Source organism: Leptonychotes weddellii, chromosome 5, assembly GCF_054177405.1.
Source record: "Leptonychotes weddellii isolate Sample4059 chromosome 5, ASM5417740v2, whole genome shotgun sequence".
Lineage (NCBI taxonomy): Eukaryota > Metazoa > Chordata > Mammalia > Carnivora > Phocidae > Leptonychotes > Leptonychotes weddellii.
Genome location: NC_138373.1, coordinates 108,136,245 through 108,205,123, shown reverse-complemented (window position 1 = coordinate 108,205,123; position 68,879 = coordinate 108,136,245). Strand labels below are relative to the sequence as shown.

The 68,879-nt window shown below is 41.2% G+C and overlaps 1 long non-coding RNA gene across 1 annotated transcript; it reads right to left on the bottom strand.

Annotated features, from left to right (window-relative positions):
• Window positions 1–24,255: 24,255 nt before the first annotated feature.
• LOC145721823 (uncharacterized) lies at window positions 24,256–49,960 on the bottom strand. Its single transcript, XR_014145739.1, has 3 exons — window positions 49,706–49,960; window positions 35,451–35,563; window positions 24,256–30,353 (listed from the first exon to the last, which is right to left on the bottom strand). It is a non-coding gene; the product is annotated as an uncharacterized LOC145721823 (long non-coding RNA).
• Window positions 49,961–68,879: the final 18,919 nt, after the last annotated feature.

Genomic DNA, 68,879 nt, shown 5'->3' with positions numbered 1-68,879 from the left:
GTTATACGAAAACAATGGATCGTGGATCACTACATCAAAAACTAATGATGTATTGTATGGTGACTAACATAACATAATAAAATTTAAAAAAAAAAGTCTTCAGCCAGAAAAAAGAAGCAAATACAGTAATATGTTAATAATTGTTTAAGATGAATATATGGAGCTTAATTATAATAATTTTGAACCTGTATGTGTTTGAATTTTTTTCATAATAAAAAGCTGAAAGATAAAGTTTCTTCAAATATGATGAAAAACAAAGTGCCTTGCCTCCTGGAGACCCATGACAACTACGATTATTTTTACTGTAGGGAAAAGAACGTTGTTTTCAGAATCTCTCTGCAAACATCGGAAGTCTCCATTTTGTGGTGAATATTTTGGTATTCCCTGTTGTTGTTTTTCCCAAATGGGGTAATCTATTTCTTCTGAAATAGTATGATAATGCTATAAAAAAGTATGCTGTTATTAGTAATCAAGATGTTCACTGTAAGAGAAAAGAGGCCAATGTGTAATTTTTGCCTCATGTGGGTTTTTTAGCACACTTTTCCTAGCTACTGCCTACCAAAAAGGCTTGGAAGCAATAACAGCCCAGTAATGAGCTTCTTCTTCTTCCTCCAAGACGTGCATTCATTCCTTCATTTAACAAATAACTATTGGGTGACCTCAATGTGCTGGAACCTGTGCTAGACACAGGAGATATTGTGGAAGCAATAAAGATAATTTCTCGACTCTATCTGAAGTAACACTTTCTGTGCCAGACAAGAAAAGAGGAAATTGCAGTGCACAAGAAGCATCCAAAGAAGGGGGACTGGAGGATACCTACAAAAGAGACCTAAGGAGACACTGCACGCTGAGACCTGAGAGGCCAGAAGGACTGAGCCAGGGGTCAGGAGACCAAGAGTCTGTCTGACGGAGCCAGGACATTGGTCTTCAGCCTCAGACTGGAACTTATACCGCGGCTATCCTGCTTCACAGGCCTTTGGATTCAGACTGAAAATACACCACTGGCACTCCTGGACCTCCAGCTTGCTCCCTGTAGATCATCTCAGCCTCCATGATCATGTGAGCCGATTCCTTATAAGAAGTTATTATTATATATAATAATATACTATATTTTCTGTTTCTCTTCTGTTTCTCTGGAGAACCCTGACTAATATAAAACTAAAAAAGGCTTACTAGGGCTAGCACACACAAAGTATATGTTTGGGAATGAGAAAGGTGGAGGGAAAGAGATGAAGGTGGAGAATTAAACAGGAGTTCATCCAGCGAACACTTTATCCTAAAGGTCATGAGAAGCCCTGGGAGGATTTTAAGCATGATCAGATTTGCATTTTAAAAAGAACATGTTGGTAGTTGTATGAAGAGTAGATTGGACGGGGCAAGATGGGGATCAGAGAGACCGTTAGGAGGTTGTTGCTAATATCCCAACCCACAGGCTCTCTCCATAGCACCCTCATCAAGGCATTTTGAAGCTTCTTTATGGTCTTTGTTCCTTCCACCCTGAAGTATAGGTATTTATGCAGATGTTTTCTCTCTCCTAGAACAAGCTCCTTAAGGTGGGAACCAAGACTCACCTTTATTTACTTCACCTGGCCTAATTATAATAGCACTTACCACTTAGAATGTGCCAAGCATGCTACATACATAATGTCTAATTCTCACAATAACTGTTCAGGAGAGCTATTATCCCCCATCTACCAATGAGGAAATTGAAATTCAGAAATAAGAGTATCTGCCCAGGCCCACACAGCAGGAAAACAGTGGAGCCCGGATTCCCCACTCCAGATCTCCCGCCCTTTGCACTGTACCGTGCTCTCCCGGGGCCCCTCATGCATGATCGATAAACACACGTACAGCTGAGTTGCAAGATGTCTGAGTCTGCTCTTAATAAACTACAGATTTTTCTTTTGATGTGTGCTTGCCTACAGATGAGTGAAAAGAGAAGTTATCCGTATTTCAGTGTCTAATTTCTGGAGTCCTCTATAGCAGGGGTCTTCTTATTCTCACAGTGAATGCGAAGGTGCTTCTCAGGGTTTTTCTGTATAACAGGCTAAGTACTGAGCTGACTTGACCAGTGATGTTGGAAGAAGAAGAGGAGGAGGGTGCTAGAGCCAAAGAGGAGAGCCGAGGCCGGCCATGAGCCTCAACCACAGGCTCTGGCGAAATTGGAGGAAACATTAAAGGCTGGCATCACTCCCCACTTAATCTATAATGTGAATGAGCCGCAACCCCAGTGGTTTTGAGAAAGAGGAATCAGCAGAATTTTGCAGCTTTAATAGAATGGAGCAGCAACTAAATTTTTCAGGGAAGCCTTTACTTCATTACCTCAGCAGGTGTACCCTCACCTTGCAGCTGCTCTTTGCAGAAAGACCTTTATGTGTTTTCACATAAGTGAAATTAACATTTTTGCCTCCTTGGTATGAACTCATGGTAGATGAATGCTTTCATAGATTGCAAGTAGCCTTTCCATGTCACATTTCTATAACGGTGTTAGGGAACAAAACTAATTGTCATTTATATTGGAGGCAATTCTATTCACAGCAAGATAAATTGGATTTCTAAACTGTGATTTCCATTGTGTTCCTTCTATGGATCATGAAAGTGATCCTGATGTGCACAGCAGTCAGGCTACTTACTTATACAGTGAGGTCCAGCTTTATGCTGAATCCATCATCCTTCTCTTCCCAAGGGAGGACAGAAGCACAACAGAAGCATAATTGTAAGACCACCATCTAATGGAAGGGGTTAATGAAGAGACATGACTCTAAATATCAGTATGAGCATTCAAAGACTCAGAAAATAATCCATTCCCTAAGAGGATTAGACATCACTGTGAATTATCCAATTTTTCACTGTAGAGTTTTATGTGTATGTGAGGCACGCACTCTCTCTCTCCCTCTCTCTCTCGTAGTGCTTTTTGGATATATACACACATATAACTATTTCAGAATGTAAACCACCATCAACAAACATGATCTTGTCTCACCATTTGTAAATTTAGATCCCACTACTCTTAACTTTTAGTATACTGGGCAGCGTCTATAAAATCTATAAAAAAAGATTTGCTAAGTGAATTAATAGACTAAAAATATCATGAAAAACAAGATGGAAAGTGTGAATGTTTACACTGTTGTAATTAAAAGGCAAAGTCCAGGCAGTAAAGCTTAAGACCATGGACTCTCAAGCGGGTTGTCCTGGGTTCAAATTGTGCCTCACCACTGTCCTTATCTGGACAGATGACTTACCCTTACTGTGCTTCAGTCTTCTCACCTGGAAATGGAGATCACAATAGGAATCCATTGCAGATTGTCATGATGGTTAGAGTTAACAACAGACTTAGAAAATTCCTGGCACACAATAAACACCAGTGGCACCATTTATTATTATTATTATTATTAAGCATCTTTTTTAAACAAATATGGTGAACTAATCATAGGTCTATCTCTTATCAGATTTCCTTAGACTCTCTAGCCAGCAGGATTGTGTTGTCTCATTCACATTACTAAGTATCTCTGAAAGTAAGAAAACTGCATTCCAGGGCACCTGGGTGGCTCAGTCAGTTTAAGGAACTGACCCTTGACTTTGGCTCAGGTCATCATCTCAGGGTCATGAGATTGAGTCCCACATTGGACTCCATGCTGAGCGTGATGCCTGCTTAAGAGTCTCTCTCTCCCAAAAAAAAAAAAAAGAAAGAAAAAAGGAAACTGCATTCCTTTTAAAACACACACACACACACACATACACATTCTATAGTTCAAACAATTTTCCCCATGGTTATTTTTTATTGGTGGAATTTTTCTATATTTATAGTAAATCTGGTCTGTTTAGCTGGTACCAGGGCCTGTTCCTTTGTGTCCAGAGTCAAATACTTATTGGATCTTTTTTTTTTTAAAGATTTTTTTTTTTTTTTTTTTATTTGACAGAGAGAGACACAGCGAGAGAGGGAACACAGGCAGGGGGAGTGGGAGGGGGAGAAGCAGGCTTCCCGCCGAGCAGGGAGCCCGATGCGGGGCTCGACCCCAGGACCCTGGGATCATGACCCGAGCCGAAGGCAGACGCCCAACGACTGAGCCACCCAGGTGCCCCAAATACTTATTGGATCTTGGAAAATATCACCACCTGCCACATCCCCACTGTGAGGACACGAGATAAAATTCTTCTGTTTTTTGCATGAGTCATTTATGTATATTGGAAATCATACTTATGAATTACTTGTTAAATGCTAAAGGAAAAAGAGACAATAGACCCTAGTCTGTTTCAGAAAGAGGTAAAATAGAAAAAAGAATGAAAAAAGTACCGTTTTCCTAGTTCAGCTGGATTAAGGAACATCCCTAATTACACAAGATGTGGTTTTCATAAGCAACAAGTCAAAGAAACCATACCCATATTTTGTGTCAATCCAAAGCTACCAAATTATTTGTCCTAAAATGTAAATTTTTCTAACTAAATTGATTTTCTTGGATCCAGAGAGCATCATTCATCCAGGTAGTATCTAGCAAATACAGAGTGTGCAATAAGTACTTATTGACCTAAATAAATTTTAATAAGCAATAGTACAGCACTAGGCTTATGGGAGGCACTCAAGTTTTTGTTGTTTTTTTTTTTAATGAATGAGCCAGAGGAAGGTAGATGGAAAATGGTTCCAGGCAATCTGTCTTCCAGCTTGTAATCGAGATTAAGAAAGGGGCTCGTGGGTGGCTCAGTTGGTTAAGCGTCTGACTCTGTTTTGGCTCAGGTCATGATCTCAGGGCCATGAGATCGAACCCTGCATTGGGCTCCATGCTCAGTGCAGAGTTATTGAACACTACATCAAAAACTAATTATGTACTGCATGGTGACTAACATAAAAAAAAAAAAAAAAAAGACTCTCCCTCTCCCGCTGCCCCTCCGGTGCCCCCCGCCCCTCAGTCTCTCTCTTTCTCTTTCTCTCCAAAATAAATAAATAAATCTTTTTTTAAAAAAGATTAAGAAAGAAATAAAATAAGGGTGCCTGGTGGCTTAGTCAGTTAAGTGTCCAACTCTTGATCTCAGCTCAGGTCCTGATCTCGGGGTCATGAGTTGAACTCTGTATTGGGCTCCACGCTGGGCATGGAGCCTACTTTAAAAAAAAGAAAAGAAAAGAAAAGGGGCGCCTGGGTGGCTCAGTCATTAAGTGTCTGCCTTCGGCTCAGGTCATGATCCCAGGGTCCTGGGATCAAGCCCTGCATGGGGCTCCCTGCTCCGCGGGAAGCCTGCTTCTCCTTCTCCCACTGCCCCTGCTTGTGTTCCCTCTCTCACTGTGTCTCTCTCTGTCAAATAAATAAATAAATAATCTTAAAAAAAAAGAAAAGAAAGAAAGAAATCCATATGGAGGGCAAAATGGATACTATCTCAAAGTAATACCCATGCATACATATCTAATATATGCATTCACATACACAACCTGAAGCAATCTTAATAATTGTCATTCAAAAATAACAGGAACTTTATAGAAGAAAGATCAGTGACTTACATAGATAATGACACTATTAAGCAAATTGCCTTGGATCTAACCCACCATTTATAATATCCTTAAAAGTACTGGAGGCAGAAATTTTCCCCAATGTATGTAGTTTTGTAAAAATTTATGTAGTTTTGGCTTTTAAATCTGAAAAACAGAAAGAAAGTTTCTGAAATACCTACTGAGATCCAAACTCCCTGTATCTCCACTCACCAAATTTAAAGCGAGGGCAACCATTGTGTCAGCAATATTTCTCATCACTGGACCTGAGAGCTGAGCTCAGTCCTCTACTAACTTTATTAGTCCTAAGATCTTTCAAGACATTTGAAAGCCCCTCAAAATCTCTTCTTCTCAGGCCCTGCTCAGTCCAACCATGATGGCAGATAGGTTCCAGATTAGTTATGTCAAAGACGGAAAGGAAGGGGGGATTACCTCTTTCTACCCAGACTACTGCACCGATCCTAAGGAAGATGATGAGTATAAAGGGGTAATCTGTATTATAAGCAAGGGTGCTCTTGTCCACCACAGAAATATGCATGAAATTTCCACCAAATTTGTTTCATATCATTTCTCAACACTGAATATTAAGCTTCACTGGAAATTTTTCATTTAGGATAGTATATTTGGATATTAAAAATGGCCCAAAGAGAAGCTAAATACATATTCTGCAATAACCCCAAGTAAGGTCAGTTCCACTGAGGCATATCGTAAAATAAAATAAAGCAAAACATTTAAAAGTCATTGGAAAAAAAGTTAATAATTCAGAGGAGATCATATGTACCTTCACGGAGGGGGTATAGATGTTATGCCGAGATTCGTCAAGTTGTCAAGGAAAATAAATCAAGCCCAAAGGGAAGAAATTCTTGTCTCCTAAGGCTGACTGAAGTGAAGGTAACTAACCCAGCCTGCCTCTTGCCAAAAATGTTTTCCCCACAGCAATTAATAATTCTGGGTGGAATATTAACATTGCACTTACAGGTTCACCAAGACAATAAAGAATCCTCAAAGCCAAAAAATCAAGAAAAAGAGGAAACACAGGGAAGCAGAGCCCCAAAACTGACATTTACTCCAAGGGCATTTGCCAAACCCCAACATCCCTGAATTTCATTTTCTGGCCTTAAAGTCATACAGCACCATCTAAAGTGAGATGTCTAACAGGAGATCCCCTCCCTCCATAGAGCTGGAACCACAAAAGGCTAATACTCAGTGTCAGGTTGCACTAGAAATCAGACAGTCCCAGGCCAAGGAGGCAGCAAGAAAATTGTCCTAAAAGTTGTCACTAGAGGGAGGGGAACAAAATCTTCCTTGAGAATTCTCAACATAAGCTTATTGTCTCCCAAGTTTGTAGCCCAAATTCATGATAACTTGGTGGACTGAAAAACCTTAAATAGATACTCTGGGATAAAATGGTCCCACGTTGGTAGTGCCCCAGATACCCAGCAGAAACAAATGCAAATCCTCTCCAAAAAAGCCCACCTTCAACATGGGCCTCAAAAACTCCCATGAAGAGAGTACTAAGAAATAGGAATTTAGAGTTGAAAATCCCAAACCACAGAAGGCTTTAAGGCACCATGAATGAGAGCCAGCAGAAACAACAGACTATATAAACTAACCTATAAACTTCAAATATTAGAATAAACATCCAAGTATGTTTATTTTGTTTGAGAAATAAAGAGGGGATTGAACATGTTACTAAGGAAAAAGACTTTGAAAAAAATTTTAAATAAAACCCTTAGAAATGAAAAAATATATTAATTGAATTTCAAAATGCAATGAACTAATTTACTGTATTATTAGACCCACTGAAAAGAGAATTCATGCAATGGACTATAATGTTGAAGAAATTACCCAGAATGTAGAAAAGAGAGACAAAGAGATTGAAAATACAAAATAAATGTTAAAAAAAGCAGAAAGGGTATAGTGAGATAGGACAGGAGACCTAAGTCAGTGAAGAAAGTAAGGCAAGAAAAAGAGATAAAATGAATAAGTACTGGAAAGGAAGAAACAGAACTTTATTTGCCTATGATATATCGATATAGAAACCACTCCAAAAATATACTGATAGATTTTTTTAATTAATAATAAATCTTAACATGGGCCTGGATGTAAAATCAACTGCCCTTCTAAACCAACAGCAAATAGTTAAAAAGTGTACTTTTTTAAATGATACCACTTATGGCATTTTTAAAGACATGAAGAACCTAAGAATAAATATAGTAAAGATCTTCATGAGAAAAAAATTATAAACTTTATTACTAGACATTAATTATAAATAAATAAAGACATATATCATGTTAATATATAACAAGAATTATTATTATAAAGATGTCAGTTCTTCCTAACTTAATATATAGATTCAAGTCAATTTCAATTAAAAAAAAAAAAAACTCCACACAAAGTCTTATGAGTCTTGACAAGCTAATTCTAAAATATATATGGGAGAGAAAGGGGCCAATAAAGGCTAAGATATGCTTAAAGAAGAAGAACTAGGTGGGAGAAGTTGTTTAATAAGACATATATAAAGTTATATTAACTAATATATAATGACATTTGCATTGAAATAGACAAATATACCCCAGACCAGGAGAACCCAGAAATAGCCCCATGTATTTGGAATGTGATTTACGACAGAGCTGCCATTACAGAGCAGAGGAAGAAAGCTGTGCTTCCAATGGATTATACTGGACAATTTTATACATATCTTATCCATATCCATAAATTATCCATATTAAAAAGGGGGCAAGGAATCTCACTGCACACACCAAATTCAGTTCTATACGGATTAAAAATTTAAATGTAAAAGACAAAACCATAGGAGGTTTAGGTGACAATCTAGAAAACTTAGGATAGGGACAGATTTCTTAAGCAAAGCATAACACACACACACGCATGCGTGCACATATCCAACCATAAAGTAAAAGATGGGTAAATTTGACTACATTAAAATTAAGGACTTCTGTTCACCCGAAGACACCATTAAGGGAGTAGAAAGGCAAGGCACAGAGTAGGAAACTGACAGTGACAAAATGCTCACATCCAGAGTATGTAAAGAACTATTGCAAATGAGTAAGAAAAATAATCCAACAGAAAAATGGGCAAAGATGTGAACAGGGATTCAATAAGCAGATACCACTTTCCTTAGTAATTAGGAAAATGCACATTAAAACCATAATAAGATATGACTTCACTCATGCCAGATTTGCAAAAGTTTAAAAATCACATTATCAGGGCACCTGAGTGGTTCAGTCAGTTAAGCATCTGCCTTCAGCTCGGGTCGTGATCTCAGGGTCCTGGGATGGAGCCCCACCTCCAGCTGCTGGCTCAGCAGGGAGTCTGCTTGTCCCTCTGCCTCTGCACTGTCCCCTAACCCCGGTCCTGCTCTCACACTCTCAATCTCTATAATAAATAAATAAAATCTTTAGAAAAAAATCACATTATCAAGTGTTGGCAAGGGTGTGGAATAACAGAAACAGTTACATCTGCTGGTAAGAGTGTAAACTGGGGAAAATCACCTTGGCATTATCTAGTGAGGCTGAAGGTATACATCAACTCGATTGATACATCAACTAGAGAAACTTGTGCCCATGGGAATCAAGTAACATGAGGGAGAAGGTTCAGAGCACCACTGTTTGCCCAGGGGGGAGAATCACAACCAACTAAAATGTCCATCAACAAGTGAAAGGATAAGTAAATCACACTATTTCACAGAATGGAATTCTTTGACACTATGAATTATAGCCACATGCGACAAAGTAGAATGAATCTTAGAAACATGTTGAATGAAAGAAGTCACCAAAGAATACTTATAATATGATTCCATTTACATAAGGGTCAAAAACATGTAAACTAAATAATATATTGTTTGTGGACACACATGTATGTAGTAAAACCATAAAGAAAAACAAGGAAATAATAAATCAAGATTCAGGACTGTGGTTATACTGCAAGTGGAGAGAAGGACACACAGGGACTTCAAAGGTAATGAGAAAATACAGGTTCTTTCACTGGGTCATGAATTCCTGGGAATTTATTGTATTGTCATTCTTTAGAGTTTAAAGGTATTTCATATTAACTCTTTTGTATTTCTGTAATATTTAATTTACAAAAAAAGACAAATGACAGAAAAAAATATTTATCACATGTGTAGAACAAAGGATTAAAAGTATACAATAAAATGATCTCCCAGCAATTACTAAGAGAAAAAGAAACACAATAGGAAATGAGCAAAGGATATGAACATGCAGATCACATATTAAGAAATACAAATGGCCAATAAATACATGAGGAGACATTCAACTTCACTAACCATAATAATGCAAATGAAACAGAACTATATTTCATCCATCAGATTGAAAGGATTTTTTTTAATATGATAATATCAGGATTAGTAAGGGTATGGAGAATGAACTGACAAAGTCTTGTGGAGGACGATTTGATGTTATCTGTCAAAATTTTAAATGTAAATATCTTTCCGCCCAACAATTCCATATCTAGCAATCTACCTGATAGAAATGCACATACATTTGGCCAAGTTGTATATAAAATGTTCCTTGTAGCATTATTTGTAAGAATGGAAAATTAGAAGCAATTTCAATGCCCATCAATAAAGAAATAGCTGAATTAGAACACAACGGCATTTTATCATTTTGAAATGTTTTCAACAGCAAGTAGTAAATAAATAGGGGTTCATTTTGATCACATAACAAAAGTCTAGATAAAACCAGTGCCCATGTTGGTTCAGCTGCTCCCCATGGTCATCAAGGACCCAGGGCCTTTTCATCCCTCTGCTCTGCCGTCCATGTATGTTCTTCGGATTATTGTTCTCAGCTCATCACTCTCCTCCTCTGCAATAGAAACTTGCAGTGGGCTAGAATGGGCTAATGTTGGACTTGGCCTTGCAACTTGCATTAGCCAATTGAACGTAGGCAGAAGTAACTATGTCTGCTAGTTCTAAGCCAAGGTCTTAAGAGATTTTTATGTTTCTACTCACTCTCCTGCATTCCTGCGATCTATCCTGATAAGAACTTCCCTAGAGAGCTGCTGACACAGAAGAATGAGAAAATACATAGAACAGACCTGACCCAAACACACTGGAGCCAAGCCCAGCCAATCTCAGGTGAGCCAGCAGAGCCAGAGATAGCTCACACACCTATGAGCAAGAAAATAAATGTTTATTGTTGTCATCCTCCGAGATGGTAAGGTTTTTGTTAGACAGCAGAATTGACTGATAAAACTTTGTGCGTTGAATTTCTATCCTTATGCCTTTGGCCCTGTGGTCTCATGATGGTTTCAAGTTCCAGAAATCACAATTGTGTTCAAAGGCAGAAAGCTGGAGATGTGAGGAGAGCAGTCAGGGTGGAGAAAAACCTCCTTGTGACATTTTTGGTTTTTCATCAATGAATAAAGATATTTCCCAGAACCTTCTCTGCCAACTCTCCCCTATGTATCATAAACCAGATAAACATGGTCACTCTAGCTATTAGTGAGGACGGGAAGTAAATTCCTGCTAAGATAACCATGACTGGCTGGAGAAAGAGCCTACCTTCCCTGAGATCAAGGGATATCTGCCCCCACCCCGGACAAAAGTCAGGTGTTGCTGGCAAAGTGTGTTTAACGGTGATGTCTACCAATCACATTATAGGATACTGGGCAAAGGTCACACAGAATAAAGTAGATGTATGTGTCGTGACATGAAAAAATCTCAAAGACCTATCATTCAAAAAGAATAGCAAATTGCAAAACAATACATATAATATTCCCACTTATGTAAAAAAATAAGAAATATGTGTTTGGGGTACATTCATATGTATGTAAATACACAGAAAAGGGTCTGGAAAATACATATCAAACTTTCACAGCAGTCACTATTGAGAAGGAGGGAGGAGGGTGTGTTCAAAGGATTTTATTTACTCTATGCACTTACTTCTGTACTGTTTGAATTTCTAACAACACACGTTAATTTATGGATTACTTCTTTTAAAATTTACTTTTCATCAAAAAACTCAAAGCTGTATAAGTGAGAGACTGAATGCTGAAAGAGAATATGAGTTAAAAGAAGGTCTTTTTTGGTAATTCAAAGGGTAAAAAAGATTTTCCTCTATAGTCCAACCATTTTCCGCTCCTAAGAAGAAAACAAAGTCACTCACAGGAGATGCTTTGTTTGCCCATTGCATGTCTTTAAAACACAAATCTCCCCCCTTGCATGTCTTTAAAACACAAATCTCCCCGTATCTCTCTAGTTAACAGCAGTTTCATTAAGAATGTTAGGCCAAAGAGAAATATTTTTCTATAAGGACCTAGAATGGTCAAATATAACCACAGTAGGAGAAATTCCTTAGACTAGTTTTTTTAAAAAACTGTACAATGTTTCAAAGTCCATTTGGATGTGGAAAGACAAACTTCAACTGAACTATGTGTTTAAATATATTTTTGTTTGTATTTTAATTTTCTTTAAATAAATGCATTATCAAATTTGGAAGGAAAAAAAAAAGAGAATGTTAGGCCACCCAGCACGAACCTCCATGCCTCCCAGCCTTTCCTTACTGGCCAACTTGGAGACCAACTTATTGACCTTTAGAATTGTTTGCTGCAAAATGCATTCTCCTACACTCACCCTTGCCAGGACCTAGGGGAGACCTAGACATTTTTGTATCAATTCAACCTGCTTAAAATGCAATTATTCTTCACTTTGAAAGCCATGTGTATAAAATTGAAGACATTACAAAATCCAAATACAAAGATCATTGAAAAAGTAGATTATATCTTAAGTTCAAAAATTGTTTTATATCAAGTATTCTAAGCACTCTCTTTAATGTAAGAAAGATTTCTGAATGAACCAAATGAGAAAGAGCAAGGCACTTGTTTCTCTTATAAAAGTTTTTCTATTCATTCTTATGGAAGCTTCTTTATCTTATAAAAAATAAAAAATCTTACAAACTTGAAATTATAAAGTAGTTTTCAATTCCATTTATTAAGAATTGAACTAAGAACAAAACTGGGGAGCTGAGTTCTAAAAAAATGAGTAAGTTGTACTTCTTCCCTACAAAGAGCTTATAATTTGGTAAAAGATACGGAAGCAAAACTAGATGAATTCAATCAAATGAGCAACCAGCTTTAAAAGTGTAGAAATGTAATGAGACAAAAAAAAATCATATTTCCCAGAACTCCTCTCAGGGAAAATAATACACAAGGTTGGAGAAAATACTTGGCTGAGCTGCTCTGGGGAGAGTAAGGGGGTGGGGGGGAAGAAAGGCCATGAGCACCAAGAGAGGCTACTTGGGTAGCAACCAGTGGTTGCTAAGCACCCCCTAACCTGCGCTGTGGATTTGCTCAGTGGTGTGTGCAATGGGGAAGCATTGGCCCTGGGGGTCCTGCTGAGCTCAGCCTCTCCTCCAAACAAGTGTGGACAAAGCATAAGGAGAGATCGATGTCGTGGTTTAGGTTTTGAAACCATCGGAAGCACTTTTCTCTTAGTCATTGTGGCAAAGAAATTGCAAACAGTCTCATGTTAATGCCAGAGACACACTGAGGTCTATTTTGTAGACAAGATGCTTTTTTAAAGCATTAAGTTAAATTTGTGAACTTCCACTATACTGTCTCTTGCCTGAGGGGCCGGCACTTCCCTGCTGGGCTCCAGACCTGCGTCTAACCTCTGCAGAGTTCATCTTACCTTCCCCCAGCAAGCTACCCTCTTAATCTTAGCAAGTAAAACACCATCAACCACTTTACCCACTCCAGAGACATGGAACCGGCCCTCAAGCCCCCCAGCTTCCCCTCCCCTACAGGAAGTCACTGACCAGTCCTACCTATGGAGCATCTCCCAAACGCAACCCTATAAACTCCATGCTCCGTGTCACTGCCTTACCTCCAATCCTCACCATTGCGCCCTGCCTGTCCGCAGACGCTCTCTATGCCTTATCTCTCTTCCAGCCTCATCAGTCTCTAGCTGTCCGTCTTTCTACTGCTGCCAAATGATCTTTCCAAAATGGTCATTTGATTATGTTAGATTAAAATTCTTCAGGGCTGTCGCCCACCAACACAAAGTCCGAACTTTTCTAATACGGTGTACAAAGTGTGGGATGGTCCATCACAGCCAGCTTTCCCTGTCTCATCCCCTGTCACTCCCCATACAAATCCTGTCGTGGCCACATTAAATGACTTGTGGATGCCGCACATGACCTTCTCTGAGCCTGACTCTACGGTAGCACCAGAGACACAACAGTGAACAGGAGGACATGGACTCAACCTTCAGGCAACTCCAAGCATCCTTGCAGGTGCCTGAAGGTAACACATGCTCTCCAGTCTCTGTACCTGCCCCGAGTCCTGGCTTGTCAGAGGCATGACATTGCTGACCCAGCTGATGGCTAGCTGCATGACCTTGAGGGAATTACTTCACCTCTCTGGGCCTCATTCCTTCATCTATAACATGAGAGGGTAGCTCAAATGACTTCCAAAATTTCTCCAAAAGTTATAAATAATTTCAACTTTCAAAGTTAGGTAAGAGAGAGTCCTCAGACATGTCCCAAAAAGTAGTGGTGTTTAAACTACTGTAAGCAGCACTTTTAACACGTCGAAATTGCCAGGTTTTCTTCGGTCATCACAAAAGAAAGGACCCATGTTCCAAGTAAGATATGCCCTCTACCGACCCTTAAGCTCAGACACCCTGCTGCAGTGTACCTTTATTTCACTAAAGTACTTTGTAAATTAGAAAGCGCAAAAAAACACTTCTGTCATCCTATTAACTGTGAGATATGCTATTTTTCCATGAAGTCGTTATATAAACTCAGTCCCTGAATTTCAAGGGAAAAAAAGGTGACCTCACCTCTAAAAGGCGGTTTCTCTCACATCTAACAACAACAACAACAAAAGCAGGCCTTTGGCATTTTTTTTCTCCTGGACACTCAGAACCCAAATTTATACCATTGAATTACAAATAAATCTCCTGGAACAGGATCAGACGGTGCTAGTGCTATCTTCAGCCCAAAACAAAGCTAGCTTTGATGTATTTTTTTTAATTAATTTTTTTTTTGATGTAGTGTTCCATGATTCATTGTTTGCGTATAACACCCAGTGCTCCATGCAGAATGTGCCCTCCTCAATACCCACCACCAGGCTAACCCATCCCCCCACCCCCTTCCCTCTAGAACCCTCAGTTTGTTTTTCAGAGTCCATCATCTCTCATGGTTCGTCTCCCCTCCGATTTCCCCCCCTTCATTCTTCCCGTCCCACTATCTTCTTCTTTTTTTTTTTAATATATAATGTATTACTTGTTTCAGAGGTACAGTTCTGTGATCTATCAGTCTTACACAATTCACAGCACTCACCATAGCACATACCCTCCCCAATGTCTATTGCTTTGATGTATTTTTAACCTAGGTTCATAAATTAACTTTCAGAGAAAAATCTTTATTTTGAGGTAGAACAAATTGTGAAACTCACATATAATTAACCAAATCATGAACAGTTTTTATTTTGATTCTTTCACTGTACTTTTAAAAGAAAAATGTTCTTATCAGAGCACATTCAAAGTATATTATTATTGTTCTGCTGTCATTGTCCTGGTTTTGGTATTGAATTAGGATTGTATAGAATGTTATTTATACATCTGAGGGAAGTTGGATGATGGGTACATGTGACTCTCTGTACTATTTTTCCAGCTTTCTATGAGTTTATAATTATTTTGAAATAAAAGTCAGGGTTCACCTCATGAGTTAATGAATCTAGTCAGTGATCCCCAATGTGCTACCATCACAAAAAGAGAGACAACTCAGTATCACGCACCTCCTGATAGAAACAGCACCATCTTTGAAGGAGTCTTGCCAAAAGGCAAAGGTGAATGTGATCAAACCTCCATCCATCAACTAACTTACAGGAAATACACAGAGCAGAGGAGTTGGGTAAGAGACATCACACAGGTACAATCAGCAAGATCCAGACTACGGGAACCTCTACAGAACAAATTATCTCATTTCTTCAACAAATAAATTACAAAGAGAGACACAGAGACAGAAAGAGACACAGAGGGCTATGTGAGAATCTGTAGATAAAAAGGGGCTTAAATACATATCAACAAATTTCAATGTGTGGACCTTATTTTGATCCTGATTTGAACAAACCATAAGACAAACAAAAAAAATAAAATAGCCTTTAAGAGATCATTGGAAATGTTAACACTCACTGGATACCTTGTATTAAAGAATTATTCACTTTAAATAAATAAATAATTAAAAGTCCAGAGAGAGAGATAAAGAATACTTGTCTTGAAGTATGTTATTGGCATTTCCTCAAATGTTGAAGTGTTTTTGTATGGAGGGTGCAGTCCCCGATTGCTTTACTTAGACACAACAATGAACTAAAGTACAGGGGTACCAGGTCACCAGGAGGAAAAGAAAATAGAGAAGGTTAAGAATTAGACACTGATTTAAATTTGTCATTTTCAAGTAAGAGTCCATGGCTCTTCACTTGAAATATTAAACGCTGCTTGGCAAAGTTAAATGCTAGATTGGTTTCTTTCGTCAGGCCAGAAAGGGGGTGGGTTCCAGATGCAGAAGTGAAGAATGTCCCACTAGAAAACACTCTGTTCCATTAGCCTGAGATATGGCTGAGGGGACACTTCGATTACTGCTCTTGTTCTTAAGCGTTTATTGTCTGGACAAATTACCCTCCCACCTAAGTTTCCAGCGGTCCTTCTCAGCAAAAAGGTGAGTGTTTGTTAAGGAAGTGCTGACTAAATTTTATTTTAGAAGTCTCGGTATTTTAAGTGTGCTTTCCCTTTGCTCAAGAACTTTTCAGCAAAACTTCATTGACATCTACCTTTTCCAGAAATACTTCTCTATATTATATTCGATGCCCTCTGGGCATCGGAGGGTAGAGTTCAAAGTTTAATAAACCTAGTCCTCAGGAAAGAGCTGAGATTTTATAAACACACCAAGCCTTCCCAAGGGTATACTGAATTGGGGCGATTGCCCTAATCCTTCCATTTAAGGGAGCTGTTCAGCTGTAATAAAGAACCGAAGCTCCCTAGGGATGGCAGCCAGAGAGAGAGAGAGAGAGAGAGAGAGAGAGAGAGAGAGAGAGAAGAACGTGGCTTCTATGGTTGGTTTTTTTTAAATCTCTGAGGAAAAGCTATACATATATATATGGGATTATATGGAGTTTGCCTATAAACCCAGCTATCAGTCTCTGCTACCCATGCATCCATTCTAAAGTAACCTCCCTCTGGTCTATTTTTCCTTTAATCAGCTCCTGTGTGGAATTCAAACTGCAGCAGCTTCTCTGCACCCAGGAGTGACTTGCATTCCCTGCCAGCCAAAGCCTGGCATCCCTGGACCATGACCTGTCCTGCTGCCTCTGCACAGCTTCACCAGGTGGGTGAATGGGGCGGCCACATTTCCTTTTGCTGCCCACCCCTTTATGCCCTCACATCACCCCTTAAACCAGGTTCAATGAGTCTATTACATTTTGCTGAAAGGATTGTTGGCAACAATGCAGACAATCAGCAATTACATATTAAATATGCAGTTCTTAAAAGAACCTTAGCAACCACTCCACTTAATTTTCATTCATTCAAGAAATATGTAATGATCATTTATAATATGCCAGATACTCTACTAAGCCTGGGTGTTGTATTGGTCAAGGTGAAACTGCAGATAACAGAAACCATATCAGCAGTTTAAGCAGAGAGTGATTTAAAACAGAATTTAGATGCTCTATATAAAAACAAACGTTGGAAAGTCAGGAGGAGAAGCCTCCATGCTGAGCAAGGCAGCGACGGAAGTTTGCTGCTCAGATCTCTCTGCAAGAAAGAACCTGCTCAGAGAAGTCTAGCTAGCCAACATCCTCCAGGGGCCACTTTCAAGGTCTACCGCAGCATCCAGACGGGGCCATACATTCCTCAGGCTGCTCCCAGCCTCTGACTGAGCTCAGCAGGGGTTCTAGATCATGGTATTCCTACCCAAAGCTTGGTTCCTCTGATGAGCAGTCTTTGCTCGGGGACGCCCCATCAGCCTGGCCAAGACTTCCTCAAAGCTATGCTGCAGTCTAAAATTTTTCCTACCCTTTCCTCCCTCCTTCCCTCTAGATCTCAGAATGTCATCATGGTCTAGAGCTCTCCCTGCCCACTCCTACGGCCTCGCCCCTGCTTCTTCACAGACATTTCCCCCAGTCAATCTCTTGCATGTCTAATTCCATCCTGACATGTGCTTCCCAGCCAATGTGGATTAACTCACTAAGCCTTCAAGAACAGGTCCCAGAAAAACGCAACAAAACTGGTCCACCAAAGAAGCCACAGCTGCCACAATCAGGAAATAGGGAATTGTGTAGCCACCATTTCAATGGCTGGATTTGAGGAGCATAGTGCCTCTGGTGCAGTCTGAGCCACCACATTCTGCTTCTCCACACGACAAAGTTTGAGAAAAGACACTGAGGTCTCTACCTTAGCTGCCATGAAGGAAGGGGGGAAAAAAAAAAAACACCATGTTTTCTAAGAAAAAGTAACAGAAACGGCAGAAGTGTGGCCTCTTCTTCATAGTGTTCATATTGGGCATCTCAGGTCACATGGAACTTGATGGCCCCTGGTCATTGTTCAGTATCTATGATGGTCCTCTAGCTGCCAGAAGGTGTTTCTCTAAGGGAATAATTATCTGGAGGATGGCAGAGCTCTGCTCAAAAGCCTAAGGGCTTTTTTCTATAGGGACCTACCACAGACCCTTCCAGAACCTTTGAATGAGTTGGGTCATATGTTTGTCTTCTTATTATTGATTTTAGGATTTCTGTGTACATTATAGAAATTAAGCCTCTATCAATCACATAAAATTGCAATTATCTTCTTCCAGGTCGTGGCTTATTTTTTCATGTTATTTCCTGTGCCTTTTAATGAACAGAAGTTATTTTTAATGTAGTTGAACTTATTGGTCTTTTCCATTATGATACATGCTCTTCATATCTTTTCTTAAAAGCTTTCCAACCCTGAGGGCATGAAGATATTCTCCAATATTTTCTTCTAAAAGTTTTAAACTTTCACCTTAAATATGTAAGTCCTCAATCCTTTTAGAATTGCTTTTTGTGTGTGGTATGAGTAGTAACCCACTTTTTTCTCTTAAAGAGAGCCAATTTTCTTAGCGCTTACCATTGAGTATTCCATTCTTCACCACTGATCCGAAATATGTCATTTCTACTGTATCCTTCCCTATGTACATGGGTCTGTTTCTGGAGTCTCTTTTCTGCTGTATTGACCTGTTTGTCTGCCCATGCCCAGTGCCACAGCATCTAAATACTGTATATGGCACAAGAAGTTTTACAGTAGGGTCAGTTCCCCTTCTCCTTGTCAGGTATGTATTGGCCATTCTGGGCTCTTTGCTTCTCAACTTAAATTTTAGAGTAAATTTCTCAAGGCTCACAAAAGCTTTCTTAAGGTTTTTCACCTGAATTGTATTGAAATTGTTGATCAGTTTAGGAACAAGTTACATCTTAATGATATTGAGTCTTTCTGTTCTTGAAAATATTATGACTTTGGGTGCCTGGGGGGCTCAGTTGGTTAAGCATCTGTGTTCAGCTCAGGTCATGATCCCAGGCTCCTAGGATCAAGCCCTGTGTGGGGCTCCCTGCTCGGCAGGGAGTCTGCTTTTCTGTCTCCCTCAGACTCTACCTTCCCATGCTCTCTCTCTCTCAAATAAATAAATAAAATATTTTTTAAAGATTTTTTTTTTGACACAGAGGGAACACAAACAGGGGGAGTGGGAGAGGAAGAAGCAGACTTCCTGCTGAGCAGGGAGCCCGAGGTGGGGCTCAATCCCAGGACCCTGGATCATGACTGAGCCACAGGCAGATGCTTAACGACTGAGCCACCCTGGCGCCCCAATAAATAAAATGTTTTTTAAAAAAGAAAATGATATGACTTCATTTTTATGTCTTTAATAAACTTTTATGATTTTATGACCACAAATGTCCCACATATCTTCAATGAGATATATATCTAGGTACCTTTTACTTTCTTAACTTTATTTTGTTATTATAAACGGTAGACGTTAAAACTTGTTTTTTAAATGTTTGCTGCTGATGCACAGATATGCATTTGATTTTTGTATAATTTTATATCCCACAACTTTGTGATTCTGTTATTAATGCTAATGACTGGTATATAGATTCTTGGGGGTTGAACAATCATATAAGTTGAAAATAAATACAATTGTCCTACAACCTTCCAGATTTTTATATTTCTCATTTCTTTTTCTTGGCCTGTTGTACTGGGTAAGATGTCTAATACATTGAATAGAAGTGGTGATGGCCTACCCTCTTCTCTTCTAAACAGAATGCTTTTACCAATTCCTCATTCAATGTTGCGCTGTTATTCCCTTCTTGTCCCAGCCCAGACCCACCCCTTCATACTCTGCTCTGTGATGCCAAGGCGGGGAACCTGCGTACCACATTTCTCAGACAGCAGCTTCTTGTTAGACTCCACCAGCAAGAGGTACTCATGGGAGATTGCAAGGCAGATGGAGAGAAGCAACTCCCTGTTTTCTAGGTCTTCCTGACCTTCCTCTTACAGCAGCTCCTTGGATCTTTTGATACCCAAGCGCCCAGGGTGCTCCCTTGATGGGCAAAGCCCTACCTCTGCGGCACCATCTCAACAAACACCAGCTGTATGGGCCTCCACGGGCCAGAAGATGGCTTCCCTCAAAGGTATTAAGAGATACAAGCCTCATAAAATGACTTGAAACTATTCCCTCTTTTTCTCTCCTGGAATAGTCTGGACGCCATTAGTCTTTGACTTGAATGTTCAATAGAACTTGCCAAGGAAGTCATCTGATGTGATGTTTCCTTTAAGTGAAGATATCCAACTACTTATTTAATTTTTTGAATCCTTATTATAAGATAATTTAGGTTTTCTATCTATGCATAAGACTGTTGGGAATTTGTATTTTTCAAAAATGTGTCCATTTTTGTTTTGTTTTTTTAAGATTTTTTTTTTAATTTATTTATTTCTTAGAGCGTGAGCGGGAGAGAAACAGCATGAGAGGGGAGAGGGTCAGAGGGAGAAGCAGGCTCCCCACTGAGCCAGGAGCCCGATGTGGGACTCGATCCCAGGACCCTGGGATCATGACCTGAGCTGAAGGCAGTCGCTTAACTAACTGAGCCACCCAGGCGCCCCAAAAATGTGTCCATTTTTGGCATGTATATGCCTGACATATACATAGGCAAAATGTTCTTCATTATATTCTTAAATTTTCTTTTTAATCTCCACGTCGTCTGTGGTGATGCTCTCTTTTTGTATTCCAAGTAATTTCTACTTGTGCCTTCTTTCCCTTTTTAATCACTCTTCCCAGAGGTTGGTCGCTCTTATTATCTTTACAAAAACACAACTTTTGTCTCTTTTGATAACTTTCTATGGTATCTTTGTTTTCTGTTTCATTAATATATGCTATCTTTCTCTTTTTCCTACTACTTTTTGAAGGAGTTCATTTTCCTACTGTTTTTCTAATGTCTTAAGTTGAATGTTCTGTTCTTTAATTTTCAGCCTTTCTTTTTCTAATACATGAATATATGAGTATATTTTCCTCAAGTATATTAGCTTCATCTTACAAACTATTTGCTTTATATTATTTAGTGTGTGTTTTTTTAAATATAATTTCTTCTTTAATCCATAAAATTTTTAGAAATATGTTTTAAATTTTTTTAATATTGTGGGTACAGTGTTGTTTGTTTGTCCATTGGATCAAGATTGCAAAGAGTGGGGGCACCTGGGTAGCTCAGTCAGTTTAAGTGTCTGTCTTTGGCTCAGGTCCCGATCCCAGGGTCCTGGGATCGAACCCCACATTGGGCTCCCTGCTCATCAGGGAGCATGCTTCTCCCTCTCCTGCTCTCCCGTTTGTGCTCTATCTCTCAAATAAATAAATAAAATCTTAAAAAAAAAAAAAAAAAGATGCTAACTGCGTTATTGAAATCTTCTGTATCCCTTCTGAGTTTTTTTTTATCTGCTTAATTTATTAATTATTGATATAGGTTAAAATCTCCCACTCAATCATCAGATGTATCTGGCAGCCCCACTTCTTTTTTTTTTTTTTACATCTTTGTCGATTTTTGCTTGTTTTATCTGTTTTAGAGTGTGTTCTTAGTGTATACCAGATTCGAATTTCATATCTCCATGGTGAATTGAACCTTTATCATTTGGTGGCAACCCTCTTCATCTCTAATAAGATTTTTTCTCTTACAGCCTCTCTTGTCTTACTTAATATTACTTCATCATCTTTTCCTGATCCTGTGGACTTGATGATGGTTATCATGTCCCTGGCTGGCTATGTCCCAGCCTCTTTGTTCAAGAGGCCCAAATTACTCCAACACCTTTTTGTCCTTGCTACCCCATGATAGCTTCTGAATTATTTGTGGATGGGTTCTCCTTGCAGACAGCCTTCAAATGATCATCTTTGCCACAACAATAACAACATGGCAGATTTCCTCCTCAAAGCGTCCATTCAATGGTCCTATAAGCAGTTTTATTATAGATGTACCATTACTCCTTTATCTCTGTTGGCCAAATTATCATTGTCTGAAAGCTAGATTGATGAGATTGTATCTGCCCTGAGCAATGAGTTTCTAAAAAGAATCCTATACTAATGGTCAGTTTTCATCAAATAAAGCAGGCAAATAACCACTTCAAAATGTCCTAAGTTGGAATAGTATCCTTTCTTCAACTCATTTATCAAGCTCATTATCAACATGAATCTACCAACCTTACTTGAATAAGATGGCTGCCATACCGATTAAATGAATGTGTTAGAAAATCTTTTTTCCAAAATCTGTTTTGGACATCAAAGTGCTTCTTTTTAATCATTTATCTGTTCATGATGACATGCTGTGGATGTGGAAAGTAGCAGAGATGACACAATAAAGTAGAAGGGGAAAGAATGGGTTTTTTAAAAGATTGATTTATTTGTTTGAGAGAGAGCATGAGCCGGGGAGGGGCAGAGGGGTGGGGGGGAGAGAGAATCTCAAGCAGACTCCCTGCTGAACAGAGAACCTGAAGGTTTGATCTCACGACCCTGAGATCATGACCTGAGCCAAAACCAACCATCAGATGCTCAACCAACTGAGCCACTTGGGTGCCCCAGGAAAGTGTGTTTTGAAACTCTCAGTTCTGTTATTTGGCAGCTATGTGACCTTGGACATGTCAATTAATCTCCCTTGTGCCAGATTTTTTCATCTATAAAATGGGAATAAAAAGATCTACCACAAATTGTTGGTGTGAGAACTAAATTAAGTATAAAAAAACAGGCACTCAATAAGTAAATGTTCTCTTCATATTTCCTCCCAATCTAGGAGAAAGATCCTTCCTGAAAGCCATGAAACAGTTGAGCTGATGTCTGCGAAAGGAAAATCCAGAACTTTTTTTTTTAAAGATCAATCTCCCAACGATGGATCAGCTCTACCCTTTGCCTGTCTTTACTGAATGGAGTCTAGGCTCTGCCTAAGCAGAACAAAACTGAGTTAAATCCAACAAAGTCTTACCATGTCCATAGGACTGAACTATAAAAACTGAAATTTGTATCCCCAGTTTTAAGTAAATTTAAAAAAAAAAAACCCTTTACTGGTATTCCTTACTATTAAATAAGCTCCATACATGCCTTTTTGAATTGCTAAAGCTAAAAAATTAAAAACCGTTATATAGCCTGAAATCTTGGAGGTTTTTTAAGCTAGAATTCCGAAGATATCAGAGAGCAGCACCTGCTGGCCAACTGTGATACTGCAGCTCACTGGGTCATTAAAGTGAAATGGATGGTGTGGCCAGTGAAAACTCCCCGGTCCTAGAAGCAGTCCTATATGCATATGGAGGGAGCAATCCTCCCTCCCACCTCTCAGTCACCACCCCCCCCCCCACTCACCAGCCCCTGCCAATTTGCCTCCTAAACGACTCTCAGGGTCTTCCACATTTCATCCCCATGTTCACCACCCCCATATAGGCCACCATTTTTTATTGCCTGAATTCTAAGAACAGCCTCCCCAGCCACTTCCCAGATTCAGTCTTTTCTTCATATAACAGCCAGGTGATCCTTCTGATACAGCACCATCGTGATCATCTCACCCGCTGCGAAGGAGTTTCTTATTAAAGAGGTCAATCTTTTATTACAGAATTAACAGATTCTTCTCTCCACCATGGTGTCCTTCTTCCCTCCCAGCATCATCTCTCTACACATCCTTCCTCCACTCCTCGCTCTAGCCACACTGAATGTCACTCAGTTTCTTTGTCACACACCCTGCACTATATTGTTCTTACCTCCATATCCTCACCCTGCTGTTCCCATTGCCCGGAACCTCCTCTCCATCCACTCACCAAATTTACCCTTCAAGGTCACCTTAGCTGTCATTTCCCTGAGAACATTTTTCTGACCTCTCTAGAATAGATTTGGTCCTCTTGCTCTAAATTTGTACAGGATGTGTTATTCTCTTAATCAAACCTGTGGTTTAACTGTCTATCACCCCCTCTGGACTCTAAGCTTTGTGAGGATAAGAACACATGACTGATTTGTTCATCTTTGTAACTTCACATGGCACAGTGCCTCCATAGGAACGTAATAAATAATTGTTAAAGTATTGAATTGAGATCTAGTATATTTTCATATGTTAAAAAAAAAAGAAGAAGATAGCAGGAGGGGAAGAATGAAGGGGGGGATATCAGAGGGGGAGACAAACCATGAGAGATGATGGACTCTGAGAACAAACTGAGGGTTCTAGAGGGGAGGGGGGTGGGGGGATGGGTTCGCCTGGTGATGGGTATTAAAGAGGGCACGTTCTGCATGGAGCACTGGGTGTTATATGCAAACAATGAATCATGGAACACTACGTCAAAAACTAATGATGTAATGTATGGTGATTAACATAACATAATAATAAAAAAAAGAAATCTACTGTATTTTCAACTGAACCATTTGAAATTGCCTTTTTAAGGTCAAAACTGTCAAATATTGGCAATTACATATGTTCAACCTACAACTGCTGCCAGTTTGGAAGGAGAGAGGAGATTTAACAAATGAAATACGTTACCAAATAATCAATAAATGTCTTTTTAAAAATATAAACTTAATTTTCACTGAAATCCATTATCCTGGCCACATACACAATTAGAAACCCATGAATTCAGGAAGTGGTCTTCAAAAGGAAAACCAAAGACCTGTGCTAGCTCTTAAAAACACAGTAGACTACCAAAACCTTGGTGAGTATTTTGGTTAATAAGTAACTTCCCAACCTCATCATGCCAAAGTACTGATAATAACCTGGCCATGCGTATATGGGAGTTATATCTAGAACATTTCCATTCTGCCAAATATCACCGCAGCTGTTACTTTATCCATCATTCAACACTTCCCCTAAGTAGACATCACCACCCGTTGTGTCCAGCCCCAGGACTGCTGCCTTCATTTGAACAAGCAATTCCAAAGAAGCAAGCTGCTAGTTAAATAAATACATCTGTGCTTCCCCTGGAATCCACTCATACTTTCAAATAAACACATTCAGTGGGATAGAGCAAGAGAGCGGGCTCCAGCACAAAAGGAAATCTGTCGAGCAGATTTTGCTTCTGTGCAGTTGACTATTCCTTAAAAGCTTTGTGTAAGACTAACATAAGGCAGGGGGTCTGGGCAGAGGGGTAATTTTCTTTAGCCTGTTTATTGCTTTCTCTACTTTTATATGCAGAGATAGCCTGGTTCAATTTCCAGGTGCAATGGATTCTTCACAAACATTCAGTGATCTGGATACTTTTATGCATTACACAACCCGTATTAAAGATTCCATACAAAATTATTTGTTCTTGCCAAAATACACTAACTTTCTACTTCTGTTTATTACTGTTCTGGCTGAAAATGGTCTTTCTTACTTAACCTCTGTTTCTTGTGTCTTACTGGTTCCAAAATAATTATGTTTCGTGGCATAACTTCTCCCATTTTCTTCTCAGTCAGACATGATTTGAGGTAGAGAATTTAGAAAAATCTATTTACCTGTGGTTTTATTTTATTTGAGGATGACATTTTTAAATGCAATTTTAAATTTAGTAATTTTATTTTTCCTTACTTTAAAAAACTTTTTTCTTGAGACAAGAAAATGGAAAATTTAAAATCAACATCCCACTGAATGTGAAACTAAAGATCCCCAAATATCTTGACTCTCTTCTTACAGTTATCTTTACTGATGTGAGTAGATGGTCTATGAGATGGGAGAAATTCATCTTGTTTTCGATGTACTGATGTGATATTTCTATTGAAGACTTAAAAACTATAATAGGTACTTTAGAAATAGGCATGGCTCATGCCATTAATCATAATGTGCAGTTGAAGAATATGGTAGATTTTGATATAAATAATGATTTACTCAACTACTATAATGCAACTTCAGAGTAGTGGGGAGAGAAGGTGATTTGAGTCAGAAAATCTGGGTCCAAGTCCATAACTCTGTGTTTACCTGCTGCTTGGCTTTGGGCAAATCTCTTAAACTCTTTAACTACATGTCCCTCCTCATGGTAGTGTAAGGATTGGGGTGATAAGTGATGCTGTGAGGAGAGGGGATGTAATAAATGTCACATTCTTCATTTTCCTAAATCAAATTAAATCTGACCCTCTCCCTACCATGGACACTGTTGTGACCTGCCCAACATCCATCCCGGTGTTCTCCCTTCCTGAACTGATTTCTCCCAGATGTCCACCCTTCTCTATCCCAGCCCCTGCCCAGGTGAGTGAATCCGAAGTGGTCCTAATGGAACATCTTGCCCATAAATGGACTGGGAATGGTCAAGGAGTGCAATTCTGGCTTAAGACATAGAGGAAGTTGGGAAGCTTCTGTAAAACATCTCCTCCATATTCAAAAGAAACACAGAAAGATACAATCTCTTCTCCATTGGATATAGGCATGTCTAGATGTGCAACCAAGGTAGCAACTGCCAACCATGAGGTAAAATAGCCAGAAGACATGACCAATGAGCTGAAGATGGCAGAGAAAAAAGAGAAGAAGAATCGGGATCATTCTTGATCCATAGAGCTAATAAACTTAGCTACCCTGCTTTAGCACTTCATGTTGTCTACAATAACAAAGTTCCTTATTATTTTGCCAGCTGAATCCAAGTTTTTGTTGTCAGTAGCTAAGAGCATCCTAACTGTCACATACTCCAGTATTAGAAGTTTGACCAGAAGTCCAAAACTAGCTATTTTTAAGAATTCTCTACCTGTTGGGTCAGATAAGAACCCTTGGGTCTTACAAGGCGTCGTAGAACAGGAATTTATGGTGGTTGTCACTGCTGTTAATTCCTTCCACAGTCCCTTGAGATCCATTCAAAAATGGCTAACTCTACTGAGCTTCCCTCCCTCTGTAATAAGTTTGGCCAAAAGGATAATCACTGAGGTTCCCAAGGCCTCAGTCCAAAAAAGGAACCTAAATAGCCATCCCCAGGTGTGTTGGGCAAAATTTTGACTCTCATGATCTTCAGGCCGTGGTGTTAAACCTGTGTATGTTGCATTACATGGTAAGAGGAACTTTACAGATGGAGTTAAAGTAACAGACTTTAAAATAAGGAGATTATCCTGGATTACTGAGTGGGCCCAAATAACCTCATAATCCTTTAAGAGTGGAAGAGGAAGGCAGAAATGTTCATCAAAGAGATGAGGCAGAAGGCAGGAGAGATTCAAAGTGTGAGAGGGACTCAACCTGCCATTGCTGGCTTTGAAGATGGAAGTAGGAAACCATGAGCTAAGGAATACAGGCAACCTCTAAAAGCTAACAACCCTCAGCTGACAGCCAGGAGAAAAGTGGGGACTTCAGTCCTACAACCACAAGGAAATGAATTCTGCCAACAACCTGAATGACAAGGAAACAGATTCTCCCCTGGAGACCCCAGAAAGGAAAGCAGCCCTACCAACACCTTGATTTTAGCTTTCTGAGGCAGGTGAACCCACCAACTTCTGGCATAGATAATAAATTTGTATTGTTTTAAGTCACTAAGTTGTGATCATAGAACACTAATATACCACATGAAGTTCTGCCACATCCAGCTCCAAAAGCCTCAGGTCTCCCTCACCCTCAGAATCCCCAACCCTCCCCTGCTTTTCACACTTTGGGAAGATCAAACTACACCTATGGTGAGCAAGCCATTCTCCTCCTTTATTCTTAAGCCATAAAACCCCCAGCTACCACTACAGTCACAAACAGTCATGTGCCCACACACGCGCAAGTGCACAGATACACACACTCCCTCATTCTCTCTCTGTCTCTCTGTCTCTCTCTCTCTCTCACCTTCCACACCCAAAATGCAATGACAGGATGGTCTTCCCTCTGCCAGACAAATCTCTTCCCTCCATAACACATCCAAAATTAAAACTATTAACTCTTCACCTGTAAACTAAAAGAGAAACAGAAACATAACCAAAAAAAAAAAAAAAAAAAATCAGCTACATTTTTCTGAATTAACCATGGAAATATCATTCTTCACATTCTGCGAATATTGACATTAAAGGTCCGATTACATTTTGCTTCTTCATAAGGAAACCAGATAATACTGTCAGGAAATCCCTTCTGTGCAAATAACAATTTATCTCTCTTCAGATTCAGAGAAATAGTTAGAGCCAGTAAGAATGTTAGCTTTAACTGTGAATAAACAAGATAAATTCTTACATCCAAGATAGTTTTCACTGTTTTTCGTCTATCCCTTCCTGCTCAAAAACCAACAAAAAAATCCATATAAACAACACAACCCTGACTGTCTTCGAGTATTTTCTGATGTTATTCACCACACTTTCACAAGTGCGATGGGCGTTATGTTAGCCTGCTAACAGACCACATTCAAATTAAGTTGGCCCATTGGTTGCTTTTTTAGTGACCTTTACTGTTTTCACATTTTTCTGCATGTGACTGAGCCAATCATCTTTCTGATAGTAAAAACTCTAGTCACCAGTTGATTTTTGCTCGTGTACATGTGTGGGCATATGTATATATTATATATATATATATGTATATGTATATATATATAATGGTCATTATATATAATATTGCTTGAGTGTCCATATTAATGTTAATATATGTACATGCAATGTACTTATATTTTTATTTGTGAGTAAATATTATCTACATATAGCATATACTTTTTTTAGGTATTACTTGTGTTTCCCCAAGCCTGGTCTACATGGTACAAATGAGATTACATTAACAGTGAGCAGGAGTTCTCTGATTTTTTTCCTTCACAGACTATCGTGGCCCACCTAGCTCACCTTATCTTCAGGAGCCAAGGGGGCTGTCCTGTGTGTGCTCAGGAGCTCAGCCCTCTCAAGGACCGTGTAGTAATAGCTGCTACTGAGACTTCCAGGGACTACATGGAACTATATGCCCGACTCCCTATGTGACAACAGAAGCAGAGAGAGATTTGAAAATGCTACTCTGCTGGCTTTGAAGATGGAGGAAGAGACCACAAACCAAGAAATGAAGTTGGTCTCTAGAAGTGAGACAAGACAAGGAAACGCATTCTCCCCTAGCACCTCCAGAAGGAACAGAGACCTATTAACACCTTGATTTTAGTCCAATGAAAGCCATCTGGAACTTCTAACCTTCAGAACAATATGACAATAAATTTGTGTTATTTTAAACCACTAAATTTATTATCATTTGTTAGAGTAGCAATAGGAAACTAATATGCCTTATAACCCAAATTAGTCCCCGCATTCTCAGTATCTTCCCCCTGGACCTCCCCCTGCAAAACTTCAGTTTAGAGACACAGATCACACATATTGCATCTGCTTACATACTGACACAATGCTTTGCCTGCAAGCATTAGAAAACTCAACTCAAAACAGCTTAAACAATGAGGGAAAGATATTATCTTACATAACAAGAAGTCTTAAGGTAAAGTAGCTTCAGTGTCAATTAATTTAACTCACACTGATGTCATCAAAGACCCAAGTTCTTCCCATGTTATTTCTTTGACATCCCTGATGTGTTAGCTTTGTTGCCAAACTAGCTCCTTTCCTGGATACAGGACAGTTGCAATTCCAAACACGACAATATCCAGCAGAAACTAAATCTTTCCCATTAACCCTCTAGAAGATTTTTCTTCATATCTCATTGGCTAAAATTTGGTTACATAACCCTTAAACCAATCACTGGCAAGGAATACTACCACAATTGGTGTGGTCAGGATTTACCCCTCAACATATGAAGGAGGGAAGAACTCAAGAAAAATTGGGCTGTTGGGGCAAATAAGATGGGGATAGTGGGTATTGTCTAGGCATCGATAGTGTTTACCAGATATAAGGTATCTCATTCAGTTCTCACAACCATGTGGGGCCCACATCTATAGATGGAAAAGCCAATACGCTGAGAGATTAAGGGACTTGCCTAAGGCCACACAGCTCACATGCGTAGAACTGGGATATGATTCCAGGTGGGTCTGAGCTCAGAGCTTCAGAACTGCTGTATAGCACTACTTGATTTCCATTCTGTGGGAGGGTGTGGTCTGGGCACTAAAATAAACACCTCTTCATCTGAGACTTTCAGTCTAAGAGTGCAAGGAGAGTTGTATGGAAAATAATGTCTCATTTGAAGTTGGATTCAACTCAACATTATGAGAACAACATTACCACATGGATTCAGGGGCTCACACAAGGGACATGCCTGTCATTAGGGCAACCACAACCTGAAGAAGTTATATTGCTGTCTGAGAGGCCTCCCTTGAATTTAGAAGTCCATCATAGCAGTTAATGACATAGGTACCAATGGAATTGTCTTCAAAATAAAACACGTTCATGTATGTTGCACTATGGAGTCAAGTTGGTAGTGTCCTCTCTTTTTTTCTAGCCAAAGGGAGGTGGGCAAAGCTGGGCCTGGCTGGACACGACATCCTGGAGACTTCCATGAGCTAGAAGACAGTAGAGGTTAGGGTTAAGCACAGAGACCATGGAACTTAACAAGAGTCCAAACCCTGGCTGTTCCACTAGGTGAATGACCCTGGGTGAGTCACCTAGCCTTCTTGTGCCCCATCTGTAAAATGGGGATGGCACCAACAAGGACAGTACAGGCATATGGGCCCTGTCAGCTAGCTGAAATACATGGCATGGCTTCTCCACCAAGCATGTGTCAAGGTCATAGGAGAAAATAGAGGAATTCCAGTACCAAACAGAATCAGGAAGGTAAGGTCCAGGTAAGGAGGCACCACAGGGATAATCAGAGGAAGGCCACATCTCAGGAAGTTAGGATTGTGCCTGAAAGCTTGGTTCATAGTGGCAGGACTGTCATAATCATTTCCAAATCTGCTGGCCCTTCTGTAGTTACACTGAGCAGTCATTATAAATAACCCCTGTAGAGGTAGCAGGACCAAAAGACGTTATCTCCTGATAGCAATTTCGTATGTAGTAGAGTTGCAAATATACTTGCCCTATCCTCATAAATCCTCCCAAACATGAAGCTTCATTATTTTCTTATTAATTAAGCTCTCTCTTACAAGTTCCCTGCTCCCTTTGCAAGCAGAAAGAGGAAACTAGAAATTTTAGTTCAATCCTGTCATCTCAGGCCAATCCCAAAATCTGAAGAGTCCTTAGATGACTCAATGTCTTTGGGATAAATGTTCAGTCTTTCAGATGTCTTTGCTTCTTCTCTTCACCCAAAATGACACTCAAGGAAGGGAGGAGGTCTTTGGTTCCTCATGGTGTTCCCTGCTGCAAAATGCCTAGACTGGCCTTATTCCTGGACTGGTAACCTTTGAGGAGCAGCCAGCATCAGGAAGGGTGCTAGTGTTTCCTGCAGAAGCCTGTGACTGGGCTGAGCTGAATCAGCCTCTTGCAGCTCCACAATGGCCTGGTGGTTCTCCCTGGCTGACTCGCTTGAGCTCTGATCCATCCTTCCTCTGGTCGCTCTATGTGGCCCAAAAGGGTCACCTTCCTCTTGCCATGACAAATCCCAAGGCAGGCCCTATAGCTCTCATTCAGTTCCCTTCCCTAACCTCCTTGGGGTGCTGGGAGGCACAAGGACATTTCTAGGTCTCCTCCACACCATATAAATTGGTGCAGGATTTGATTGGGGGAAGAGAAGAATCCAGTCACCTTCCAGAGTTCCATACCTACACTGAAACAAACCCCCTCTCCTTAAAGATCTTATCCAACCTACCCACCCCCCCACCCCAGTGTCTCTGGAGCCTCTCCTTCTTCTCACATCCCCCCCCCACCCCCAGAAGAGGTATATTTTCACTTACTTCCCTTTCCTCTCTTGCTGGGACTTGCCCACAGTCTACCACTTTCTCCTCCTGCTGCTGGATTCCAGGCTCATGGCTAAGTCTTGCTGGATTCTAGGCTCATGGCTAAGTCTCCTGAGTTCCAGGAGAGAAAAAGATCATCTTACTAATAACATGAGCTAAATGTGAAGCTTTGTCATAAATATGAAGCTCATTACTCTGAGAAGAAAAGATCTCAACCAAATTTTGAGGTGTCCTTGTATAAAGTCAACACAGATGGCATTTGAATTTGTACATAATTGGGATGCATAAGTATATCTATAGCAACAAGGTGTGCAAAACTCGTGATTCCCCAGACTTTGACCACAGGAGAACAGGATGTGACTGTTATGCTAATGAGCTCATTAATATCATGAATACAATTAACAAATGAGGTTGATTATCACTGGCAAGCATTCATTACAAAGAGATGAGATGCTGTGCTCCAACCACACAAGTAACTATTTTGCTGTGTTTGTCTGGAAGCTCTCTTTTCATCTCTGCTCATTTATTACCACTAAATGGATAAATGCCTGAGAATGTGGGCTCAGCTCATTACTTATATATATTACCTTGATTATAATTTGACCTCATGCACATTTCAGTTAGAAGAACCCTACAAAATATCACTTCTATTTATAACACAGCCTCATCTGCCAACTCTACAGAGAAATAACATCCTAATTGGAAAGAATAAAAGGTTACCTTTGCATGTAAACTGCACATTCATTTAGTCATCGATTTTATTTCTTTCTAATTATCAGTGGCTGTGCATCTCCTGGTAGCTTGGATATAGTTGTTTTCCCTCCTGATAACTCCTGAGAAACAGAAACCCTAATAATCAGATCAGTAGATTGGAAAGCTGTGGTTTTAATGTGCAGCTTATTGGAACATCAAAAATTAAGAAATATTCAGGAATCTAACTTTGACATCCCTAAGACAGTGGTTCGAAGGCCAAAGGCCTATTTTTACATGACACTGTCTGTGTCATAGGATGCGCATCCTCTGTGTGGTTTAAAGTCAAATAATACTCTTGCCAGCACACCTAAAATTAAATATACATCTTGTCGCCGGCAGCTTTTCTCGATACCATCCACAAGAAGTGAAGTCATGGTTCCCAGCTGTGGGTTTTAAACTCTTTGGAGGAAAGGATGAAGCTGATCCCACTGGGAACCATCCCGCTCACCAGTCCTCAGCACCAATGACGACACCCATAGCCACCTTGTTTTCTCCCCCGGCCCATCCCATCTTGCCTCTTGTTCCCTGAGCCACCCCCTGTATGAGTCTGCTCCGGCTGCCATAACAAAACACCATTGACCAGGTGGTCTAAACAACAGACATTGATTTTCTCCCAATTCTGGAAGCTGGAAGTCCAAGATCAGAGTGCCAGCATGGCTGGATTTTAGTGAGAGTTCTCTTCTTAAGTTGTAGATGGTGGCCTTCTCACTGTGTCCTCACGTGGTGGAAAGAGGGCTCTGGTGTCTCCTCCTCTTCTTACAAGGGCACCAGTTCCCACCCTTACCACTTCATTCAACCTGAATCACCTCCTTAAAAGCACTATCTCCAGTGCAGTCAAATGGGGTATTAGGGCTTCAACATATAAATTGGGGGCTCACAGTTCAGGGCATACTCCCCCTGGCCCTGGCATACTGATGTGCTTATTTGACATAACACGCTATCATTTCTCCAAGAAAAGGGTTGAGAAAGATGTGTGGGGAGATTGATTGGTGGGTGGCAAGGCTCCTCAAATTCACCAGACTATGTCCTTTGTTGCTATTTGGTCCCTGAAATAGCTTCTCCAGATGTCCTCTTGCAGAGACCAAAGCAGAAATTCCGCAGGGAGGTGGTAAGGGTTGATGGGGTATGGAAGGAGTTGTTGAGCCACAGAGTTGGCTATGATCATCTGAGCAAAGAGTGGCTCTGATTGTGGAAAGCTGGACACGGGGCTGGCCTGCAGAGTGGACTATCACGTGCAGCGTAAGAGCTGAAAAGTACTGGACATACCCGTTAAAAATACCTGCCCTGTTGGCCAGCTGGCTGAGACTGAAACTTTTTCATTAGAGATGTATTCCACTGAGTTAAGGAGAAGAGGGTCAATGTAGTTGTCAGCTAATAGAAAATGGAAGGAGAAGAAGAGGCCATTTCTTAACAATTTTTCTTAGATTATAAGAGCCTCAAGGGAAAGAACAACCTTTTGGTCAGCTTTGAATCTCCACTGCACCTACCATGGAGACTTGCACGAAAGTGGGTGCTCGGTAAGTATGCCCTGATTAACTGACTACTGCCCAAACACTGGATTCCTTTCACTTCCGCATGCCAAATGCTGAGCACAAACCATTCTCTTTATGGCCATCAACATCACCGAGTGCATTTTTCACTGCCTAAGCCCAGCTGAAGTATGGATGCCACTCGAGGGCAAGCAATAAAACAGCCCAGTTATGTACTAATATGCACCTCGTCCTAGGCTTCTCCCCACTTTGTGAAGGTGTTAAATAGAATACACACTAGTTTCTGGAAATTATATGGGCCATAGTAAAATCACAACCGATGTGCAATTCACCTTGCAGATACATTTATTCTTTAGCATTCTGATCATTGATTCATTTACTGTATTTTCTGTTGTTGTAATATCAAACAGCTAAATTTCCTGCCTTCTTCGGCTCACAGTATTAGAAGTATTTCTGTTTCAGAATTGCATCTCTTAACTAGAGGAGCTGTCACTAAAAGAATGGACAAGTTACCAGGGTCAGAAAAAGGTCTTGCCCCAGATGCACAGGCTTGGAGTGTCACCTGATGGAGAGATGGGGCAGCAGGGGACAGATGCCAGGCCACAGTCAAGGGGAAGGGGTGCCTGGTGATTTGTACCCCACACAGGCCTGACCAGTGGGCTTTTCTCTAAATACCAATGTATCTGCTTCTTGACCCAACCACAGCGTATCTGGTTGTAAGAAAGAAACAGAATCCCCCTCAAATTAGCTCAAGAAAAAGGATTCTGTTCAAAAGATATATCTCTTGTGGAACTGATGGGAAAGCAGGGCAAAAATAAAAACAAAACTAGAGCTTATCTGAGATCCTCCACAGCATGAATTACCAGACCTTCACACCAGCGTCATAGTTAATGTATTTGGACTCTTAATTCCCTTTATCTCTGTGACTTATCCCTTGCTACACAAAATGTGACCCTGAAACTAACAACATTGCATCCCCGGGGAACTTGTTAGAATGCAGAGTCTCGGGCCCCACCCCAGGCCTATTGATTCAAGATCTTAACAAGATTTTCAGATGAGGACAGAGAAGGGGGTTGTGGAGGGGTGGAGAGAAAAAGAGAGGGGACAATACAACAGCCTGGCTGCTTGGCAGTGGACTGGCCATCCCTGAAGCAAGAGGCCACCCCTGATTGAATTCTGGTGGGAGTGGATAAACCAAAGGCCATGGGCATAGAGAGAAGTATGGCAGACAAATTGGCTTCACTGCACATTTGAAAGGTGTTTCTCAGTTTTTGAGCCCGAGTCCATTTTGAATGTTTAGCTCCCCAAAGAGCCCATGTGGTGGGCTGATTGTTACCATCTTTACACACATCTCCTGAAATTAGGCATCCTTATTTCTCAGGTGACAAGAAATGTCAAGTGTTACATCAGTCATTAGCAGAGTGAATGCTTGGCCCTTTATAAGCACTTTTGTCACACCAGAAAAATGAATTCAATGCACATATAAAACTAAAAAGAAAACAGAGCTCCTTATAATTCTTACCAGTTCAGTGATCCAGTAATGAGCTCCCAAAACCTCTTTTCTTCTCTAGAATCTGAATCCCTCCAAAGCAGTATCTTCATGGATACTTTCATCACGGGTGGTAGTTTCCATACCTGGAGGTACAAAACAGAGCTGTATGTCATTTTCTCCTCAGGGTTTAAACCTAACTTGAGGAGGCAAGCCTATAGGTAGCTAATTAATAGACTTTTTTTTACAATCATGTGTACCTGGCATTTTTTTTTATTAAATTTCCAAGCCGATTAAATATGAGACCAAAAAAATTAACAAGCATTGTGTTCTGTCTTGCAGAGCAGAAAACTGGCTTGGGAGCCACCGCCCCCCCCGCCCCCGCCAGGCAAGCCCCCGGGTTGGGAGACATGCCAAAAAAGAGAGGAAGGCTGTGGGCACAGGGGTCAGAAGTAGGATAGGCACAATTATTCTCTCTCTCTCCCTCTCTCTCCTTTCCTCTCTCCCTCATACAAACACCAATCTTTCTGTGCTCTAGTTTTCAGCACACAAAAATGTATTTCTTACCTACTAACCGCCAGAAATACAGAAACCCCTCCCAAATCAGTCTCAAGATTTCTACTCTGGAAATTTACTGGGTCTTGCCAATCAACACACATTCCATGGGTCCTGCTCCCAGGTGCCAGCCGACCTGAACCCTGCCCTGAGCTCCTGGGGCTCCTGGCCTGAGGACACTTCCTTATTAAAAGAGCCATTGGCAATTCACCTTTGCTAAGAATATTCAGATGCAACCACAGGGTAAAGAGAGATTAGGACCTAACAGAGGACCTAACAGAGGCTCTCTCTCCTTGGTGTCATTTTATAAATGCATAAACATAAGGAAACAGAGGGAAAGAGAACCTCAAAGAAAATTTATTAAAGCAGGTGCTGAGAACAGCATCTTCAGGTAGATGCTTTTCAGACCATGTGGGGTTTTTTTTAAAGATTTATTTATTTATTTTAGAGAGAGAGAGCACGAGCAGGGGCAAGGACAGAGGGAGAGGGAGAGAAAGAGAGAGAGGCAGACTCCCTGCTGAGTGTGGAGCCCAATGCAGGGCTCGACCGCAGAACCCCGAAATCGTGACTCAAGTCGAAATCAATAGTCAGATGCTTAACCGACCAAGCCACCTAGGGGCCCCAGACCATGAGGTTCTAATGGGTGTTTCCATCATGTGCCAAGAGGTGGCACCTGATCCCCAATGGGCTAATCATGAAGTCTCATCCCTCAGTCACGGGAACTGGTCCAGGGGCTAGAGATTGAGTTCAATCATGATGCCCAATGATTCAATCAATCATTGCCTATGTAATCAAGCCTCAATAAAAACAGCAAAGCTTGGTCAAAAGTGGCTCTGGAGACCTCTGACTTTGAAGCTGTTATCTGAAATGAGGGCAGTCTTACAGGGAACTGTGCTTTAACCTCAAGTTGAGCTAGCTTCAGGTATGTGGGGAGTAGACAGACAAGTTAGGAAATTACTTCAGTGGTGCAAGCAAGAAATTATGAAGATAGAAATAAAGAGAAGTGGACGGGTTCAAGAGATAAAAAGTACAATTAGTAGGACTTAGTGATGGACATTGTCACTTACAATCCAAAAAATGCAACATTTTAAAAACAATGAGTTACCAGTCTTATTATCAGTAGACAATTTTTAAAATATAAATTATAATGACATATGGTTTTTTAAATCATAATAACCAAATAATACTTTTATGTATCCCTACAGATTAGAGATAAGGAAAAGCAAACAACTCTAATCGAAACACACTATTTCACATTAATTACATCAGTCAGAGACTAATACAAATAACTTCAGGGAAAGTAAGCTATAAACCATACTAGTCATTAACATTATAATTTCATGTCATCTATCATAGGACTTGTCACTATCCCATGGTCCTCAGAAGTGTGCTTAATTGACTGAGTTGAAAATAGTTGTAACTTTCTACTTCCCTTCTTCTATAATTGAGATTTAAATCATTGCCATAGTTACACTTTTCATCGATGAGCTCACCCAAAGGAAAAAACTTTAGGAGAAGTATCATTAAAGAGTGAGCATAAGAGCCACGGTAGAATGCAGAACACACTGCACAATACCACCTACAAATAAAACTTCCAATAGCAGCTCAAGAGTCTGCCTTGTATGGTGAAGTTTCAAAAAACGAGGGCATAAGGTCCTTACTTTAAACTGCACAGGTCCTTAGACCACCTAACCAGTGACAATCCTGCAAAAATGAAAGAGCCTGCTGAGCACTGGTTGCCTTGGTCCTCAGCAGCAACTTGGCATCATGTAGATCAAGCATCTTAATAATGCATTAAGCTTTCATACTCCATCGAGGTGTTCATGCTCTATCCTGGTGGTATGAAATAACCTAACACTGTTTCTATTCCCACCTTAACTAGAAGGACATGAGCCACCAAATCTGACTGAGGTTTATCCAGCATACAGTACAATCCAGACTTTCCAAGGACGGTCCTGGCACCTAAAATATTTGCCCCATTGTCACACTATGTATCTTAATTCGGGGTTCACAACACAGAGCTAGTGGAGTTATGTCTTTGTGATCTGAGCTTCCCTGGCCTACCAGCCTGCAGGTAAAACAAGGATTGTAAACACAGGATAGTATTTCTTTGCCTCATGCATACCCACAACTTTGGGAATTCACAACTCAAAATCACCCCTAAATTATTCTTGGGAATCTTAAAGTGTCCAGCACACGTATTCCCAAGTAAAATGGACTATACTACAGTAGCTTCCTAATCAGACTCCCCGCATTCTCCCTTGCTCCTCATGTAGCTACCAAAGAAATCTTTTCAAAGTACAATTCTGATGTCATCCCTCTGCTTTATTTCTTCAATAGCTTTAGTTGCTCTTAGGATAAAGACCAAGATCTTGGCCTACAAGGCCCCTGATGGCCAGACCTCATTCTATCTCTGCAGTCAAATCTTGCACCATACTCCTTCTCATCATGTCAGCCCACACCAGTCTCCTTTCAAATTCTCAAATATACCATGCAAACTGCTACCCCAGGGCCTTTGCACATGCTTCCCCATCTGCCTAATATGGTCTCTGCCAATTACCTCCCACTCTTACCCCAAAATTAATTCTTACTCTTCCTGAAGACCTCAATTCTTACTGTTCCTGAAGACCTCAATTCTTGTGTGTGTGTGTGTGTGTGTGTGTGTGTGCATGCTCAGAGAGGCCTCCATTATTCTCCATAACTAGGTCAATTCCCCCGACTATATACTCTCACTTCACCATGCAGCTCTCCTCTAGAGCCCTTACATATACAAATTGTTATTATATTTTCATTTGTCTATATCCCCCAGTGAATTTTAAGCTCGCCATTTTATTTCATCATCTATCATGGAAGCTGATATATAGCTTAATAAATATTTGTTGGATAAATGAGTGTATTGGTTAGGGCAAGACTACACTGCTAAAACAAAAAGATTCAATAATAATTTAAAGATTGAAAAAATAGCTTATTTTTCACCTAAAAATTAGTGGTGAACATTCCATGTCAGTGGGTAGCTCTGCTCCACAGTCATTCAGAGACCCAGGGTGTTGTTTTCATCTGCATACTGCGGTTGAGTTGATGGGTTCTAGCCAGTAGGAAGGAAAAAGAAAGCTTAGAGATGCATACCTAGGTGTCTAAAGTCCCAGAGCTGTAAGTGGCACACATCACTTCTCTTCCACATGGCAACACCTAACTGCAAGGAAAGCTGATAAATGTAGGGTATTTTGGCAGCCATGTGCCCAACTACAATTCTGTTATTATAGCAAAAGAGGAGAACAGAATTTATAGACAGTTAAGGGTCCCTACCACATAGTGAGTGAATGAATAAATGAGTGAATGAGTGGGTGCTTTACAATCTTCCCAGCTTCGACATAGCAAGCAAAATGCACCCCTCACTTCCGCTGGATTTCTGCCAACACCATCAAAGGCCACAATGAGATATTCAATGCCCAGCAGCCAGGGTCGGGTGTCTTCTTATGTGGCCAGCACTGCTGTCACCAGGGCTACAGAACCCGTTGAACACAAGCAAGACCAACTGAAGCTTCTCCTCTCCTTTTCCTCACTCTTGTTATTGTGATCCCCCCCACCCCCAGAATTCAAGCTTGGCTCTATAGTGGCTAAGCTGGAAGGCAAATCAAGTGATGATACTTAACTGTACTCAAAGCTAATCCAGCCCTCTAACCCTAGACCATTGTGCTGGCACCAGGTTCCTGAGCAAGAGTCCTTCTGTTCAGGTTAAGTTCTTTCTCAGCCGGCTCATTGGTCCTTTATGCAAAGACTCCCGGGGAAATTACCCCACAGACATTCTCTCCTGACTACTAAGGCATGATTGAACTAAAGGATTTCACAGAGACAGTTCTCAAATGAAGACCTCAACCATACAGGGTAAAGAAAATATCTTCAAATTGATTCACTTATAAAACATTATAAGATGATCTAAACTCACAGAGTTGTCAACAAACCAGAAAAGGGTATACATAGTGTCCCCTTTACTACTACTGCATACCAGACACTCCAAAGCTTAATGGCATAAAACAGCCATTTGATAATGTTCACAGATTTCGTGGGTCAGGGATTTGAACAGAGCACAGCAGAGAAGGCTTGTCTTTGCTCTCTCATAGTTGAGTATTCAACCAGGAGGCATGCTCAACAGCTGAGGGGTGAAATCATCTGGCAGGATTTATACTCACACATTTGGTGATTGATGCTAGTAGTCAGCTGGACTCTCAGCTGGGCTGTTGGTTGGAACACCTACACATGCCACTTGGGGTAGTCTCTCCACGTGGGCTAATTGAGCTTCTTTATAGTGCCAAGAACAAATGTCCCAATAGAGTAAAGCAGAAATACATGGCATTTTTATGATCTGGCTTAGGAAGCCACATAGCATTATTTCCACCATACTCTATGTGTCAAAGCAGTCAACAAGGTCCACCAGGGTGCCAGAAGAGTGGACACAGAACCCACCACTTAATGGAGAAGAATGTCACAATCATAATGTAAGAGCATGTGCCATGAGAGAGATCTTCACTGCCGTCTTTGGGAAATAAAACCTGCAACATATGCCTAGTTGCCTCTGATAAAAAGCATTTTTTAAGAAATAAATTAATTAGCAATATTTTTGAGACAGTAAGGATTTCTACATTTTGCTATAATGACTGGAAAGGCAGAGTAATACAGTTAGTGCAGACAAAAATATTTTACTTCTATTTTTTAAGTTTTTATGTATTTATTTGAGAGGGGGAGAAAGAGAGAGAGAACAAGTGGGAGGAGGAGCAGAGGCAGAGGCAGAGGGAGAAGCAGGCTCCCCGCTGAGCAGGGAGCAAGACTGGGGCTCCATCCCAGGACCCTGAGATCATGATCTGAGCCGAACGCAGTCGCTTAACCGACTGAGCCACCCAGGCGTCCCAAAAATTATTTCTATTACAATAAAACCAGAGCTAATTGCCTCAAAGTCTTTGAAGATCAACTGGCCAAACAGGGGGATTGTCACATATGTTTACACAGCACGTGTACCATCTACGTGATGAATGACTTAGGAATTAATTTTACACTCTTACGGGCATGACAAACTATAGGGGAAAGAAAAGATACCCTCTGCAGCTTATATGTCTTTTGCTGTCTTTATTTCTGTCCCTGAGTAACCCAAATGCCCTGAGGCCTCACCAGCCTGCAAAGTCACAGCAACAACAGTGCCCCCATCTTTGCCATTTTATGGTCTCCACTTACATTCACAGGGTTGTGCAACCATGGCCACCTTCCCAGCCTCAAAGTCTCACCCATTCTGAGAATCTCCAAGTATTGTCACACTCAGAAAGAAGTCTCTTCACTCTCTTCTCCTCCAAATGTTCACCATCAAAGAGTTGCTTGAGAGAGTTGTCTGGACCACCACCAACCCCCCAACCCCCAACTGCTAGTGTCCTGCATAAGAACATCACACTTGGGACCACAGTCTCACCTGACACTCTGGCACCACCCTGAGCCCTCAAGCGGCCAAGCTGCACCCTGAGGGCATGGCCTCTTCACCAATGCTGACACACAGACACCAAGGCTCATAACATCCCTCATTGAAGTGACCCCTCCTCTTCTGCTGTCTCCCTCCACTGCTGCCAGAAATAGCTTTACTCTCGGAGTCAGACCAACAGACATAGATGGGAATGCCTGTGTCCACAGCAATCCCAATGCACAGACCCTTATGGAGCCAGAGCAGGGCTGGATTCTCTGCAGAGATGTGAAGAATGGACTATAAGAGAGAAGGTGGGGGAGGGAAATGTGGCAAAAAATATATATACACATACATAGGTTATGGTCATTAAAATGACTCCTACTAACCATAAGGTAGTGGGAATGAGCGGTAGAAACTAGATTTGAGAGAAATTTCTGACTGGAACCAAGAAGATGTGGTTGATTGGAAATTAGGTGGCAGGGAGGAGTCAGGGTGACTCTAGGACATTCAAATTAGGAGGATTCAAGAAGAGCACAAGAGATAAGAAAATCGGTTTGGACACATAAAGCTCAGGTTCCTATAGGACATCCAGGTGGAGATGGTTAGAGGGTGGACTGGACCATGGGCAAGAGGTCTGGGCTGAAGTTACAAGGAGTCAAAAGTTAGTAGAAGCCAGAGCAGGTTCATGCATGAGGAAAGTAAGAAGGAAGGTGTGAAGAGGGGAAGATGAGGATGGGCTACACTAGGAGGCTGAGGGGAATGGCTTTCCAAGATGAAGCACTTGATGTTAATCCCACACGCCATGTTGTCTTCAGGTATAATTCATTTCTGGGCACATTCCATTCCTCATTAACATTTCTTTTTTTCTTGAATTGTTTTTTTATTATTTCTGTTTTTATTAGGCTGGTACAAACGCCAAGTACTTCTCCCGATAAATGGCCTCTTTCATCTGTTCTATCACCCAAATGAATTCAAGCACTTATAATTAGCAAGGTTTACATAACAAGTATAATTTCTTGATAATAAAGTCAGGCCATTATCGTTGATTTTTCTTAATGGAAGCATTTTGTTTTTGAAATAAGCAGCAGGCATTAACCAAAGATATCTGGATAGCAATAATATTCAACTCTGATCATAACCTGTTTGCTACTCTCTTGAAACTAATCATAATTCTGGAACAAAATAAAAACATTAGGAGATTAATAAAAGCCACTTTATCAGACAAGGCTCATTCTTCTTTAGTGCTATATTTATCACACAAGGGGAAATTACTTTATTACATGGGTAGCAATGCATTTATGACAAGGCACTTGAAAAATAAATCTGATGCTCATTTTGAAATTCCATTTCTAAGTAGTCATAAGCCATGCAGCCATCAGAAATCTTTTTTTTTTTTAAACTACCACATGCTTTTAAGTGCTTTGTTCTTAAATAAAAGGACTTGGCAGGTGTATGTATTATGGTTTAGACTACTGATATATGGTGTATGTTAAATCATAAATGAAATTCAATGAGATGGCCATTCCAAATCTAAATAGTTAGGCAAAAGAAAAGGTTCTTTTTAAATTATCCAGTAATTTCACATAGGCAGATAATTCCAAGGAAGGGGGAGAAATGCCACTTTCGCATTTAGAAGGGCAGTGGCAAATCATTGGCCTTGTTAACCTAAGTGTCACTGGCTTACCCCACCAGTCAGTTCAGAACTCCAGGGCTCTGCAAAGTATCCGCTCCCCACCCCAACCCCAACCCAAACGAGTATTTCCGGAAGGACCTGGATGGGGCGGAGATTGCCCATCAAAATCCAATCTCCCATTTCAAGATATAAAATTGTAACTGGGAAGCAGCTGCCCAGCTAGGGAAAACCGTTTCCCTCTCCTTTGGCAGTTAGGTAGTGTTGAAAGATAAACTAGGGCATATTTTTGAAACTTTCAAGTTTATTTGAGCAAAAATGGATTCCAACAGGGCAGCAGGGAAGTCTCTTGAGTCCCTGAATCACCACATGGAGAACCATCCACTGACCCCCGGACTGCTATGTGAACAAATTATAAACTCCCACTACGTCTGAACAAAATGTATATATGTTGCAGCAGGTTATCCTCTCTAAGATACCAGAGGATGACTCATCTGTGTTTATAAACAAGGAAAATCAGCTAGGCAATCAGCTCCTGTGTACCAAAGGCTTTTGTTCTTTTCTTTTCTGCTCTACTGGCCCTACCTGAGGCATCCCAGTGTAAGCCAGACAGCACTCCACCTGCTTAGCTTCACCACCCACACAGCCTCGGTCGAGCACACCTGCCTCTTCTGATGGGATCACCAGACGTGGCGGCCACAGCTGCCCCCAGCACTTCCTGTGTATATTCTGGGCCCTGCATATGCTCTGGCTCCATACTACCACCCTCCCTGAACCCTGCTACCCCTTCAGCTGGAGTCCTTGAAGTATGGAACTTCTCCAAGCTTTGTGGCGAAGTAGATGAGAGTATCCCTCCCCATTTTGGGAGTAAAGTTATTTGGCTTCAAGCAACTGAAAGAAAGAGAAAACCCAATTAATGGTGGTATAAGCAATAAAAAGCATTTACTTATCTCACTTGACAAGAAGCCTAGAGGTATAGAGTTCTAGATTTGGTGCAGCATTTCCACAATACCATCAAACATCTAATTTCTTTCCATCTAAACTTTGCCATTCTTGGCTGTCAGCTTTTCATTCTTAGGCATGTCACCCCTGATCACAAGATAACTGCCACGGATCCAAGCAGCACCTCACACAACATCAACTGAGCAAAAGGTTGAAGAGTTTTCCTCAGAAGCCCATCTGCAAATTGCTCCTTGCAAAGCATCGAACAGAACTCCTCACATATTGGGTCACGTTGGTTCTGAGGAACACTGGGGAAGGAAAACTCTGTCCAAAGCAATGAGTTTGCCATCAATAACTAAAATCAATCATGATTTTAGCCCCCATAGCTGACACACCCCCCAAAAAAAGACTGTTGAAAAAAGGGGGTGGAGGGACACCTCATAACTGGCTGCCAGATTCCAATACCACAGTACTGCCTTCTCCTCACAGAAAATGTAGTCCAAGGCTCCTCTGTCTTTTATGATCCAGACATAAGTCCACGGGGGACTGGCCAGAGACAAGACTAAGTGGCTGGAGCCCCTGGGTGGCTCAGTTGGTTAAGCATCTGACTCTTGATTTGGGCTCAGGTCATGATCTCTGTGCTTAAGATTCTCTCTCTCCCTTTCCCTCTGCCACTGGACTCCCCCTCCCATCTTTCCCCCCTCCCTATCTCTCCCTAAAAAAAAAAAAAAAAGACGAACTGGCAGACATCTGCCCTCTATATCACACACACACAAACTTGCTATGATTATGGTTTTGGTTTTGATCACGATCACGGGTCAACCTTTATCAAGCTTGCCTCTCCCTCTTAATATAAGAGCTCATCTAGTGGTAATCAAAAAGGCTTCCTTGCAGCAATGCCCAAGCAGTTTGAGAGATGAGCTCACCATACACATGCATATTATATCCCTCAAGCCACAGATTACCAGCCCAATCCTCCCACTTTTCATTCGCCTTGGCAGAGCTGATCTGATCAGACATCAAATCAACAAGCACATGATTTTTCATATAGACAACCCTGGTCAGAATGTATTAGAAAAAAGTCTTATCCTAGAACTACATATTCCAAAAAGAAAATATGGCTGGTGTTCAAGTCACATTAACAACAAACACTAAAAAAAAAAAAAAAAAACCACTAATAATGACAACAAATCAATATTAACTGCATTTAATTGTGAGAAAAATAAAAAATTGCCATAGGGAGCACACTACTTGTCAGGAATGGTATGTGTTCATAATTCTAAGAGAAAAATTCATCCACAACTTCAAAGAGTAACTTTTCCAAGGGGAAATGGAAATTAATCAAAGAAAAGGAAATGCAACAGAATTAAATGAATTTTTTTAGGCTCTTAATATTTTCCTTCTCCCTATTTAAATGATTCCCAAAATGATGGGCTCTGGTTGATAAAAGATTCCAGAACAATCTGAGATGAGGCTTTCTGATCGTCTATACTCCATACTTAGGGCAGTTCACAGGCCTTTGTGATAAGACAGGCTGTGCCGCTGACACCAGGTTTCTGATAGAGTGAAATTATTAAAACACATTATCTACCAAGGTGGTAACAGGTAAGATGTCTCCGGGGCTTCAGTTTAGGCCGGTGATTTCTAATCTCCATAAATTTATCTGGAACTGACTGTAAACTAGTTAAATGGTTGGCTGGTGACAAAAAGATGAGGAAAATAATGAATGCATATAAAGCAGCTCAAAAGATTTAGAGGGATTTGTATATGCTCTGTAATTAGGTTGGCGCTCAGGAAATTAAAATTCTTATTGGCCTCCTCCTTCCCTGCCTCCCTCGCCCCAAGCCTTCGCTTCTCGTCCCCAATAAAAGAGCTCTGGAAGCAAATGGGAATGGCAGTTTGAGGTCAAAGACACAAAAAGAGAAAGGAATATGGTTGGGGTGGGGGGAGGATGAAAAGAAAAGGTAAGTGGGTGAGGGCTCTCCCCGTTCCCCTCATCGGGCAACGGACTCTCACACAACCGGAAACTGAACCGTCTGGTAGGTTCAAGGACAGAAATAGTTCCAGAGAATTTATTACCTCACGTTTCTGTCACTACAGCTTGCACACTGGAGTATCACCATCTGTTTACGTTCTTCCTTTAGACCAGGGGTAGGCAACGCACCTGTCTTTGGGCCAGCCTTAAGAATGATTTTTACTTTTTTTAACAGTTACGTTTTAAACGGTTATTTAAAAGCCTACATCATGCTCTCAATTTTGCCTCTTGAAAGAATCTCAAAAAGTCTAAATCTAAAGTGTTTACTCCAGCCCTTTAAGGAAAAGTTTCCAATCTTTGCTGTAGATGAGACCTCTGGGGGCACCACTGCTCCTTACATTCGTATTTCTTGGATCAAGGCCTGGTGGTTGAATGGATCAAAGAAAGTCCCCTTTTTATTTTTTTAAGATTTTATTTATTTATTTGTTAGAGAGAGAGCGCACACACACAAGCAGGGGGAGCGGCAGGTAGAGGGAGAGGGAGAAGCAGGCTCACCCCCGAGCAAGAAGCCCAATGTGGGGCCTGATCCCAGGACCCTGGGATCATGACCCGAGCTGAAGGCAGACGCCTAACAGGCTGAGCCACCCAGGCGCCCCAGATTAAAGAAAGTTCTAAGAGAGGATTCTGAAACAAGGTGTAGACATTTTTTTTCATTTGCAATTGAAAAGCTGAGGCCTCGAGATGTTAATTCCTGGCCCACAGTCCAACAGCTATTTAGTGGCAGAGCTAAAAGTAGAATCCCCACTGCAAGGAGCCACCCGGATGCGATGAGGCCTGCAGAAAGCACTCTACCACCTTTCCAAGGCTCGCTTTCCAGCAAACTGATCACAGCTGCTGAGGGTGGACCTCAGTGAAGAGAGACAAATACATTTAATAGGAAGTTCCCCCCAAAAAACCAATCTTATTCCTAAAGAGAGGGTTAGTTTGAGACTCAACCCCGGGGAAGTGACAAAGCTGACACTGACCCAAACAATTAATCTGTCTACATAGGCCTGTTGGGAAGACACTGAAAAACGTGTTTCCTGTGAGGTTCAAAACTGATCTGTAATGTACTTAATGATAAACTGCAAGAGGACACACTGACAAAATAAAAATAAATTTATTCCACTATGTATGCTCAGAATTACACCAGAGGGAAAATAATTTGTTTGGTAGATTTTATGCCCATTTTTAATGTCTCAAGTGATAAAAGAGTTTCTGACTCTTTCCTGGGGAGGCTACTCCCTAAACTAATACCTTCTGTTGTCATTCATGTTTGCCAAGGCAATATCTCTAGGTCTAATGGGTTTATTCGCCACTCAACACAGATGCTGAGTCAAAACCATTCTTGTAATACCCAAACTATATTATAATTTTTGCTGTATTTCCAAAAGCTTGGGGATATAAAATCTTGATACGTATATTTTTAAAAATACTGATGCTTTCTTTGGAATTTGGGAGCAAGGAGTCAATGAATTGGGTAAAACTAAACTTTGACCTGCCATCTGGGCGGTTGTAATTAGCCTAATGCTACTGCGTAGGTGAATTGCGGCTTTATGTTATCTAGACAGTGTTAGAGAAAAACCCTTCCTTCCTCTCTCCAGAGTGCTCTTTTGAAAGTCTTGCTGCTCTAGTTAGTTCAATGCTATTTATTTTCACTTGTGTTCATTACTTTAGTCCTCGGGAGTAATGTTCAATGTTTAGCAACAATAAATTTTATTTCCCACGTGTCAGTCTGATTACAAAGCTGATACAAATCCCTCCGAATCTTTTGTGCCGCCTAGTATGCGTGCATTATTCTCCTCATCTTTTTGTCACCAGCCAACCATTTAACTAGTTTACAGTCAGTTCCAAAGTAGTTTATGTAGATTAGGAACCAAGAGTAGTCCAAAGCCCTCCAGGCATCCCACCTGGCCCTCGCTGCACTGGATGGGGTTCTCTCTCCATCAAATCAACCCCTTCTACACCCACGTTGAGCTGTGGCATTGGCTTTATTTAACTTCCGACTTCAGAGCACAAACTCTGCTCATAACCAATCAACCAACAATTATTTCTACGCACGTAATGCTCTCCTAAGGAGTTGCTCTTGGTAGATAGATAGATAGATAGATAGATAACAACAGATGGCAAAAAGGCAATATTAAACAAGTGATTTTTTTTCAGAGTGATTGATTTAAACTTGGCTAAGGATTCCAGTAAGTCTCGTCATTTCAAAAGTGAGTACATAAAGGGTAAAAGAAACAAAATGATCTTCAACTAAAATGCCTCCATTTTAATTTATGTAAGGATTGGCCAAAGACAACTTATGCTAAAATACATGTTGACTCTTTAAGCTATATTAGACGTTTTGCAAATATCACTCCAATATAACAAAAGTCCTTTGTCCATATAGGCTAGATTAAAAAGAGGCAATGTCATTTTCTCTAAGGTTAAAGCAATCAGCAAATATTTATTGAGTGCCACTGTTTACTCTGTTTTGTGTTGAGAGCTATAGAGAATGTCATAATCAGCCACAAAGAAGTGATGATTGTAGACCCCTCGATACAAAGATGTCAAGATCAAGGAGAAGGCCATATCCAGAAAACATGAAGGAAAAGAGATGCAAATCAGAGTCCATCTTCTCTCATGGTTCGTCCACCCCTCCGATTTCCCCCGCTTCATTCCTCCCCTCCCGCTAGAGGGGAGGGGGGTGGGAGGATGGGTTGGCCTGGTGGTGGGTATTGAGGAGGGCACGTTCTGCATGGAGCACTGGGTGTTGTGCACGAACAATGAATCATGGAACACTTCATCTAGAACTAATGATGTAATGTATGGGGATTAACATAAGAATAAAAAAAAAAAAACCAGGAAGAAAAAAAAAAAAAAGAGATGCAAATCAATACATCCTTTTTCTCTGTCCTTTTGTCTACATCCCTTTCCCGCATCACCAGGGTAGGAAGCTTAAGCTTGATCCATTAAGACATGGGTGCCATTAAAGATTTTAGAGCAGGGACAGAATGAGGCCATAGAAACCAGAGCAACCAACATTTCTTACAAACAAGGCTTCAGAACACTGTTTACAAAGTTCTGCCCAAATTTTTGAAGCTCTAATGAAATAATTCACACATACAAAAAAAACTCTGCCTTCAGGTGACTGCATCTAGACCATGTTCAGCAGGTTCATGCTTTATTTATGCCTTTTTTTATTACATTATTAAGAAAACAACCTCTGAGAAGCACCAAATTTATAAATTGTGTCCTTTCAGAAATTTGTTCATGAGAGATTGAGTCGAAACAAAAAACTTAAGGCTGCCCAACCCAAATGAACTAGACAAGGTAACCAAAACCCTCACCAAGCACAAGCAAAAATTCACCCAAACAGAATTATGTGTTCAGCAGATAAAACCTACAAACAGCACACTAAATTTTTGTACTAAAGCAATTAGGATCTTCTGGAATGTTATTACATGTGACCATCTAGTCATTGGTTAATATGTCTTTTTTTTTTTTTACTCTATTATTATTTTACCATGTCATCGGGTTAAAAAAATATCTAGGGATCGTGGTTTCCACCATGGATTAGTAATTAATCTGTTCCTCCTGGGGCTGACTTTCCACACCTCTTTTCATACCGTAAGCTTCTTTCAAAATATTTTAATCTTTTGGGTAACTGTAAATGAACAATAGCCCAACCTTCATTAGTAAACACATTACAATTCTCTAACCTGGTTTTCCTGCCTCTTCATTAGGGATAGCTCAGGGGCAGCGCCGGGAAGATGTGTACAGTCTTTCTTCGGGTTCTCTGCTTTGATGGTGACTAGAAGCAGGCAAACTCCCGTGGCTACTTTGCATGTTAAAGGTACTTCTGGCAGGTGTCTGGTTGAAGATCTAAAATCTCCTCTCCTGTGTAAGCAAGGGCAAACTCTCTTCAGTGACATGAATTGACAATAAGAAGCATATTTAACAAGCTTCAATAACACTTTGTACCTCTTTTTTTAAGCCATAGAACCTACATTAGAGAAAGTTTGGACCTAGTGTTTTCTATTGTGTCACTCTGCCCTACGTCCCCTAGTCACCAACAGCATAAAGCCTTTTAAGATGTCGCTGCTTCTTCATTCGAGCAAACCAGGGCAGAAATCTCCAAGTCTGGCTTTTTAATGATTTTTTAAATATTTTTCAATTTCTGAATTTGCTTGCATATCACTCACTTATTTTCTATACAGAACAGAAGTGCTTGAATTATGCATAAAACCTTTTAAAAGGCATTTTTCAGATAAGGCACTTTGTATTATTAAGCATTATAAAATTATTATTGCACATCCCTTTTATTATGTAGCTCATTTTAAATGGGCCAGAATATTTTAATCATCCAAGAAAAGCCATAGTTTATAGCTTAAAATTGAAAATATATCTGCACATTTTTTCCATAAAATATGCATGCATGATTTTCAGCTCCATTTAACTAATGTGTTTTGGAAATATGTTACAATAGTAAATGCAACAAATCTCAGCCAAGGAAAAAAGTAACATAAAAAGTTTGATTAATAGCAACACTTTTTTTTTCATTTTACAGAAGTCCGTATTTTGAAATATGAATCATTTTACATAGATAACCTCTGTATTTCCATGCCGTTTATCTAAACTGAAGTATATTACAACTCTGGGTGCAGAATTGCAAATTATATCAAAGAAACAACTGTCAAAACAACATAAATTACCCAGAATGCATTTACAAAGAAAAAATTGCCACTGTTAAAGAGTACTCCAAAAAATCAGATAACGCCCACAGCGTGGATGTATGCAAGTTCAGAAATGTAATATATTTGCAATCATATTATTGAAAATTATTTCTTAATTGAACTAATAATGTGAAAATGAAAGTTGTTAGATCATTTGGATTGATGATCTTCATAATCAGCTCCTGGTAAGCATATCAAACATGCATGGCCCTGTATGTCAGTCATTTCCTTGATGGTATCACTTTTCTCAGATGTAACTTCACAGTAAAACTCAGCCAGTCTTTAAAATGTGTATTAAAAATTGTGGATGAAAGCACATTTCTGTAAGGCGAAATTGGTTTGTGGTTTCTACTGTAAGAAAGAGAATTACTGTGCAGGGTATAGGAAGTCTAATTGTATGGTTTGCATGGTTGGGTAGTAGCTAGAGTTTTCAGCTCAACCACACACGTCATGAATGACAATACATTGAATTTACATAGCAATTTCCTCAGTGGAATTCCAAGAACTACATAATCTCATTTAGACTCATAACATCTCTTCTAGGAGCCAAAAAGTCGGAAATGTCTCCATTTTAAACAATGGAAAAGGGGACGCTTATAGAAATTGGACAACACTTTGCACCGAATAGATTAGAAAGTACTTTCTAATGGCAGAACTTCCAACAATTCCCTTAGAGGGATTCCAAGTGTACAGCCCCTCTGACCATGTGTGTGTGACCATGTTCAGGCACCACCCTTTCCCAGGGGCCAGCAGCACACCACCACTGTTAGACAGAGAAGCCTCTATATTAGGAAACGCAGACCTTGGCATTTCAACACCTTCCCTCCTGGTCCACCACCTACTACTACCACCACCCAAGCTGATACCCATGGCACGTGACTCTGTCCCAGGACCATGGGACTTGGCACACAGCCCTGGCTTCAGCCCCAGTGGCTCAGGTCTTCCTAGACTTTGGCATATACAAACTGGATCTTCTCTGCTTATTCCTAAGGATTAGCATATGTTACAATAGGATTCTCCTTCTCAACTCTGACTTCTGTGCCTCAGTTCTCCTCCCTGGCTTCACCTTCAGAGTCAGGGCTGCTGGTCATCTCTGAACCCTGCCTGAGGCCTGACACTCCCATACATTACTGTAAGACAGGCCCCAGCCAGGCTGTCAGCAGGCTGGATCCCTGTGGCCTCAGCACCCACTCTAGGGCGAGCCACTCCTATAGCAATGGACTCTAGGGTACTTCGATGTAACTCTCATGGCCTGAACATGGGGCTACCGAGAACAGAGTCACAAACCAAGACCCCAGGCAGCCTCACCATTCTGTGGCCACAGGTATACCACCCGGCGACTAGCCAGCAATACGGCAAAGACCTAGTGTTCTTCACAGGAGACACAGGGAAGAACTGGGAGTTCTGCAAGCAATGCAACTGTAGCATAATCTTCCTAGGAGACGGGTATCGTATGAGTGTGGTCATCTTGCTCAAAATGCAGCACCGTGGCCATATTGCTCCCGCAATAATCTACATGACCACCACAAAGAAAAATGGCAGCCAGTGGGGCTTTTCTGCTGAGCAACAGACGAGTTTCCTGAGATAATCTGAGTTGTACTGGTGGGCACTTTAAGACAGTCAAGATACTGCCTCTTGGGAAGATAGATTCTGGCCTCCAGAGCCATCTTGACTGTTTGACTTGGCCTTAAAAGTGTGTTCCCATAAACTCTGGCATCTTCTCTCTGCCCTGATCTTCCCTGGCCATTTCCTGATAGGGACCCACCTTGCTTCTATAACCTTTCACCACCATTCCAGCCACTGGCTATACCTGCTCTTCATGCAAGTTCCCAGCGAGCCCTGCTCAGGCTGACCCAATTAGTTCCTCATTCATTAGAACTCCCACGTACAATGTCCTACTTCCCTCCTCTGTAGCTTATCCCCACTGAGTATTTGGTTTAAGTGATTTTCAATCATTACCATTCACTCACACTCTAACTCCCAACCTCTCTAACCAAAAAACGAAACAAAACAACAATTATATATGTATATATTTTCACCAAACATCCATTCCCTTGTTTTTTTTCTTTCTTACATAACCCTAGTTTGTTCAGTATGAAAGAAGGCCTAGCTGAAAATATTCTCCTTCCCAGACCCCCCTATAGCCAGGGTGGCCCTGAGACTCTGTTCTGGCAAATTTAGGCAGAAGGAATGCTTTGAAGAGAGCATCTCTTTCCAAACAAAAAGACAGACTCAGAGACAAACAGGATGGGCCCTCCTTCTTCCAGGATACAATGTGCATATGCGGCCGGAGATGGAAAAGTCATTAGGCACCAAGTCTGAAGAAAAAGTCCTAGGCTAAGGCTGGCAGAATGGATAGAGAGAAGGAGATGGGACTCTGATACACTGTGGGGCTGCTTCTCAGCCATGGGCTACCCACCTGTAGGCTTCTTATAAGAAAAATAAAATAAAATAATAAAATAAACCTCTTTGGCAAAAGTGCTGTGGTCAGATCTTTCAATTACTTGTAGCCAAATGCATTCCCACCTGATACTTGCTCTCTGTTTTTCCCATTAAGTTTCGACTACACTGGGCTATTGTTTTCACACCTGATGGTCAAAGCTCAGGGTCTTCCTTTCACACTTCCTAGCTTTTTAATTTTTAGCTAGACACACATTCCAGTATTCTACCTACAAGACTAGAACCCCTTCATCTTTTTAGTAAAGCATAATGAGGATGAAATGAAGTACTATTTAGGCCTGAACACTTCAGTACTACACCCTGACTTAAACCAAGGGAGCACGAAGAACGAAAAACAGCAAATAGCTTCATCTCAGATGTTGGTTTGAGTCCCTTCTTCATTAGTCACTAGTTGTAGAGCCATAAGCACGTCACCCAAACCACTCCAGGTTTCAGTTCTTCATAAATTAAAGGCAACAACGATGTCCACCTCACAGGGCTGCTGCTGGTATTCCATGAAAAAGCATACAATTAAATAATGGTAAATATTACTATTGGCCATACTAATTATCCAAGAGAAGAGTCTTTTTTCCATACAAAAATGCATTTTTAACTAATTTCTTTTCCGAATTTATTTCCTATAATTTTGGTAATAGCTTTCTAACCACTTCCAAGCAAAAGATAAGATAAAGGCACTAGAAGCTACCTTTCCTGCGGAAGCTCAATTCTAATTACAGGTGGACCTTGAGAGGCCCCAAGAAGGACTCACGTGGTCTGGGATTGGATGCATGGACCATACAGGCCCGTATCGGCAAAACCCAAAACAGCAGATACCACCACCACCCTCCATGTATGACCTACAAAACCAAGCCTCCAAAACCAACTAACACTAGAAAACTATAAATTTTCTAGTGAGGAAATTTTGAATATTCATTAAGGGCATTTTTTTTTTTTACTTTACATACTGTGAATTTATCTATTCTCCTCTGTGCCTTAAATAGAAATCATCTTCTAGGTTCTATGATGTGTCCCATATGATTATTTTTCAGAAAGTAGAGAAAAAGAAAAAAGTACTTGCAAAATTTGCCTTCCCTCTCCTCCTTTCATTTGTCCACTTATGAATAATTGGTCGTAAATATCCAGGAAGAATCCGAGATACATCTTGTAAACTTACATAGAAAATAGCTAATACCTAAGAGAGAAAGAAAATACCTAAAACCAAGGACTGGGGGGTTTCCTAAGGATGCTGAAAAGCAGGGCATGTTTCTGAGCACTTCCCACAGTGACAACAGCTCTCCTTAAGTTATCACTGTCATTTCCATAATGCTTAGATCCTGTGATTTCTCAAGTGCGTGTGCAGTCTGCAATATGCAGCTCCACACTGACGAGGGCTGCGAACACCTCCTTGTAGAGTTTAGGATTTGTCCCTTCTGTCAAGGTGGGTAATTGTCACTGTCTTCATTTCTGCCTGCGTCTCATGCAGATCTGGACATTAACTTCTGCACCAATTTCTATGAATACTCATTGCAACCTTGTTGATCATCAAGCCTGACAAGGTTAAATTTGAGAGCGTGAAAGTCAGCTGAAAACAGTCCGGGGATATGCGGTCAGGGAAGTGTCTGGATGTTCCCAAGCCTGTGAGAGAAGGGTATTTGCAGCCCCCCTCGTGTCCCTGAGGCCTGAATCCAGCCCACGCTCCTAGTCCCCAGCGCTACCCCTAGGACATCTAGCCCTGAATCAAAGGCTGATCTTGTCACATTTTCTGTTGTTCTCAACACTGAGTCCTGATGCCGTGTGAGGGAAAACACCTCCTTTAGAGTTGGACAGAAGAGGTATTTGCCAACTCATACGACAACTCACCTTCTCCAAAATATTGTTTCTTCAACTATAACATGTCAACGATACCAACAACATATGGGCACCATCTTATGTTTCTGGGGCAGGGGCTCATTTGACCGGGGAATTTCACTCTGGGGGGAATCTATCACAAAGAAATCATCTGAAATGCATATTCCCAAGTGTCCTTCTCCCCAAACTCTCTCCAAACACACCCATCCTGCAGTTTTTCTCCTGTCTTCCACCTCCAGCTCCCTTTCCCTTATTGCCTAAATCCACTTCCTTCTCTCAGGGACACGGATTCTTCTTCCTGGAAAGAGAAGAAACAAAGCAGACGAATGCAGAATTCTCTGTGGCAGGCAGGATGGGTGGGGCACCTCCCTCTCCATGCAACTGAAAAAAAAAAAAAAACTCCTTTCTTATTGGAGAGAATCCAATCACGGGATACTTAAGGCTCCAAGCATAAAGACATCTGCCTGATTCTCCTCTTCCTTCTTACACTCCACAAATATCAATTAAAGCCCTACTATATGCTGGGTGCTGTTCTAGTTGCTGGGATATATTTAGTGTGGGAGGTAGACAATAAGCAAAATGTGGGAATGACAAGATCAAACTTACCATTTTAAGGGCTCGCCCTGGCTGCAGTGTGTAGAATAAGCCATAGGAGGAAAAGTGGAGGTCAGTTACAGGCTACAGCAGAAGTGGTCAAGGAGGGAGGTGGTGCTGGCTTGGACCAGGGTAAAGCAGAAGACATGGCGGTGAAAGGTGCTCACATTCAGGATGTATTTTTTTTTTAAAGAGTTTATTCACTGATATTAGAGAGAGGGAGAGAGAGAGAGAGCACAAGTGGGGTGGAGGGGCAGAGGGAGAAGGTGAAGCAGACTCCCCGCTGAGCAGAGAGCCCCACGTGGGGCTCGATCCCAGGACCCTGAGATCATGACCCGAGCCGAAGGCAAACGTTTAACCAATTGAGCCACCCAGGAGACCCCAGGGTGTATCTTAAATGCAGCACTAATAGGATCTGCTGATAAATGGGATGTGAGGGTATGAAGGAATGCAATGACAAATGCCAAATATTTTTCCTGAGCAGGAATTGCTGGTGTCATTTACTGAGATGGAAAACACTGGAGAAGGAGGGTGTCTGGGGAGAAATTGAATTTTTCTTTGTCCATCTTAAGTTTAAGATGACTATTCAATATCCAAGCAAAATGGTCAAGTGGGCAGCTGGGAAAGCAAATCTGGAATGTAGGGAATAGGTCAGAACGAGAGATAAAAATTTTAGAGTCATCAGGACGTAGATGGTATTTTAAACAATATACTTGGATACCATCAGTCATAATGAGAGCAAAGGTAGATGGAAGAGGACCCAGACCTGAGCCCGGCATCATTCCAAATTTTGGAGATTCAAGAAGGAAAAAGGAAGAGTGAGAAAAGGAGCCTAAGAAGGGAAGAGAGAACTAGAAGAATAAGGTGTTGAGGAGGCCAAGACAAGAAGGCTTCTCAGAAGGATGGAGTGTGGGGTGTGTCAGTGCTACTAAGGAGCAAGATTCGGTGACCTCGACCAGGGAAATGGGTGTGACAGCCTGACCGGAGTCTGCTCAAGAGAGAATGGGAGGTGAGAACGTAGAGGTGGGGAAGACACAACTCTTCAGAGAGGTTTTGCTTTAAAAGAAAGCAGAAGCATGGGGCAACAGTGGAGGGCGATGAAGAGTTCACAGAGACAACCTAGAAAGGAGAAGTACAGGATGACAGTTCCGGCTTTAGTTCAGGCATCCAAGGTAGGAATCACAGGAAGAGCACCAGGTTTGGAGGGGGCTACGTAGAGTGTGGTTTTGGAATGTCATTTTTGAGCTGCAGATACCACCCACCCTGGGGGTGGACAAACGGCCTAGAGCAAGTGTCCTTCTGCTGCTCACCACAAACTAAACTGTTTCTGCACATAAAGTAGGAACTTCCCATGCCCACAGGCTGCTTGCTTGAAGAATAATCTAACCAATGATATGCGGCAAAAGTCTAACATGCCCTGGCTCAAATTACCCCATTGGGTAGGGTTGATGTGTTCATATCACTGCTCCCCTGTGACCTGTCTCTCTGGGCTTGAAGCAGGCCACAGTCCTCCATGCACCTGGCTGGATACATGCCTGCTTTGTCCATCCAGTCATAACCGTCATCATCATAATCACAGCTTACTTTGCGCCAGGCTCTGTTCTAAGCATTTTAATCTTTGTGATAACTCAGTGAGTTAGATACAGTTATCCGCATTTTATAGATAACTTGCCCAGGCTCACATAGCAAATAAGCTAGTAAATGGCAAAGCTAGGATTCTAAGCCAGACTGCATATTCTGATGTTCTGATGCTCCCCAGGTGGGTCCCACATCCTAGAGATGAAGGGGTGGGTTTGCGGGGAGGGGAAGGGGGACAAGTTTTTAGTAGTCCCTTTTGGTGTATGGTTCAAGCCATGTTCACTAACTGAGTTTTAAGTTTTAAGCTGTTTGTTAATTTAATTTTTAAGCTGTTTGTTAATTTCTGACTCCTGCGTATATTTCTCAGTTGGTTCAAAGTTTGACACAGAAAATAGGTTGTAAATTAATGGCTCCCTCAGAAAGCCCAACATTAACCTGGTCCTATTTTACTGATGAAGCATAAAGGATTAAAAATTAGATAACCCCTTTCTTCCAATTTAGTCCTGAAGACACATACAGCTCTGCCTGAATGGGAACCGTGTTGGGGATACTTTGCTCCATCAGGGAGCATTCAGGCCTCCCTTGTTCAAGGACTACCCCTTCTTCCTCAACACTGGGCCATCACTGTATCAACGTCTCCTTCAGTCTTCTTGGTCCTCCAGTGGCCATAAGGGCTCAAAGTTTTCATACAATCCCAGGTTTTCTCCCATGACCAACAAGACTAGAGGAAGGTAGGGAGTCCCTTGGTTTTTTTGATAGTCCAGTGTCTTTGAGGGGCCAGAGACATAGTTACATATCCTACCCATCATTGGAGCTCCAAGAGCACACAATTGCCCACTTTGATTTTTCACCTCGATTTACTATAGCATCAGAGTCTAAAGCAAAATTTTGAACAATTACTTACGCACCTGGGATGCAGTAGTGAGTAAGAGACAAATGTGGCTTCTCTTTGGCTGCCCTCCTTTTAGAACTCATTCAGGCTGTGTTAAACACCATGAGGCGTATGAATCTATATTTTCTTTCCCTGAGTCCTGGGAAAGCTGAATGATATTCAGACTATGCCCGAAAAGATACCTCTGTGTTCAAAAATAGAAAGACCCTTGCAATTCTCCAAAAGGTAATGATTTAGAGTAGGATTTTTAACTGCTCATAAGGCCTACAAATCTTCTGATATTGTTTGCAATTTTCTGCATATGTACATTTTTCCCACTCTGGAAAGGGTCTATAACCTCATTAGAATCTCAAAAAGCTCCAGGAACCAAAAAGGTTAAGAAACCACAGCTGTAGAGCAACTTCTAATGAGCAAATTCCTAAGGTAAAATCTGGTAGCAGTTGAATCCAGGGGCTCCCGTCTTATCACTGGGACACATCAAGTCCACTGGATGTCCAAAGTGTCATGGGTACCGAACCTGCAAGCTCTGCTTCTCCCATTTGTCCCCCTGCACAGCAACTGTGGAGGGTGTTGTCCACAGACTTCTCTCCCTCACACTCTTCTTCCTACTCTTGCACGTAGTGGAAGAAAGAGGTAGACTAGACATCCACACACTGACAACGCAAAAATTATGATTACATCTGTCTAACCAAAAAGAAGTCAGTTTCGGGGCACCTGGGTGGCTCAGTCCATTAAGCATCCAACTCTTGGTTTTGGTTCAGGTCATGATCTCAGGGTCATGAGATCGAGCCCTATGTCTGGCTCCCGGCTCAGCGGATTGTCTGCTTGAGATTCTCTTTCCCTCTCCCTCTGCCCCTCCCACTCGTGCTCTTGCTCTCATTTTCTCTCTCTAAAATAAATAAATAAATATTTTTTTTTAAAGTCAGTTTCCCTTTCACTTCTTTTTTAAGTTTGTTAAATTAAAACTTTATTATAAGGCTCTAGACCAATAACACAAAAATACCAAAGAGGCAATGAAATATTATCAGTCTCTCAATCTGGAGAGTCTTTTTTCAAATATCCAGGAAATCTATGGGACCATATAAAGACTCTTGATACAATGATAAACTCAGTGTAGCTACAATGAGTCATCCTTTTGCTAAAATAAGGTCCTTATTGTCATCTCTTGCTAAATTAAAAAATAACTCTCCCGCCTTCCTCAACTCCCTTCTATATTTTCTCCCCTTTCTCTGAACTTCAACACCAACCTTGCTACTATTCTGTTACTTCCTTAAAATTTTTTCTTAATTGACAAACATATATGTTTCCAAAGGGAAGAAGGACAATACTACAATTTGCTGACAATTTCACATAAGACGCAGCCTGGGGTTTTCTGTTTACTCTTAAAGAAGTTAAATATCAACTTCCTAAATGAAAGCTTCTAGAAGGATAGCTTGAAATTTATACACAATGGCACCCTGAACAACTCACCAGGGAAAATGCTGCAACCCACAGCTGTTAGAAACTGCCTATAATTCAAAACTCTCTCAAAGCTGTTTCTTAGCAGGACCTACATTACCTAATACAATCATTTGCCAATCTATCTTTTAAGGTTTTTGTTTCATAAAATTGATTTAAAGGAAATCTGTGACAGGATGACAGAGAATATGGTGTCCCTCTCCAGTGAGCTCTAATGTCAGATAGTTCAAGATACGGGGAGAGGGTGGACAGGGGGCTCTATTTTTTTTAACTGACATCAAACTTCCTCTTCAGGAGAAAAATGGCTTTTCTCTGATGGCCTCTTTGGTTATGAAAGGGAACACACACCATAGCATGATCAAGGACAAGACAATGAGAGAATGAATTGTTTTACACTTTTGTATGGAAGGAGCTTTGTGTTGCCAGGAGCAAGGAGGGGATGGCAGATCAGAGAGACAGAGGTGAGAGAAGAAAGAAAAAATGTCAGTTGGCAGAAGGCAAGGGAGCTGAACTTTTCGAAACAGGGTCAACTAACATTCGATTTTGAGTGATCTGCTTCAGGGCAACTTCCATTTTTACTATAAAATCTTTATGAACTTTTCTACTTCCATGAGTGGTGTCTGAGGTAAATGAAGGAGAAGACATGGTGATATATACATTTTGGTTGACTCAGGACATAGACAAGGAAATAGACACGGTAGTCAAGATGACGTGAATCTGAAAATCCTGAGAAGCAGGAAATTCGACCAATAAATGGCTAAGAGGATGAAGTGCTTCCTCTGGGAATCCTCAGAGATATCCAAGGGATGCTGTGTCCTTGGGCTTTGCCAGACAAGCAGAACGACTATATGGGATTGACGATAAGGATTACACCTCAGACAATTGTGGGAACTGTTGAGGAATTCTGTGGAGGACTATTGCCTCCTTGTCTGCTGTGGGCCAGAAATTTCTGTAGAGCCTCACAACCAGCAGTTGGGAAGAAAAGCTGGACATGAAAGGGGGAAAGCAAGGACAAACTGGAACCCATAATGGCAAAATGAAGCCCTCATCTCTCTCTCACCATCTTTAACCTCAACAACACAGATGACCTGCAGAAGGAGTTGGCACTCTTCACCACGGAGCTGTGAACACATCTGGCCTAGCATTTGGAGAACCTGAAGGAGTTGATCCGGCAGGAGCTAGAGGAGCTGTGGGCTTGGCTGTTGCCTTGAGAGAACAAGATGAACTAGTAGATTAGTAACAACACAACTGAACTCTGACACAGTGACAGGTACCCCATGCCAAATTTCAATAAACGATGGCTCACTATGTGCAATAGTGAAAGGACTCACTCCCATTTTCACATGGTTTTTCTGGACCTATGGATCCTAGTGATATAAGAAATAGCACCATACATTGGTCACCAACTTAGAGCATATACCACATCCTAGAGGGTTTCACCATAACCCTACAAGGTGTTGTCACCCAGATGCCATGAAAACTAAATCTTTAAAAGGCTTTTCCAGAATTCTGTCAGGCCAGAGATTTCAGGGTGATGGGGAACACGGTAAGATCAATGAATTCCATCAGCACAAGTCCATTGCTACACTTCAACTGCTATTAAATGAGTTCCTTGGTCAGGAGCAATGCTGTGGGTATACCTTGCTGCAAATCATATTATGTAAGTCCACAGATGGTGGTTTTGGCAAAAGCACTGAGGGCAAGGAAAAAAATCCATATCTAGGGTGTTTCTTCCAGTGAGAACAAAGCACTGCTTCTTCCAAGATGGATGTGGTCCAATGCAATCCACCTGCCACCAGGTGGCTGTCTCATTCTTTGAGGAATGATGCCATATCAGGGGTTCAGAGTTGGCCTCTGCTGTTGGCAGGCTGACAAATCAGTCTTCATAAGTAGAAGACCATGTTGCTGAGTCCATCCATAACCTCCATCCCTGACACTATGGCCACTTTTTTTCAAAAGCCCATTGGGCAAGGAGGGGGTGACTGGGGAAAGACCCTGAATGACATCCACAGACCAGGGCATCTTGTCCATCTGATGATTAAGATCCTCCTCTACTAAGGTTGCTTTTTGATAAATAGTCACATGGGACAAACATCTTCATGCCCTATGCCCATTCAGAAAAATCTATCCACACACTTCCTTGTCACCAATTTTCCAGTTGTGCTTCTTCTTGGGTGAACTCTGTGTAGCTGGGCCACCAGTAGACACTAAGCCAAAGATGGGTGATGGTTGAACGAGGTCGAAGAAATAACCCAGAGACCATAATGGAGACATAGGTTTACTGGGGGAAATTACATACAGGGAGTCCAGGAGCAGTCAATTAGACAAAGCATCTGCTGCTGGGATCTACGTGCAGCAAACTACGTGTAACAACTTAGCCTAGCAACTATCTGTAGCCTCTCCCTCCTTGCACAGCCAGCGTTCCAAGGAGATCTAGGCTTGCCATCCAGATTCTCTTTGTTACAAAGGAGATGCTCCAGGTTGGCCACCTCCAGAGCCCCTGACCTTGAATGCCAAACAACGCATTCTCCTATACATTCTGCTTGATGGGGATATAGAGGGAGGACAGGATCTCTACATTCTCAAGATAGTGATTAGCAGGGACATTCAGGACAAACAAGCCTTCCAGCACATACCATAGAGACCCAGATATTCACTCCACAACACCGGCCATCTGGTCAAACCACTAGCCACTGTCTATGAATTAATATAGAGCCCTATCTTGGGCCATCTCTTCTTCCAGGAAAAATGAATAACTAGATGTATTCCTTGAAGTACTGTACAACAAAAGAATTTCCCTTCCCTACTATACTTCAGAGTCGCCTCAGAGTGGGCCAGTAGCGGTGAGCTATCTGCTTTTGGGATGGGCCAGAATATCATGCAGATCTATAAACCAGACGTGAAATTTTTTTCTTGCTCTGTCAACATTAGTCACAGGGAACTCCCCAGGAAGCTGTATGTATGATTCAGGAAAGAGGAAACAAGACAGCAAGAATAAGGTCCATAGGCATCTGGGCCACTTGCTCACTCAACTTTCTGTGCATTCAGGACCTGCACAAGCCATGCTGAATGCCAACTTTATGGTTTGGTGGGCCAGCCAACACCAGGTTTATAATAGGCAGTTCGTGTTCACTTGGTGGCCCATGGCCAAGTGTTGAGTCTCAATTAAGGTCCAGTAGCAAGCAATAAGCTATTTCTCAAAAGAAGAATAGCCATCTACAAAGTATGGCAGCACTTTGCTCCAAAATTCTAAAGGAGGTATGCAGTGTAATTCACCTGTAGGGGACCACCAAAGCTCCATACACATCTCAATCTACACAGACACTTCAAGTACTGGGTCACATGGCAGAACACTTTCCACAACAACCTGGACTTGTTGCAGAGCCTTCTCTTTTTCTGGATCATATTTTGGCCCATTTCTGTAATGACCTGAATATACACATGATATACAATCACTTCTATATTTCTCCACAAATTTAGAACTTAAGTAAGAAAAGGGGGCTATTTGTGGAGTGCTCCTCAAATACGTGTGGGGACTCTGGCTATCCTTACTGAAATATTTAAGGAAAGGGTAGCTCCCTAAGGCTTGGCCTTCTTCAGGGAGCCCAGTGACTGACATGTGTGACATACAGGTCCTAAAAATGGAAGAAGGGTCCAAACAGTGATGACTAGAAGAGCACTCCTCTGACACCAGAACAATTTGTTACAAAGTAAAAAATTCAGTGAATCATCTCTTTGGTTTTTTCTGTTGCGCTAAGCACACAGTTTGACTGATGGACCAGTCATTTTGGCCCTAGAGACTGTAAATAACAATCCTAAGTTTCCATGAAAAAGGAGGCCTTCAGTGAAATGGGGGATCATTTTGACTATGTGAACATTATAGTTCCAAACTATTTGCTTCTTATCATATTTACTTTGTATTCTTTCAGGCCAAATTGAACAAAATGTTAATTTAACCCAGTTTGGAAAACAAAGAGGACAGAGATTTCACTTGAAATGGGATCGTTCTTATTCTTGTCATCGCCACCTCGGACATAGACATTTAATATTTAAATGTTATTCCCTGTGAGACCTGGACTTTCAGCATTTTGTGGCTATGACAGAATTCAAATTTCAGATTCTACCTTGTGTGAAAATATCATTTCAAAGTGTGTGCCCCAGGAGAATAATAATAAACCTGAGTGTTGGCATTTTTTTAAAATGAACTTTTTGCAGAGGTCTCTTAAAATATAGCTTATTCTCTCTCCTTCCTAGACACCAGAAGTTAAGCCACGATGCCTTTCATTTTCCCCCAAGTTCAGTCTGAATTTGCTACCAAATTACTTATTGTAAGCAGAATGAGTAATTGCAAAATGAAGTAAGATTATTATGTCTGCATTTAATACATTAATTATAATATATTATAATAGGCTAACCTTGCCCTTTTATTCTAATTTAAAATATTACATTAATTGTCTCTAATTATAATTTGACTATTAAAACCATGTCTGTTGTTTTCCTTTGTTATTAGTATAATCCTAAAAACACCTGCCGACAATCTACTAAATACTAAGGTTGCAGTGATTAATAGTAGCAAATCCTATGAAATCACTTTTTATCCTCAAGCAGTCTGAATAAATTGGGCCATTAAAATATCTTAGCTTAAATGCTACATTGCTCTAGCATGTTTCATAAGGTTGCATCAAGTGTCACTTTGCATCCCATAATTCACTCAGTGTGACAAACGCAGCATGCAGGATTTAACCGTATAGTGTCCTCTCCTAACTGTGGTCTGGCAAGGCTTAGTGGGCATGTCCTTCATGTTTATAAAAAACATTTATAAAATTACGGAAACAATAGTTTTAAGATTTTCTTTTTTAAAAAGGGGGGGACAAACCATAAGAGACTCTTAAAGATAGAGAACAAACTGAGGGTCAAGGGAGGGATGTGGGTGGGGGATGGACTAGATGGGTGATGGGTATTAAGGTATTAGTTAATCACTGCATGTTAATGAACTAGAATTTAAATAAAAATTTGAAGAAAAAAGATTTCCTTTAAAGATAATTTTCTTGTTTGGATCCTTCCAGACTTGTTGCATAGTGTCTGTAGAATCATAGTCAAATGACCTCCTGAAAGAGAACTAACTTTAAGCAAATACACATTGTAAGCTCTATATTTTGACATATGCCCAAATGACCATCTAATTTCTGCATTAATTAGAGTTGGCTCTTTTGCAGTGCACTATTTATATGACTAAAAAGGTAATTAACAGAAAGGTAGAAACTTTAAGGAAATCATTATCAGGCTCCAATTGAGCTTTTTGTTTTCTAAGTTTGTTATGGTCTCTTTTTATGAATTAAGACCTTCTGCCTTGATTGAATCTGTTAACAGATTCAAAAAAAAAAAATCTGAATTTTACATCCGGAAGCCAGAATTGGCAAGTATTTTAAGGCCTTATACCACTGTGCCATTGGGCATATGCGACAAGAGATCCCCCAAATTTAAAGATAAGTCTGAACATGAAATTGCAGTCAATCAACCAATAAAATAAAAGTTCAATAACTAAAATAAATTATGAGAAAAGGTAACCCACCTTAACCAGTATCCTGAAACAAATGGCTGAGAAATTTGAGTACACCCAAATTTCAGTCATAATTTCAGAAGCAGGAAACTGTTAAAATTACTGTATTATATACCTGAAAATAATATAACACTGCATGTTAACTAACTGGAATTAAAATAAAAACTTCAAATAAAAAAATAAATAATAACTAAAAAGTTAAAAAATTATTTATACCAAAAATATGCCAGAAGCCTATTTGTAGCATGACTAGTTGCATGGTGAAAGAACGTGTTAGTGGAAGAGTGAGCCTGATGCTCGGAAAAAGCAAAGGACCAGACCCCATGCAGATACTTCCTCAGAGTAGAGATGGATGCATCAGGATCTCGTAATTCAAAGACACCAGACACCAGAGTCACCCAACCACCTCCCTGGCTCCGATTCCATGCTGTACCACCGCCAGGGTGTAATTTGGCTTCCCGGGTAAATTTTCAAAGAAACACCATTAAGCCACAGAGATAACATTCTGGTCCCCTTGGCGTTCATTTATTCAACAAATACTAATTGAGCAACTTCTGTGTACCAAACACCCTGCCAAGCACTGGGCAATATGGTAGTGAACTACTGCCCTGTGGACCTGAAGTCTAACCAGAGAGCAGACATTAAACAAATTAACATACAAATAAATGTATAATCATACATTTTATTATGTGCTATGAAGAAAAGATAAGAAACAATAACTAGAAGGACTTAATTTGATCAGAAGGTCAGGAAGGCCCTCTGTGTGGAAAAGATGTTTAAGTTGGTATTTGGAGCATGCAGTAACCTGGCAAAGAGTTGGAAAGGAACAGCACCCACAGAGGGAACAGCAGGTCTGAGGACCTGGAGGCAAGAGGGGCTTAGAGCATGTGAGGATCTCCAGATGGGAAAACACTAGTGTGAATAAGGTAAAGGGGGATGGAAGGACATGGTGCCAGAGATAAAACTGGAGAGGGAGATAGGGCTCAGACCAGGCAGGGCCAAACTCCTTAGAGTTGGGACTTCATTCTGATAGCAGCCAGACACAGAGGACTGAGAGGGACATGATCTAAATGATATTCCTTAAAGATCACTCCGGTCATCTTGTGGAGGAAGAACTAGAGGGGAGCGAGAGTGGAGGTGGGAAAACAAGTTGGGAGCTCTTGTGGAAGCCCAGACAAGAGATGGAGACTGTGAGCTGGGATGCAGACAAGGCACTGTCAATTACAAATTACTAAAATGGCATTTCAATTTAACCATCAGTCTCTTCTGATTTTGGCCACAGGGCTTCCACGCTCAACTCTGGCTACAATGCCAAAATACAGATTCCACACCTGGTTGACAAGCTGCCCTCTGGTTCTGCCTCCCCAGACTGGGTCTGGGTGACCAGCTGGCCTCCCTGGATGCCATCCTCATCTCCTCTCACCCCAGATGCAACATTTGAACAGGACAAGTCCTTCTGTAAATGAGCCTTGGGAACAAGGGTGTATAAAGAACCTGAATTAGCGAGTTTGCCACTTGCTCTTCCTATGGTGAACATTGCCCACCCCACCCCTTTTGCAGCTATAACAAGTGACTAACGTTAAGAGCTCAAGATCTCTATCTCCTTTAGAAACCTCTGCCCCAACTGGTCGTTCTTGACTGATAATAGCAGTTACTGAGCACTCACCATGTGCCAAACCCTGTTCTAAGCACTTTACTTGAATCCACCCTTCTCCATGCATTTAAACATTGGAATGTCCCAGGGCTCAGCCCTCAGCCCTCTACTCTATCTGGACTCACTCCCTAGGTGAGCTCCTCCATTTCCATGGTTTCAAACACCATCTATATGCCAACAACTCCCAAGTTTCTATCACTTCTCGCTCTTGAACTCCAGATTGCTATACAGCTGTCTCCTCAACATCTCCACTAGGCTAGCTAATTGTTATCCACCTTCCCAAACTGAACTCCTGATTCCTCTCCTCCAAAAGTAAAACATTTCCCTTAGTGTTCCCCACCTAAGTAAATGGCTATCCATTTTTCCTATTGGAAATCTCTTGTGAAGACAGAAGATGAGGTCTGCCTTTGCTCTCTTGTTCCATCTCCTCACCAGGCAGGGCACACAAGGCAGATAAAGGGAGAGAAAGGGCCTTGTGATGGGTGCTCCTGTCTTTGGACAGGATTGGCAGCACACACTGCTGTGTCTTTCTTTCAGGAGGTGTGTTTGGTGTCTTCCACTCCCTTCACTCCAACAGCTGTTTCTGGAAGTAGAACCCACACAGACTCTCCCTATTGCAGGTATCTCATCTTCTTAGATAGTGACCCCACTACCACCTTCTATAGAGTTCTCTCTAGCCCAAAGGGTACCCTCTTGTCAAACTCAGGCTGCTCCCATTTTAGCCCCTTCTCCTTGCTCTGTGGTCAGAGACATCTCCAGCCAGTCTCTCCTTTTTACATTTACCAAAGAGAGCCAAGTACGCATTTCTGAATCTCGCAAATTCAGGGAACATGTCACTTCTCAGGGCAGCCTCCTGAATCCCCCTTCACTTGACTTGAAGCAGGCGGGGAAAAGGGGAGAAATGTGGAGCATGCAGACAACTCTCTCTAAAGAGATTCTCTTGCACCAATCCCTTCTCTTCTCTCACTTCTTTTTTTAATATACAGTCTGGGGGCACCTGGGGTGGCTCAGTCGGTTAAGCATCTGCCTTTGGCTCAGGTCATGACCCCAGAGTGCCAGGGTTGAGCCCCCATTGAGCTCCCTGCTCAGTGGAGAGCCTGCTTCTTCCCCTGCCCCTCACCCTGCTCGTGCTCACTCTCTCTCTCGTGCACACGCTCTCTCTCTCTCTCTCTCTCTGTCTCTCTCTCTCAAATAAATAAATAAATCTTAAAAAACAAAACCACAGTCTGAAGGTAGGCCATGTATGGCTTTTGGGCCACCCATTAGCACATCCTATGTAGATACTCTCTTTAGAATATCTCCACTCTCAGCAAACTCTCTCATCTCTGCTTCTCTCTCTCTCTCTCTCACTCTCTCTCTCTCAATCTATACTGTCCAATATAGTAGCCACAAGCCACATGTAGCTATTTTAATTAAAATTAAATAAAATTTGGGACGCCTGGGTGGCTCAGATGGTTGGGCATCTGCCTTCAGCTCGGGTCATGATCCCAGGGTCCTGGGATGGAGCCCCATGTCCGGCTCCTGGCTCAGCAGGGAGCCTGCTTCTCCCTCTCCCTCTGCCTCTGCCTCTCCCCTTGCTCGTGCTCTCTCTCTCTCTCTCTCTGTATCTCTGTGTCTCAAATGAATAAATAAGATCTTTTAAAAAATAAAAATTAAATTAAATTAAACTTCAGTTCCTTGGTTGCACTAGCCATATTTCAAGTGCTTGTTTCTGTCATCACAGAAAGTTCCATTAGATGGCACTGCTCTAGGCGGGCGGACCAAGATGGCGGAGGAGTAGGAGACCTGGATTTCGTCTCCTCTCAGGAATTCAGCTGGATAGGGATCAAACCATTCTGAACACCTACAAACTCAACAGGAGATCGAAGAAAAGAAGAGCAACAACTCTCTCATGAGAAAAGCGACCACCTTCCGGAAGGTAGGACGTGCGGAGAAGTGAATCTGAGGCGATATTCGGGAGGATAGACGGCGGGGGAGGGGCCTCCGTCGGCCGCTTCTGGCAAGTGATAGAACCACGGAGCACAAAATCGGAACTTTTAAAAGTCTGCTCCGCCGAGGGACGTCACTCTGGTGGCTAAGCGGGGGGTGGAACCCTCCGGGACAGTGTGGTCTCAGGACTCTCGGGGTCACAGAAAGA